The sequence below is a fragment of the Panthera uncia genome, unplaced genomic scaffold (assembly GCF_023721935.1).
Source record: "Panthera uncia isolate 11264 unplaced genomic scaffold, Puncia_PCG_1.0 HiC_scaffold_1438, whole genome shotgun sequence".
Classification (NCBI taxonomy): domain Eukaryota; kingdom Metazoa; phylum Chordata; class Mammalia; order Carnivora; family Felidae; genus Panthera; species Panthera uncia.
Window position 1 is genome coordinate 1,473 of NW_026058072.1, and position 72,089 is coordinate 73,561.

At 40.0% G+C, this 72,089-nt stretch overlaps 1 protein-coding gene across 1 annotated transcript; it reads left to right on the forward strand.

Annotated features, from left to right (window-relative positions):
* Positions 1–5,634: 5,634 nt before the first annotated feature.
* On the forward strand, positions 5,635–30,499 carry LOC125917056 (leucine-rich repeat and guanylate kinase domain-containing protein-like; the record flags this gene model as incomplete). Its single annotated transcript, XM_049623309.1, has 5 exons — positions 5,635–5,774; positions 17,224–17,312; positions 19,396–19,518; positions 26,230–26,381; positions 30,209–30,499. Coding segments are annotated over 5 exons (650 nt in total), but the record flags the coding sequence as incomplete, so codon positions are not given.
* Between the last annotated feature and the right edge of the window lie 41,590 nt (positions 30,500–72,089).

The window sequence follows — 72,089 nt, forward strand, 5'->3', positions numbered from 1 at the left end:
TGAAGAAACCCCTCCCCCCCCAAAAGTCTTTCCTAGAGGAATTGACCAATGAAGTAACATCTTTGAAAGAGTTGTTCTTCAAGGATGAGCCTTCAGGAAGTACCTCACACTTAACAGGAGCTGGAGCGTGGAGTTGGGTGGAAGTCCCATCACCAGCCTCCTCATCAAACATCATACTTAAAGGAGAAGAAGTCTTTCGTGTGTATTCAAGCTCCCTGAAGGTTTCTTTCCTATTTCCTGATTCTCCTTCCTCTTGCCCAAACGCTATACACATGCAGATCTTATGTATCATGTTTCCACTCTTGAAACTTACCACAATAAACTCATCCAATAAAAACAAAAACAAAAAAAAAACCCTGGGGCACCTGGGTGGCTCAGTCGGTTGAGCACCCGACTTCAGCTCAGGTCATGATCTTGCCGTCCGTGGGTTCAAGCCCCGCGTCAGGCTCTGTGCTGACAGCTCGGAGCCTGGAGCCTGTTTCGGATTCTGTGTCTCCCTCTCCCTCCCCCTCCCCCACTCACGCTCTGTCTGTCTCTCGCTCTCTGTCAAAAATAAGTAAACATTAAAAAAACTAAAAAAAAACCAACCCTGAAATTCAGGGTACTATCGTCCTATGTTTTATTTTAACTTTATTTACTTACCTTTAAGTAAGCTCTACACCCAACGTGGAGCTCAAAACCTTGAGATCAAGAGTTCCATGCTCTTCCCACTGAGCCAGCCAGGCACCCCGGTTTTATGTTCTAATCAGGACATTCTAAATACAGGATGCAAGTACTGAGTCCATTAGTTCAGCTGTACTGAGGAGGTTTGAAAGTGTGAAGTTCAATGGAAGGAAACGTTTTATTTTGTACCTCGTTCTCTCTGGGTGAGAATACACATTCACCTACTTTGCTTTGTCCTGATACAGAAGCCGTTCCCTGTTTAAGTCACTGATTATTCCTTTGATTGGAAACTGAAGAAAAGAGCACTTGACTGTTGGAATATCTTAATAAGTATATTCATTTTACATGAACATTACTACTCTACTTCCTTAGACTGGGGTGGTAGCTTCCTACTAGAAAACCTTATTTTGCTATGGAAAATTATCATGGGTACCGTGTGAAATGACTCTCTTTTGGCTGCTTTTATTCCTTTCTTGGAAGCACAGATAGACAAGACCTTCAAGATTTAATTCTGTCCTAGAAAAATAGCTTTTTTCAGAACATTTACTTTTGTGATAATACTTCCTAATGAACTGAGATTTTCTTTAATTTTCCACTACAAATTATGTAACTGTCTCATTAAAAATAAATAAATACTGTATCACAGGTTATTTTGCTTTAATTTGGCTTTGGCCTTTTTTATGGTTACATATTTAAGTATTGAGACTCTGTTACAGTGACTTTACAAGTATTTCTATTTTATGTATGTGTATGTATTTAATCATGGTAGGAGTATATTATTCTTGTTAAAAAATACCCTCACTGTTACTAAATAAACATTTTTTTTAAAACCCATTTGAGTGGGGGGAAAAGATGAATGATACTGAAATCTGGCTGAGAACTTTTGTTTGAAAACTAAAGCCTATCAGGGCACCTGGGTGGCTCAGTCGGTTAAGCATCCGACTTCGGCTCAGGTCATGATCTCACGGTCCGTGAGTTCGAGCCCCGCGTCGGGCTCTGTGCTGTCAGCTCAGAGCCTGGAGCCTGTTTCAGATTCTGTGTCTCCCTCTCTCTCTGCCCCTCCCCTGTTCATGCTCTGTCTCTGTCTCAAAAATAAATAAACATTAAAAACAATTTTTTTAGAAAGAAAAAGCCTATTTCCAAGACATACATTTCTTTTTTTTTTTTAATTTTTTTTATGTTTATTTATTTTTGAGAGAGAGGGAGAGACAGAGTATGAGCAGGGGAGGAGCAGAGAGAGAGGGAGACAAAGAATCCGAAGCAGGCTCCAGGCTCTGAGCTGTCAGCACAGAGCCCAACACGGGGCTCGAACCCACAAACCACAAGATCATGACCTGAGCCGAAGTCAGATGCTCAGCCAACTGAGCCACCCAGGCGCCCCTCCAAGACATGCATTTCTAATTGTTTCCAAAAGGAGACAAATTCTAGTGTTGATTCATTTTTTCCCCAAGGTCTCGTTTAAATGTTAAAACCTTGGGGCGCCTGGGTGGCTCAGTCGGTTAAGCGGCCGACTTCAGCTCAGGTCACGATCTCGCGGTCCGTGAGTTCGAGCCCCGCATCGGGCTCTGGGCTGATGGCTCAGAGCCTGGAGCCTGCTTCGGATTCTGTGTCTCCCTCTCTCTGCCCCTCCCCCGTTCATGCTCTGTCTCTGTCTCAAAAATAAAATAAAACGTTAAAAAAAAATTTTTTTTAAATGTTAAAACCTTTATAATTTAAAGTGTTTAGTCTCATATTTTTGAACAGGAAAAGGACTTAGTTGTTTTGCTCTATAAGCAATCTTATGAATGTAGAAAAATTGGCCATTAAAATAGGGATTTTTGTTTCTCAAAATATTCACTGTCTGATCCCCACATTCTAATTTTATTACTCTTGACATGGCTCTGTGCCAGTAATGTCAGATCATCAACATTTTTAATTTTCTCTTTTATGCAGTAAAAGCCCTTGTTTAGTCTATGTGATGATATGATACTAAATATATACTCAAAATGCTTTATTCTGAGGTACATGGCTCGCATCGCATTTGTTATTTAGGTTGGATTCTATGCTTCTTTTAAAATGTATGCAAATTATTTTAATTCACTTGACTGCAAAGGGATAGAAGTCTAAATACAAGGTCTAAGCCACTTAGAATTAATTTGAGATGTACTTCTGGTTGTTCCGGGTAATTCATTTATATTTTCCTGCATTTAATAATGATACTAATCCATAAAATAACTTTAAAATCTGTCATGCATCATTGAATTCAGTTGTGCTTCATTGTAGGTGTTAAAATTAACCTTTATACTGAAGAACTTGGTTGTTTTTATGGACTGTATATATAGATTTAATGTTGCCTCAAGGTTGTCTTTAATTTAGATACTTTGAGGAAGATTATGTTAAGAAGAGTTGTTGCAAGGTGTTAGGACGTTGGTAATATACACAGATATTAAATTGAGAAGCAGGATCTCTTAAGACATTAGAAACTCCTTTAAGAACTGTATGGAACTCTTCATTATGGGAGTTCCAAGTCATTAAAGTGGTGGCATTACAATGTAGTTTAATAGTAATGTAAACACATTATCGTTACCCCAAATGTTTGATTATTGAGAAACCATAAAGCCATTATATTGTTGGAATTGTAGCTACATTGTATCATCGGATTGAATTTAACTTGTTCGCACACCATAATACAGATTGCTTCCGTCTCAGGTAGAAAAAGGAACCCTGACACTAATACTGTATTTTGAGCAAGTGCCTGTGTGTATGTTGTGTGTATGTGTGTGTACACACTCTCGCACACACACACACACACACACACACACACACACATACATACGTATGGTAATTTTGTGGAAATTATCTCAATGAATATAGCTTCTATTTCATTTTTGTCTTAACTTTTCTCAAATTCATCTGGTCTTTTCCACAATGCTCTCTGTTCTTAGGGTCCCATCAGGGAACAAGCTCACTCGCTCGCTCTCTCTCTCTCTCTCTCTCTCTCTGGCTCTGGCTCTCTTTCTTTTAAATGAACACAGGATCCAACCTCTCCACCCCACTTTCTCCCTCTTGCTTCAGCCATGTCGATTTTTTTTTTTTTTTTTTACTGTTATTCAATTATGTTAAACACGCTTCTGGGTCCTTATACAAAGCACCTCTTTCTATGTGAGATGGTTTTGCCTCAGCTACTTGAATGCTCTTCCTGTGACTTTAGATCGCTGTCCAGATGTCGCTCCTCTAGAGAGGACTTCTGTGACCATCGTGCCATCTCTCACTCTGTCCCCTTATCTGGCTTCCCATTGCTTCGTTGCACTTCTTACCACCTGACGTTACCTGAATGTGTTATTTGTGTCCAATATTAGAATGTAATTCCCACAGGTCAGGACCTTCTGTCTACTGTTATATCCCCAGCCTCCAGAGCGCTGTCTGGCACGTGCTCAACAAATATGGATCGAATCGCTTTTCCATCATGAAGATTTAACGAAGAAGACTGGAATCCTTCTGGCGTAGACTTGCTCATTCATTGCACCTCCTGAGTCTCTCTCACTCTAGGCAGGTGCTGGGGTGTGGACCTTGAGCGTCCCCTACGTGATTACTTGCACTCATCTGCAACAGCTTTTTCCTTATTTTATTGGCACACGATAGCCACACAATTTGGTAGGAGTTCGAGTTCAGATTCCATACCAGCATGCAACACAGGATCAGAGGCCTGATTTCCCCCAGGTGTTTCCACCCTCGGTCCAGGTGACACTGGTCCAGGTGAGACTCTGTCTGAGCACAGTCCCTGGATCTGTGGGCCGAAACTTCCAGATGCCCCCTTTCCAGCTCCCCCCCTTATCAAAGAGCCCAGGTCTTCTGCATCAAGAACACGGACTGGCCTCCCTCAGTCCCCGAAGCACTCTGACTTCTTGGCATTGATTCCCACTCTTCTGACTTGGGACTTTTACTTCCAGCACGAGGAAATTTTTCTTTCTTGGCTTCTCAGCTTCGCTATGTGTACAAAACAAGTCTCTTGTTACACATCATCTAGTGTTTTGTTGTCTTTGGGTGAGGAGAACTTCCCATGTCTGCTCAGAGCAGACGGTGGACATGTGGAAATCATTTATTTTAGGATTTTTAAAAAAATTAATGCTTTTTCTTTTTTGTTTTTTTAAGTTTATCTATTTTGAAAGAGAGCAGGCCTGAACTAGCATGAGTGGCGGAGGGGCAAAGAGGAAGGGAGAGAGAGAATCCCAAGCAGGCTCTGAGCTGTCAGCACAGAGCCCAACAGGAGGCTCAATCTCAGGAACTGTGGGATCATGACCTGAGCCGAAACCAAGAGTCGAGACGCTTCACCAACTGGGCCACCCAGGTGCCCCTATTTTAGCATTTTTAAGGCAATATTCCTGAAAGTTTTAATGTTTGTATATATCCAAAGGCACTTACACTAGGGCTCTCTATAGATGAATGCTAATAAAATTTTAGCTTTATATTCTAGGTCGCTGGACATTCTAATGTTGTAAAGGAAACTTGCAGCATTATTTATGAGTAAATTCTGTTAAGTGGTGACCCCATCAGTATCCATTGCATTCTTTTTTTTAAGTTTCTTTTCAGCATTGCATGCTCTATTTTCTTCTAGCCTTTTAGAAGAATTTTGTTGAATGGAAAGTAATTATCAGTGTGACTTCTCAGTTACATATCTGGAAGGTATTGTATGAGCCAAGGTTTACTTCAATGCCCTTTATATGCCTGCATTGATGAGTACTAAGTATACTCCCGGGCACGTCTACTAGGTGCTGTGGCCTGACTTTATTATATTCAGTGATAACTATTACCTTGTTTTGTAAGACATTTCTGTAATTATCTCACTTTTCAGGTTGAAATGCACAGACTTTCAATATTCAGTTTTGCTGTGTTTTAGACCCATCCAGAGATACAGCATTTCTCTTCCTTCAGAAAGTTCCCTTATCTTACTTCATGCCTTTGATTTTTAAACTTTGCTTCCTTCTCTCTCAGATGTGGAGACACCCCAGCTGAAATCTGAAGAGGCTTCTAGCAAGCTCACTGCCACCAGTTTGTGTGATTTCCTGGATGCTACAGACAGAAACTACTTTGTGAAACTGTGGGCCAAACTTTCAGCCAAAAAAACCCCAGTGGTAAGGAGGGGTGGAGGGGTGGAGGGGTGGAGGGGTGGAGGGGTGGAGGGGTGGAGGGGGCTGGGCCCCTACTGAACACTGCACGGGTCGGGCCCGGAGGAGATTTGGCATTTTGAGACCAACTTTCGCCAAAGTTCTTCTCTGGTGTCAGCTGAAGACAAATTTTTGGCCTCTTTCTACACTCGTGAGAATAGACGTGGGCTCCACAAAGGGCATCCAGTGTGGCTTTGGTGACTACCTTTCCCCAGCTTCCCAGGCAAAACTCAGCTCTCCTAGTTACAAGAATAGAAAAAGCGCTGCAACAGAATAAACGCGGTAAAATACGCATTTCGGGAGAAAATTCGCTTTCTTGTTGGGGTAAGTTTCTGAGTGGTGTCGTGCCAAGCCTTCAGAGCGAGCCCGCTCAGAGGCCATGGTGTAGAAGTTGGCAGCACACAAGCCCGTCATGTGACTCTGCCCCAGTTCAGTTCCTTGACAACTCAGAAAAATCAGTGTGTGCGGGAGTATGGAGTGCATTGTTGGCTCTGCATGGAAATTAGGTTGTGCTCATTTTCCACCTAATAGTTTCATAGGACAATCTGGGAATCTGAAGAGGCCTAGATCATGGCCACTGCCGTCATCACCGATTCCACAGGACTTGGCTTTTGGTTGTCAGGTCCTAGTTTGTTTTTCCTTAAGGCTAAAATGTTCTTCCTCTTCCTCTTTTTAGTGTTTGCTTATTTACTTTTGAGAGAGAGAGAGAGACAGAGACAGAGACAGAGGGAGACAGAGAATCCCAAGCAGGCTGTATGTAGCACAGAGCCCGACACAGGGCTCGATCTCACAAACCGTGAGATCATGACCTGAGCCAAAATCAAGAGTCAGAGTCTCAGCTGACTGAGCCACCCGAGTGCCCCAAGGCTAGGCTGTTCTAAGCAAATAATTATATCACGTTCTAAAGTCAGAGCCGCGGGCAGGTCAAGAGAATCAGACTGGTTACTTCAGACGAAAAGTCTCGGGCTGCAGTGTATACAGGCGTAGCTCTGCAGCCTACTTGGATTAAGTCATAAAATGACAGTGTCGCGGGTACAAGACACAGATATCCATTCAAGTCAGCTTCAGTAAGAGGTAGTTCCATATAAAAAACATGAACGAGTGGATTCACAGTGCGTCAGGAGCATGGATGAGGTATAGACCTCACAGGAACCGACCAGCGCTAGGATTAGAAAGTGAGGCGCTGGGGTTCCTCCGCCTTCCAGAGGCATCAAGTTCCTGTCATCTCTGCCCCTATTTCTCTCTCCTGTTGTCTTCTCTCTCCTGGCCAGCCTCCTCCACTCACTCGGGCTTCCCTCGCACATAACATGAACTCATTCTCACGCACACCAGCCCTGACTCTCCATGGCCTCTTGGCTGTGTGCTCACAATTCCTGGCCACTTCTCTCTGTCTCTTGAATTCATATTGTAGCAGGCAAGAGAACCTGACTGTCCAGTCACCTGGGGTAGGGCAAAAGGCACAGGTATGGATGAGGGCTTCTTAAAAGGCACAGAGGGTGGGTGCACTCCAAACATTTATAAATGATAGGAATTCGTTGGGACACCTGGGTGGCTCAGTCGGTTAAGCGTCCAACTTTGGCTCAGGTCGTGATCTCGCAGTTCATGAGTTGGAGCCCCGCGTCGGGCTCTGTGCTGACAGCTCGGAGCCTGGAGCCTGCTTCAGATTCTGTGTCTCCCTCTCTCTCTGCCCCTCCCCTGTTCATGCTCTGTCTCTCAAAAATGAATAAATGTAAAAACAAAAAAAAAGGAATTCGTGTCATGAGACTTAAGTGCAGGAAACATCATATTTATCCAAAATAGATTAGATCTGGAATCGTTCCCATTCACCAGGATCTGTGGGAAGTCAAATATCAGTCATTAGCAGCCGGGATCACTCCCATTCTTTGGATCAAGTTCAAGGATCTTGAGGTTTACCCCATCCTGGAAAATTGGGGAAGAGGAGTTACCTCCTCTCTCTCCACGAGGAGCCTACCAGCCTCGATCCTTCCTTCCATCCTGGGAAATCCAGCTCTTTTCAGCTCAGTCTACCCCTTTCTCTCTGCCCTTGTTATCCTGTCCTTGGATAGTATGATTTTATGCTTGTTGGGGCTTAGATTTTCTTTTTTTTTCTTTTCTTTTTTTTTAATGTTTATTTTTGAGAGAGATAGAGCTCAAGCAGGGGAGGGGGCAGAGAGAGAGGGAGACACAGAATCTGAAGCAGGCTCCAGGCTCTGAACTGTCAGCACAGAGCCCGACGCGAGGCTCGAACCCACCATCTGCAAGATCATGACCTGAGCCGAAGTTGGATGCCCAACCAACTGAGCCACCCAGGCGCCCCTGGGGCTTAGATTTTCAAATGTATGTTCTCCTTTGTGTCCCCAGGACACGGCGTATCCATAGTGTAAACTCTAGAACACAAATCCTTGGCCGTACTTACTCCTTCATGATGGGGCCATGTCCTGGCAGCGTCACCGACCGGCTCGCATCCCAGTTCTGCTGTCCTGCCATAACAACCTCACACACACGGAGGAGAAACTCACACCTCTCTGCCAGTTAGTGGGTATTCATGATTTATTTCAATACGACCAGTCTGAATTTTACCTGTTAGAAAACTTTCAGGCTTCATTAAAGATAGCTTTTGTCTGGCCAGGGGCACTCAGGTATTTAGGAGTGAGAAGAGAGGATAAGAAGAACAGAGGGGGGGAATCCCCCCCCCCCCCACACACACACACTATGTGTTGTTAGCTATAATTCCTGGCCAACATGTCAGTATGAAATTAATGAACAGTATGGAGAAACTGGAGAGGGAAGGATATGATAAAAAGGCAATGCGAGGGTAGAAGGGGCCACCTTGGTGGTGGTACATGGAGAAGGGGTGCAGGTGTTACCTACCACTTGTGGTCAAAAGGAGCCTCGTGAACTTTTAGGCAGGTCGTTCCTTACCTGCAGTCACCTCCCTGAGAAACCATTCAGCCCTGTAATCTAGAGCATCCGTGGTCTGGCCTGGTCTGGAACATGTATGGTGTTAGAGGGTTGGCAGTGACCCATCCAGGATGGTAACACCGCTCAAACCCCTTGCAGCCTGGAGGTTCTGGTATCTTTTCCGTGGGAGCTGGTAGAGATACAATGTAACAATGGCTTCACAAAGAAGCAAATCACATCCCCCCACAGCCAACAGCTACATTCTTCAGAAATACACACAAAATACTAGCAAAATACTAAACTACGCTGTCATATATATGGGGCGAATGTGCTTAAAGTTATTTTTAGTGCCTTATTTTCTTTTAAAGCTTATGAATTCAATGCTATTTTTAAATTGTAAGCATTTATCAGATTTTAGGGTATTAACCTTCTGCACGGCTGTTAACAATGCAAAAGGAGCAACATGACAGCAGAAGCCTATAGAGATGTTACCATGTTATGTTAGAGAACATAAATAGCCCCGACACACATTTGTAATTTGGAAAGGGCTTTCATGTAAATGATCTCCCATACCTTTCACTGTAACCTTTTGGAGAAGATGTTGTTTTTCCTCATTTTACTTTCCCAACATAAATTTCCACGTATTTCTGAAGCCTTTTTCCAGTGGATTGAAGAAAGCAATTGCAACTTCCTGTCAAAAACCTGTGTTGTAAATTGTTCAAAAAAAAAAAAAAGTACAAATTTTTGGCTTTTTTGGTGTCTCTTAACTGTAGATATAATGTGTTCATATTCGCCTTTAGAAACTGTCAAGGGAGCCATTTGACAGTAATGGATAGGTGGAAATTTCCTTTTTGGGTCCTGTTTCTCTGAAGCTCCTTCCCTCTCATGTTGAAGACCGTGGTCTTCCTCTGTGCTCATAGCCACCCAAACGCTCCGTGCACACGACGCCTTTCTGTCTCATCCCTGTATTCAAGTACTCCAGCTTTTCTTGAGCACGGTTTCCAACTGCAAGGTGTGATTACAAAATTTAAGGTGGACTATCTATGTTAATGTGAAAGACAAAGCAATGATATTGCTAGAAGATAATGTAAGAAGATATTTATGACTTTGAGGCAGGTGTAGATTCCTTAAACGTAATACTAATTACAAAGGAAGAGTTTAAACGTTTAAAATGTTGAGGAGCATTAAAATTAGAAACTTTTGTTAATTAAAAAAAAAAAACACAAAACCAGTATTAAAGAGAAAAAAAGACAAACGACACAGAGGGAGATGATATTTGCAATAACCAAAACTGGCCAAAGGCTTTTATTTAGAATATATAAAGAACTTTTATAAACTATTAAGAAAAAATGGCTCAGGGAAGAATCTCTTCACAAAGGAGAGTATCTAGATGGCCAATAATCAGGTGAAGAGATAGGCAACCTCATTATCAGGAAATGCAAATTATAGCCACAGTGAGATACCATTATGCATAAACCAGAAGTGCTGAAATTCTGAGCTGACTGTTGAGATGTGGAGCAGTGGAAATTCTTGTAAGACAACTGATAGAAGGTTCACTTTGTACGCTTTAGCGAATAGGTGGGCATTTGTACCCTACGCCTCAGCAGTGGTATTCCAAAAGAAATGTGCGGCTACGGGCACCGGAAGATGTGTGCAAGAATGTTTATGGTACCCTTGTGCATAGCAGTTTCCAAACTGGAAACTCAAGTGTCCGCTAGCAGTAGATTGGCCGAATAAAATTTTGAATATTCATAGAGTGAAATATGTGCAGTAATGAAAGTGATCCACCTTGGCTCCATGGATGTATCTTGCTAACATGCTGTTGAGCCAAAGAATCATTGACACTAAAGAATACGTGTTGTATGATTCTATTAACACATAGTTTAAAAATTGGCAATACTAGGGGCGCCTGAGTGGCTCAGTTGGTTAAGCATCCGACTTCGGCTCAGGTCATGTTCTCGTGGTCCTTGTGTTTGAGCCCTGCATTGGGCTCTGTGCTAACAGCCCAGAGCCTGGAGCCTGCTTTGGATTCTGTGTCTTCCGCTCTTTGCTCCTCCCCTGCTCGTGCTCTTTCTGTCTCTCAAAAATAAATAAACATTAAAAAAATTTTTTGAAAACAAATTGGCAATAGTAAACCATAATACTTAGGGTGTTTAGGTGATAAAAGTATAACAAAAAAGGTGGATACCATAAAGTCGGGAGAGTGCTTATCTAGGGAGGGGGAAGAAGGTGGTAAAGGTTGAAAAAGATGTGAGGCATGCTGGCACTTGTGGGGTTTAGGAGGGCACCTGGTGCAGTAGAATGAATGTCATTTGTTTGTTCGTTAGCTGGACAAGCCTCAGTGAGTTACTTAACTTCTCTGGGGGTGAGTGGGATTTCCTGCAGCTTGAAAAATCAAGGGCAGTCTACAAGGGGGTAGACCGAGCGTGATGCTGCAAAATCGAAACCCAAGGTCCAACTACACAATCGGGCTGAAGGGTTTGAAGAGAGTCAGGAATCCAGACCACAGCAGTAGGCCACAGTAGGGTGGGAGCGGTTAAGACCTGGGATTTACTTTCCTGTCCCACTGGATGTAGATCTGGGAGAAGGGGAATAATGAGCTGAGGGAAGTGTGGCCATGTGTGAAAGTAGTGTCCATAGTCTGAGTGATAGTTGTTGGAGGCTGAGTTCAGTCTGTCATTGCGAATTTAGCAAGCCTGGGAAGAGCCTTTGCTGTCCTAGCCATCCAGTCCGTTCCCATTTGCAGAAGGCTCCCTTCCCCTCCCCTTTCCTGCCCTAACGCGTTCCCTTCCCCTGCCTTCCTTCTCACTGGTACATCTTCTGTTCTTCTCACACGTCTTGAATCTGTTGAATTCCTACCAGGTATATAGGATCAGGATTTGCTTTTCAGTACATATCAGGTATTTGCTTACCAGACCCTGTTCTAGACACTAGAATGAAGTAGAACTCATCCCTGTGCTTACCGAACGTACCATCTGGTAGAGACCCCTCTAGTCTCTTCTCGTCAGTGTATCTCTAGCCCTTCTACTACTGCCTTCTTTCTCTGAGTAGAAAATGGGCCAACGGAGCATGGAGATAGTCTCAGTATTACCTCTGCTTAATATATTGACGGCTGTTTTTTGTTCCTCATCTCTGGGATCACTGGGACCCAAATGGCTTGTCTTTGTTAGAAAAGAAATGTCGAAGAATAGTATTCTTTGTTCTTCAACTTTGAAAAACATCTGCTAACATCATTTTTCTTGCTTGTGACTCTAAACAGCTTATCAATATAAAATGCTTTCAATGAATATGACCATAATTTCACAGGAGTTTAAATGGTAATAAAGTATTCAGTTTATTTCCTTATTCCTTGCTTATACAATCCTTGTTGCTTTATTTCTTCTCTCTTCTCAGCTTAAATGGTACTTACTTTTCCGAGTGACTCCCAGAGCATATTAATTTGAACTTCTCTGAAAGATTCCTGGAGAGCTGTAAATAAAATTTTGATCAACCTTACTTCTTAAACACAATTTTCTTTTAAGGTTTGAGTACAAAAAAAAAAAAAAGTGCACAGCTCTTTTCTTACTGCTGCAAAAAGTACATAACAAACCCTATGCAGTGAGAGGTTTTGTTTATACAAGACTCACTTTATTACTATTGATTACAGAAGTCAGAGTTCTTGCATTTTGTCAGATAACACTATACCTCATTTTCCCTCTCTGACACAACCCCTTTTTCAATGGCTGGCTCCCTGGAACGCATACGTGAAGGTTATGATGGCTTGGTGAACACTTTCTGCTCTGGAACTGGGGTGACATCTTTGCCTTCCAGAAAGAAGCAGTTCGATTTTCAACCTTCACTTGGCCTTCACTTGTATGTTTCTTCAGCCGGCTCTTCTGACTCTCTTAGGGAACACCCTCACTCGTGGGGCAGGCCGGCTTACTGAGAGCCGATTCTCCAGAAAAGAAGTTGCTGAATGATTGATTCACTCAAAGCCCATTTAGCAAATGTACGCGTGGGGCAGACGAGGCCAGTCCAGTCCTACAGAGTACCTGACTGTATGAAAGCCAGTGACAAGGGGAATCTGTGGTGACAAAATATTGGGCACCAGAATCCACTAAGCACCACTTCCTTTCGAGACTGGGAGGAAGCTCATCTCAGAGAGCTTGTCCAAGATCACACAGCTTAGCAATGTCTGTTTTGACTCCAAAAGAAAAGCGCTTTCTGCATCCACCGGGTTTATTAGATGCAATAGTACTACAAAGAGATGCTACTCTCTTCTGCCACCTGGTCACCAAGTGACACCGGTCACATAGGATCAGCAGTCTAAGTGCTTTTTTCAAGATAATGGTTTCCTATTAATTAGTCTCTGAAGGTGACCAATTAATTTTTAAATATTATTTGTGATCATTCTGTTCTTGATTTGTGCATATTGAACGGTATCTACCTGCTGCATTTTGTAACCTCATCGAAACTCAAATTATCCTCCCTTTGGCCAGTGTGAGCTTCTTCAGGTTGGCTCCTGTGTCCTTTAACATGACCTATGTCGACTTGGGTTGCCGTCCTGCTTTCTGTTAGGACCAGATATTCTACGCTCTTTGGTTCATTACCTACTCCAACCCGTAACCCCCCTATTCTCCAAGAAGCTCTGGTTCCTTTAAGCAGAAGATGGTAATGCAAGTCGCTAAGAGCAGAGTGCTCATTGCTATTGGGGTGGTCATTGTTTCTAGGCCTTTTCTATGGATAGATAAAATATTTCATGAGTTCAACTTAATATTTCCAATTCAGATTCAAGATGTGAGGATTTTTACTCATCTTCTCCTCTATGACATATCTTTCTTCCACACTGAGAATCCTGATTCTGAAAGACGTGGGAGATGATAGAACTCCAATGTCACTAAACTTCTCCCTTGTTTTTTCTAGATCACGTATAGAGGAGTCTCAGGATGACAATGCCAATGCTACTAGCCCCCAGTATAAAAACGGAAAACGGTTAAAAGTATTTTGTTTGCAAATGTTCTCCACCCCAGTTTGTTTATGGCGGGGCTGCAGCGACACTCTCAGTGCACAGTCATGTGCTCGCTCCCTTTTAATTCTCATTTTGTCTTAGTTCTCAAGTATGCTCACACTTGATACTTACCATTAGGCCTCAGGCCAGTGTCTCTACTAGTTTTGTCGAGGCTTATTCTCTGCTAGATCCAGAAAGGGCTGTGGGGACAGCATTGCCTGCTGATAAGCATCTGTCATACTTTAGACTTGAATTGTAGTTTTTATGACCTAACGGGTTTCCTTGTTTTGGTTTCTTTCTCAAGGGCTCTTACTGTGTGTATGTTGGATCTTCTTTGCCTGTCTTTAATATTTGTCATCTTCTCTTGAATCTTTTTACCTCTTTCTTCATTTCTTTTTGAGTTTAAAAAATTTCCTTCATTCACTTTCTGTTCCTCTGAAGGCATTATGTGTGTGTATTATTCACTCTTATATTCCTTCTGGTTTAGTTTTCATTTCTAAGGTGACTCTTTTTTTCCCCCCCTATTTCTAGTTCTTTCTTGAGTTCTGTCACCTCACTTAGAAGTTTTAAAAATTGTGGGGCTCTTGGCTGGCTCAGTCAGGTGTCCAACTCGTGGTTTGGCTCACGTCATGGTCTTGTGGTTCGTGAGATCGAGGCCTGCGTCAGGCTCTGCTCTGCCCCTCTCCCTCAAAATAAACATTTTTAAAATTTGTAAGTTATTTGTTCCTTAATGTTTTGTGTCATTTCCTTAATGTCTTTTAGTTAATTTTGAAATGGTAGATTACAGACTTTATGTGTTTCGTGAGCATGCTTTCCTTGTATGTAGAAGTGTTATTCTCCATTTTCTCTTCTTTAAAATAATAGCTTTGGGATTTTACTAGAAAGTTTAAAAAATTTTTTTTAATGTTTATTTATTTTGAGAGAGACAGAGCTAGAGCAGGGGAGGGGCAGAGAGAGAGGGAGACACAGAATCCAAAGCAGGCTCCAGGCTCTGAGCTGTCAGCACAGAGCCTGACATGGGGCTCGAATCCACCAACCACGAGATCATGACCTGAGCCGAAGTCAGACGCTTAACCGACTGAGCCACCCAGGCGTCCCAAAAGTTTCTCATTTTTATGGGAAATTAGTTCTCTCAAACATTTATAAGGAAGCATGGTTCTTTCAAGTTGTATTAAAATATACAGCAGTCTTCTTTTAGGGGTTTCCTGGCTCTGTTCCCCTCCACCACTTTGGTCTAGATGTTCTCTTTTCTTTGTCTCTGTTTCCTCTGTCCTAACTAATTTTTATTCTGCTCCCATCAGCTTTTCTTTAGTGTGGAGTCCTGTCTTAGAAAAGAACCATAATGGGTCAGTGTCAAGAAGTCACAGTTGAAGGGCACCTGGGTGGCTCAGTTGGTTAAGCATCTGACTTCGGCTCCGGTCGTGATCTCACGATCTGTGAGTTCGAGCACCCCCTTGGGCTCTGTGCTGACAGCTCAGAGCCCAGAGCCTGCTTCAGAGTCTGTGTCTCCGTCTCTTCTGCCCTCCCCCACTCTTGCTCTGTCTCTCTCAAAAATACACAAACATATAAAAACATTACAAAAAAGTCACAGTTGATCCAGCTCCTACGGGACTCACTGCGGACCCTTTATCCTTACCCACTACTGGAGTGAGAACGGGCCCCCCTGTATTCCAGCTGTGGCGCCCAATGGTGCTGCTTTTGTTTCCAGTGAATACTTTTGGCCATTTTGAAGTTCTGCTGTTCTCAGCTCTTTTAGTCCCCCTGTTGCTTCCTTTGGCTTCCTCTCACATGGACACTGGTACCGTGCGGTGTTGCGGCTATGATCACCTTTATTTAGGGGTTGTAGGGATACCTTGCCACCTAATTTTCTTGTAAATATTTTGATCTATTTTTTAGTTTGCTGTCTGCTTGCTGTAACTAGTGTTTGTGTGGGAATTCTGAAAGATCCAAACTGTGCTTCCACTGGTACTGTCATCTTCCTAGTCATGATATAATTTAAACCACTGATTAATATAGAAAAAAAAATAAAGATGGTATAAAGCAAAACCACAATAGAAAATATATGTGCTGCTATAGAGATAATTTGAGGAAAAATAATAACAAAATAACCTGGGAGTGAATAGTACAGCAGAGTTGGTCCATATATAGTAATTTTATAGTAGTATGAAACAATTTAGGTGTATTTGTGGAGTTATTTAAGCAGTTTTCAAGGGTGTTTTTAGAATCACATCAACTTAACCCCTAAAAATCGATTCTTGAAGGAATTCCCCCAAACACATGAAACCACTTGATGTGATGCTAGCCCCCAAGGCTAAACTAGGTGTTAGCCTGGAGGTATGGGCTCACGACCATGCCTTGGGCGTTATTCTTCCACTGGGATACTGGTTTGTTGTCATTTCCTATGAGATTTTAACGAAATATCAAGGTAGAGAGAAGGCTGGGAGTGACATTAAAGTCGAAACAGGTTTATTTCATAGTAAGTTTCTGCAAGCGAAGATTGCTGTTTAAACAAATGCTATTATAAATCCCTTTACAAATGGGTCTTTTATGTAAAACAAATAAGCACCTGCTAATCTATCTCTCCTGTAAATTAAGAATTTTATGTCAGATTTGCTTTAAGTGAGCAAATCCTGTAAATGGACGGTTGCTAAAAAGATCACGCTCTGTTAGATAAGCTGTATGTAGATACATGCACTATTTATAAAACAGCATGTGCTATCTTTTTTCTCCATCTTTTTATTTTTATTTCATTTTTAATTTTCTAATTTTTTTAATAAAGTTTATTTTGACAGGGAGAGAAAGAGAGCATGAGTGGGGGAGAGACAGAGAGAGAGGGAGAGAGAGAATCCCAAGCAGTACCCACACTGTCAGCACAGAGCCCCATGCAGGGCTTGAACTCATGAACCGTGAGATCATGACCCGAGCCGAAATCAAGAGTCAGACACTTAACCAACTGAGCCGCCCAAGAGCCCCTTTTCTCCATCTTTTTAAATCCCCTTTTGCCACCAAAGTATAAATCTTTTGAATGTGGAGATTGTGTCTTTTATGTTTTTGTATTCCCATCCAGTGGTTAAGTATATAATGATGGTGATGTGATGGTGAAACATGGGAGAAAGACCTCTTGCTTTGTCCTATTTCAGGGTCGTATTTAGCCCATCTGCTAACTACTCTGTGTGCCAAGATCTGGGAAGACTAAAGAGACAATAATAATATATATCCTTGAGAGATAATCTCATGGGAAAGATTAAAAAAATATGTATAACCATTAATAAGAAATTGCTACACTATTATTTAGATATCAAATAAAGTCGATACATTAAACTGTGGTCTTCATAAAACTATTTTTTATTTATAACTTCTTTTTCTTTCCACTGAACCAATACCAGTTGTTTATTTAGGCCTTCTTTCCCTTTTTCTTTCCACATATTTGACAATCTCTTGTAAGAAGACAGTGATTATGGGTACTTTTACCATCTGATGTATTTTTACCAGCAGTATAATTTTTTTCTCATCATATTTCTTGCCTAGGAAAGAGATTCTATAGAGAGACAATATGAGACAGCCCGGCAGGCCCTGATGGGAAAGATTCCTCCTCATCACACCGTTTTGTTTCAAAGGTAGCGATTTATCACATTTATTTACACCTGGGCATCTTTACCTTGATTCTCTAGGATCCAAATAGACCCCATGAATCCCAGATCATCGACCTAACCGGGGGCCTCTGTACTAAAGTAGATCCGGTGAATGAGTAGTAAACTGGTTCTATAAGTGGTATTTTCCTTTCATTTATATATTTTTAAAGAAAATGTAATATGTTCACAGCTCCTAGAAACTGATGGTTTTTTAAAAAATGGTATTTCAGGTGGAATTGAATACATATATCAGCCTTCACCAAAGCTGTTCATAACTGAAGGTTAATTATATCTTGCTGAATATCTTGTTCTCATCCATCACGATTCTCAAAACAATAGTAATTAATTATTTGTGAAGTCATTTATTTAATGCATCCTCCCCATATTAAACTGCAAATTCCATGAGGGTGGGAATTATTGTCTCTATTAATCTATGAATTCTCAGTTCTTAATATGAAAGGTTTTATTTAGTTCATTCTGCATAGTAGTCTTTGTGATGTTATGGCTATAGTAATTACTGTACTACTAATTGTTGTGTATTAAGAGGCATATTTAGGCTTTAATATTTACTCAAAATGAATAACTAGGTCATGATGGCTATAAAATGTTTGCAATTTTCTCATTATGTTACAGGGTTGTTTTTTTTTTTAAGTAATGGTAGTCTCATTTAAAAAAATTGTTTAATGTTTATTTATTTTTGAGAGAGAGAGAAAGAGCATGAGCAGGGTAGGGGCAAAGAGAGAGGGAGACACAGAATCTGAAGCAGCTCCAGGCTCTGAGCTGTCAGCACAGAGCCCGACGAGGAACTCAAACTCACAAACCTGAGATCATGACCTGAGCCAAAGTCCGACACTTGACTTACTGAGCTACCAGGTGCCCCTTAATGTTACAGGTTTTGATATTCTGAATTCTCTTTTCTATGTCATTTTAGAAAATTTGAGAAATAAAGTGAAGTCCCTGTTTTCAGAAAGTTAGGAAGAACATTGACAAGACCTTAATTATAGCATTTAAAAAAGCTTTTTAGAATGCAGTGATTCAAGGAAGCAGAATAAAGAAGCCATTAAAAAAATTTTTTTTCAATTTCAGTTCTTTTCATTGTCTATAATTTTAAGCTGTGGAAAGTCTTCAACCAATATAAATGAAACCAAGTTTTGTCTATTTGTTACCTATCCAAAAAGTGTGATGAATTTTCTCCATCTTAGTAGGCTATCTTTGGATAATCTGGTTCAAAAGATTGGCTGTGCCGTATATATGGAGTTCTACTGAAGGGCCAGGGGGGTGATGGCCAGGAGGTAGGCAGTGTCCTCCAGAGCATCAAAACTGGGGTCTGTGTGACCTCTGACCAGCAGCAGGACCATGCTTATGAAAACACTGGGGATAGACAACTAAGCAGTTTGAAATATGAGCTCCAAATGGGTCATACTAGGACAGAGAGATGCTTTGAATTTGCATGCATTTATGTGCAATTGGCCTACTTTGCACACAGCAACTCTATTTAGCAAGTCTGAGGGGAATAGAGATGGGATTTTTTTCGCTGAAAATGGTTAATGATTCTTTCAAGTCACTCTGGGGAAACAGGCTAGTAGAGATGAAAAAATATTTCTGCTAAAGTTCAGTTGAGATTATAACATTAGCATTTTTAGAGATATTTTATTCTGGTATCATTTCAAAGCATTGGATTGTAAACAAAATTCAAAAATATCTATTTCAGTTTTAATAGCAGTTGATACATTGCTGGGCCTCACATAACAAATGGACTAGGATTTATAATAGAATGCGTAGAATACGTCCTATCAGTAGGAAGATAATTTGCTTATATTAGTGACTTAATGGATAAGGAAGATTCAAAACAATACAAATTTGCTTAATCTACAAATTAGAATAATAACGCTAGTGTTTTAAGACAAGCTCTGGAGTAAATGTTGCAGTTGGTATAGTACATTGTTCCAAATAGATTTTATTAGCATTTGCATTTATGTGGATAACATTGGTCAGTATTTAGGTATTACATGTGTATATGTTTGTTATCATTACAAAATTCTTGCAGGTTTTCTTTTTCTGATTTCAGGGGTCTGGTACCAGCACCTATTATCAATAGTCTACATTATTTTACAGCTTTCGAATTACAGAAAAATTTTGACCTTTCTGAAGATTATTTTAAAACCCCCTTTGGACCATATTCTGAAAAGAGGTGAGTTGAGTTTTGTTGGATATAATTGGCTCTTTTCTGATGATTAGTTAAAATCATGGCACTCATCCCTAAGCTTCAGAGAAATCCTAAAACTGGGAAGCAGGGCCCCACCGTCCACTCTGGAATTTCAGAGGAGTAGATCCTGGCCCTCTAGGGAGGATACAGGCATATAACCTGTGTTCATACGGTTAAAAGCTTCTTTCTGGGATTTTGAATCTTAAGGGAGTGACACAAAGATGCAGGGCAGTTAGAGATCATTCAAGACACCAGTCGTGGAAGATCAAGCATCCATGGTGGAGTGCAAGCAGTGATGATCTACCAATCTCTTCCCATATTGAGACCTGGCTGTGAACTTGGTACCTGGCTTACCTTGGTTCCTGCCTGGGTTTTACGTGTGATTTCTCCATTTTCCATTAAGTCTATAAACTATGCAATAGCTTTTCAATAACTCTCTTTTAAATATTAAAATTAGCCAGAGTTGGTGTTTGTAATCTGCAATCAACATCTCTGATTAATGTAGTGCTGTGTTTCTAAATGTTTACCAGCCGATGTCTAACATTAAAGGAAAAGGGGGGCATTTCAGGGTTCCATTGCTTAATGTGTCAAAGTGTGGTTCAAAAGCTGAATATGTGTTAAGGTGAAGACTACATATAGACCACAGCAGACACTCCCCCACTGAATTCAATGCTTGGCCTTAGCAAGCATTCTATTATATTCTGTAATAGACAGAATAAAGCTGCTTCTTCAGCCATGTCTATTTCTACAATTGACCATCTCTCCATCGGTCTTGAATCCAAACTTCCCAAGCAAAGATCTGGCTGGTTGGGTCAATAACCACCTGGCAGAGGTGCCACTCTTGAATAGAGATCTGTAGGAAATAAGCTGGTCTACACATTGGTTGCACCTATATCAAGCACCCACCCTTTATCCGATTATCTGTGGCCGGGCCAGACAGACCAATGACAGAGAACCAAGTAGAGAACTCTTCAGACGGGGTGTGTGGGTTTGGCAGTCTCTCTGGAGTGTCTGAATACATGCAATGTATAGACAAGAAATGTGATGGGAACGAAGTGCACTAAAACATTAACAGTGGGTATTTCTCTAAGATTATCAGTTATTTTTATTTTCTTCTTATCCTTTTTCTGTAACTTCTAAATTGTGTGCACTGGATATGTATTTTATATTTATATCCTAAAAAGACTATTAAGAATCCATGATGATTTGATGAAGTATTTCGTCAGTGGAAAAAATTGGCCCATTACACACGATTAAGTTTCTCACATGTTAAAACAAATGTTAGTTAAGGTATAAGGAGTTAAATACAAATCAATGCCTATGATATAATAAGTGTTGAAATTGAAATGCATATGTATATCCAACATAATTAGGTTTAAAGATATTCATGCGTATGTATAGGAAAAAAAATACTGAAAATATCCGAATAGTATCTTCTGGTGATGAGATTATGACCAATTTTTATTTTCTTTGTTCTTCTCCCTTATTTTCAATGGTGAACACTTAATCAATTTTGAAGTATTAATATAACTTTAAAAAGTTATTTTAAAACTCTGCCCACAGCAAAGGATATTTTATAAGGGCATGTATCATGATAAGAATGACAGTTTAAAGAATGAGTGATGTTTTCCTTTATTTCTGAGTTCTATTGTTGTACCATTTGGATGTCCTTTCATAAGCTTGATGATGAAAAACAACCATCCCTTCTAAATGGTTCCTCCAAGCCTATACATTTCGCTAGATACTGGGGACCTAGTATTATGATTAGCAAGTTAACTTTCTTTGATAGTGTTGAAACTGTGGATCTGTGAGGATTTATTCAAGCTCTGAAGTTTTAGTGCACTAGGTTGATGAGAATCCAGTGAGAAAGAGAAGGTCTTAGTTCAGGCGGCTGTAACAAATTACTGTAGACTGGGTTGCTTGAACAACAGATATTCATTTCTCACACTTCTGGGTGCTAAGCAGTCTGAGATCGGGGACCAGCATCGTCACATTCTGGTAAGGGTCCTCTTCCTGGTTTGCAGATGGCCACCGTCTTGCCTCTTCCTTACATGGTGGAGAGCAGAGAGAGGAAGCAAGAGCTCTTGTGTCTCTTCTTATTAGGGTTCTGATCCAATTCCTCACAAACTCCGGCAGGTCCCACCCCCACCCCACCCCAATATCATCTTATTGGCATTAGGATTTCAACATATGAATTGAAGGGAGGGGAGTGGACACGTTCAGACCATGACAGAGAGAGAAAAAGAGTACTTAACAGGCTGCACTGGGCTTATTCATCGTCTGTCCCCCAGGTGAAAAGGGTGGGTCAGGCCTACCCTCAAGTCTGAATGTTCACTTGTGGTAATAGATGTGTGTCTTTCAACTCTGATATTTCTTTATACTTCTTTTACATCTGTCTTTCAAAGCATTTTCATTTAATGCTTTCTTTGATACAAAGGAAGAGTAATTGTTGAGAGACAGAACTTGCTCTGTAACCCCCCCCCCTTTTTTTTTTAAAAGGTTTACTTGTGTTTAAGCTCCATGGCCAACATGGAGCCCAGCATGGAGCCCAATGTGGGGCTTGAACTTACAACCCTGTAAGTTGAACTTACAACTCAAGACCTGAGCTGAGATCAAGAGTCAGACGCTTAACCAACTGAGCCACCCAGGTGCCCCTGGTGTGTGCTTTAAATGCACACATACTCTTTTTCAAAAATAAGAGACCAAAACATGTGTTATGGGTTGAATTGTGTCCTGCCTCCCACCAAATTTACCTGCTGGATTCCTAACCCCCTCAGAATGTGACCTTACTTGGAAATATGGTTGTTGAAGATGTAATTTGTTAAGATAAGGTCATACTGGAGTAAGGTAGACCCCTAATGCAATATGGCCACATAAAAAGGAGAAATTTGACACAGACATACACACAGAAGAGTGCTTGGGTGATGTAGAAGCCCAGGAACACCAGATTGCCAGAAAACCACCAGAAGCTAGAAGAAAGGCCTAGAATTCTTTGTCACAGCCCTCAGAAGGAACCAGTCCTATTGATACCTTGATCTTGAGACTTTTAGACTCTAGGACTGTGAGACAATGCATTTCAGCCACTCAGTTCACAGTATGTTGTTACAACAGCCCTAACAAACTAATATGATATGTATTAAAAATCCATGTGATGTGTTTCTTGATATTTTCTTTCTGTGCTTCCTTCAACTTACTACATTTGTATTACTTCAGAGATTTGGCCATAAGATCTATGGATTATTGTGTTTTTTCCTAAAAGAAGGAAGAATATCTTTATGCTTCTATAGTTTGGAATAGAAGATCTAGCCTATAAAACATAAATGCATCTAACATTGTATTTAGGACAACAATACTCAGTTTATTATACTTCTAGACAGAAGCGCCCAAACAGGGTTAATAATGGCACTTGCCCACTGCAAGAGGAAAGAACTGCTCAGTCACTGGGAAATCCAAAAATATTGATCTCAATTCTTTAGGGAGTGCTTCTTAGATAAGCTCAGTTACCTTATGTGGGAGCAAGAGATTGGAAAACAAAGTCTTGTAGGAGCATGGGTATCTACCTGAAGGGGGACTAGTATTCTGTGAAGGGATTCCAAAAACTGTTGTCTAACAAAAAAAGACAAACCCAAGAACTCAGTCCAAGCTGATAAGAGGGACCTGCTCCTTCAAACAAAGAGTTCAACTTTTCTATCTGTTGATAACAAGTACCCAACACTTCTAAGCAGAACTCTGGCTGCAGGTACATTGCTCCGTCCTGGACTGTCTCTGCCTGGGAACGTTGGGGCCATCTAGCCCCAGCTGTGGTTTGAAAGGTTAAGCAGAAGGCAGGTGTCTGTGCCCAGGGTGGGAAAGCTGATTTTGGATTCCAGCCGTGGACTACCACCCAAGTGCTACAGCCTCTGCTTGCCATTCAAACATAACACAGACAGCATGAGTGTCCTCACATTGGACGTGTCCCTCAGTATGCCTACGTCACCCACTACATTTCCTCCTGGGTCAAGGACACACCCAGGCAACTAATTGGACTGCGCTTCCTAGGAAGGGGGCCTTGAACTCCTGGGGACACCTCATTAAAACTCACTTCTACACTTTTGATCTCTGCTACTATCATAATATCACCCTGGTAGACAGAGACACCCTCATTAAATGACAAGCTTTGTCCTGAATAGACCCAATTTGCGTCAGCCTTTGCTACTACCAGATGTGAACGTAAGTTAAATGTGACGTGTGAATGAGTGGAGGTCACCCTGAATTTGACATTTGATCTTAGAAATGTACTTCTGTGCTAAGATAGTAGTTATCACATTGGAACTGCAGAGAAGAAAGCATAATCATGGCCAATTACCAGGCTCTGCAGTAAATAATTACCTACTAGTTTTCAACATTTTATTTATTTTTTAGGGTTTTTTTTAAGTTTATTTTATTTTGAGAGAGAGAGAGAGAGAGAGAGAGAGAGTGTGTGTGTGTGTGTGTGTGTGTGTGTGTGTGTGTGTGTGTGAGCATGAGCTGGGGAGGGGCAGAGAGAGGGAGAATTCCAAGCAGGCTTATGCTTTTGGCATGGAGATCGACTCAGGGCTTGAACCCACAAACCATGAACTCGTGACCTGAGCCGAAATCAAGAGTCTGAAGCTTAACCGACTGAGCCACCCAGGCTCCCCTCAACATTTTAAATTGTTCTTTGGCTAAATCATAAAAATACAAAACTATGAATATAAAACTTCATCTCATTAACATTGGCAGTGAAACGTAGAGCTCTAATGACAGTTGAGGAGGTGGGGTGGAAAGTTAATATGCATCATCTGTTGTTGATGGAACAAGAAAATGGAGATTTTAAATTCAGTACATGGAGATGTAGTTCTGACAGACGGGAGAAGTGAAAATAGTGGTAGAGCTATTTGGGGGGAAAATAGGGGAAAGGATGAATCCTTTCCGATCATAGCAGAAATCCGTATCTGCCAAAGATAAGTTTAAAACCAGTAAGTCAAAAGAGGTCAGTAACATTTAGCAATAAGATTATTGTCAGAATATCTAAAAACAGACATGGTTAGAAATGGTTGGCTCTCAGGAGAGTAAAAGTGATATCGGGAGAGGTAGGGCTTGGATTGTCACTTTTTATTATAAGTCCTTCTGTATGATATCACTTAGTTTTAATTATATGTATATACAGTTGACCCATGAACAACACAGGTTTGAACTACATGGGCCCATTTATATATGGATTATTTGCAGTACAGTATACTGCACTGTAAATGTGTTTTCTCTTTCTTACTAGCTTCTTTTTAATTTTTTTCAATATTTATTTTTAAGAGAGAACGTGAGCAGGGGAGAGGTAGAAAGAGAGGGAGACACAGAATTTGAAGCGGGCTTCAGGCTCTGAGCTGTCATCACAGAGCCGGACGTGGGGCTTGAACTCACAGACCACGGATCATGACCTGAGCCGAAGTCGGACGTTTAACCGACCGAGCCACCCCGGGCACCCCATAATTTTCTTAATAACCTTTACTCTATGATCCTTTACTGGAAGAGTAAGAATGCAGTTCATAATACATAAAACCTACAAATTATGTGCTCATCAACTGTTGGTGTTATCAGTAAGGTTTCCAGTCAACAGTAAGCTGTGAGTAGTTAAGTTTTTGTGGAGTTAAAAGTTATGCATGGATTTTCGACCGCACTGAGGGTCAGCACCCCTAACCCTCACATTGTTCAAGGGTCAGCTGTAGTAAGTTGCTTAAAATGTTAAGGAAATGTTTTTGGAGAAATAAGAAAAAAAATGAGGACAAGATGAGTACATTTTGACTTTATAAACATTTCGAGTTTCTCTAGGTCCAAAACAAATGTAAAAGGGAAACAGCAAACTCTTTAAAATATAACACAAGCGTTAACATTCAATCTGTAGAATTCATGCAAATTGATATGGCAAACAGGAAGGTAGATCATCCAAAGATCAATGAGGAGAAGACAGTTTACAAATGACAGGAGACAAACTAATTCACAAATGGATAAATTTTAAAATTCAGAAAGACTGTTGAATCTTGGTGGGAACAAAGCAGCAAAGCCCAGCTACGTCCCAGTGCTCTGCATGTTGAGCCCCTCCCCTCCCCTCCATGGACCTGCCTCCCCTGGGAGGAAGCCAAGAAGCAGGCGAACCCCAAAGGGGGGTAACCTGGTGGCAGGATGTGCACTGGCCCAAAGACAGGAACATCGGACACCCCAATCCCACCCAACCTTATCCCAGAAAGGGCAACAAAATCACAGCCCCCCAAAACTAGCATTGGGTGTGCCCATTGCGTGATCCAGATCAGGCCCCCTAATACACTTTCATTTCCTCTATCCTTGAAGTAGCAGGAGCCGCCATATACAAACTGCACTTGATTCCGAAGCCCTAGGAATTAGTATCTGTGTCTTGCTCATCTTGTGAACACCCCAGCATCCACCATGATGCCTTGCTCTTAACAGGTGTTCGGTTATGTTTGTAGATTGTAGGAGAAGTTTATGCTGATACGCGCAGTGTTTCCTCTGTCCGCTGCCATCTAGTTCCTCCTACTACAGGTACCGCTGAAAATTTTAGCTCGACAGGGATGTACACCGACTACTGAAAGGACCCAGTAACGGTAACCCAGTGAAGCCACAGGCATAGATTGTATGGCCCTTGGTAGTTTCTCATCTCAAAGATATCATTCACTTTTCATTTTTCAGTGGCAAGGAGTCCCACATCATCAAGAGCTATTCTACATTATTTCGTGCCTATCCGTGGTCCAAAGAAATGTCTTTTCAGCCTCCAGAGGGCAGCATTTGTTCATACGTAGGATCAGGAATAAGCGAAAGTGAGGCAGATGAGACCCTAAAAGGTATGAGTCATTTTACATATGGTTCTCATATAAATATTAATGTTATAATTATATCTATTTCCCATTGTTTCCTGCTTTTTATTTTTTTAATTAAATGAGTGTTTTAAGTCAGAATCTCTCCTCTGAGGTGGACTGGGTTTTTGTCTCCCATTGTTAGAGATGAGAAACAAAGTTCAGAAAGGTCGGGAATATGTCCAGGGTCACTTACTTAGGCTACTCAGAATGGGCTTAAAATACACTGCCCGCAGGGGTCTTCTGGGGCCAAGGGGCCTGTGCTCTCTGTGGCAGGGCTTTGATGACTTAGGCCTCTTTCAGTGAAGGTGAAGAAAAACCTGGAAGATTTCAGATTGCCGGCCCATCTCCTGCTCTGGGAACCTGGCAGAATCCCGATGGTTTTAGATTTTAAGGCTCTGGCCTACCCACGTCACCCCGTCTGTGCCCCTTCCTCCTCAACACACATGTGAACGGGTATCTCCAGGCACCAACAAGACAGGCGTTGCCTTTTCGTCTGTGGGCATAGCAGCAGTGTTCGTGAATGACAGCGAGTAAAGACCCTGAACGGTGCGAGGAGACTGAAGGGCTAGAGGGGATGTGAAAAAGGGAGAGAGTAACCCAGGGTTGGGATAGAAGGCTATACTCTGTGAGCAGCAGATAGGGCCGTGAGTACACTGGGGGATTCTGGAGGACCTGCAAGCTGGCACGGGGCCGCCATTTGTAGCCCGGGGTAGGTGGCCAAGTTCTGCCTGAGCCCAGAAGAAAGCCCTCTGGATGTGGTGTGAGAAAGAAGTGAAGTGCTAGATACCAGGCATTATGATTATAACGTTGTACACACACGAGCAGAAGATTGTGGTAATTTTCTGCAGGATGGTGTCTGGAGATTTCTTTTGTTCCTTTGAATGGGCCATGTTTTCCTCTTTCTTTATGTGCCACGTGATCTTCGGTTGAAAACTGAGCATTTGAAAAAACAGCCACCTCTCCAACTCTGCACATTGCACTGAGGGCCGGAGAAGACCGTCACTAATTAGCAGGGCGTGTTCTGAGCCCGGGGTCAGCCCAGTGTGAAGGCTTATGGTCTTTCCAGTCCTTTTCCGGGCATGTACCTTTCCCGGACCAGTGTGTGTACTTTTTTTCCAATTCTCCACTGTACACAGGTACTGTTTCAAGTCTTAATTTCCCTCGCCCCTTAAGAGTCTCACCCCAGCTTCTTCTTGGGCCTAATGAAGATGTTCTATTATATTCTTCAAGTAGTAATTTCTTATGCTAGGTGTACGTGGGTCTGTCTTCCCCACGACCACCTTGTGGGTTTTAACTAGCCATGCCCACTGCTTCCTGAAGCTTCACCTGTGTGAGATCTGCCAAAAAGCTGTGCCACTTTTGGCCCTCTGAAACCCGAGTTAGGTGACCCAGACAGGTCAGAACATTGGTCTACTCTCTCTTTTTCACAGGAGGAGGGTGGGACAAAGGTGAATTAAAACAAACAGACCAACCTTGAAATTTCCTACTGGGGTGTGTGTGTGTGTGTGTGTGTGTGTGTGTGTGTGTGTTGGTGGGGGCAGGCAGAGAGAAAGAGAGGGGGAGAGAGAGAATCCCAAGCAGGCTCTGTGGTGTCAACATGGAACCCAAGTCGGAGCAGAATCCCACAAAACTTGAGATCATGACCTGAGCTGAAAGTAAGAGTCAGACACTTAACCGAATAAGCCACCTAGGTGCCCCCCTCCTGCTTTTAATGCGGCTTTTTTCTTGGCTGGGCATTCACTTGCTTGCTATGGCTCTTCCACTGATTTCCAGAGCTCCTACAGGGTTGTTTTCGTTCGTCTTGTCGGTCAGTGTTTGCACGGGAGAACAAGGGCCTGGAGCTTCCCAGCCTGCCATCTTGCCATTGTCTCTCTGGGGTGGTCTTCTTAGCAATACATCACATGACTGGTTCTGGGTCACTTAAGCTCTCATATCTTTTCCACACAAACTGCCAAACCAGGTTTCCATCATCTAATCAATCTATCTAATCTATTTTTTTCTTACGTGGATGCAACTTTTATTTTCATCTTTTTATAATCTTGGTCTCAGTCCCACATTTTAGTTTAATTAGATCATTTTGGATATTGATTCATCTTCCATATTTATTACTTCATGGGTTTCTGTAAAACCAGCATGTTTGCTCTCTATGCCTTTGTCATAGTCTCTGTCAACAATAGGATCCAGGACTTGGCCAAGGGTAGTGCCCTGTGACAAGTGTCTGGAGACTCAATTCTACTTGGCATGTGATTCCTAATCATATCTCTCTAGTGTCTTTATGTGAGAAACTTTGATATATGCCTTGCAGAAATTAAGACAGACTATCTCAGTGGTGTTTTCTAACTCAGAGGTCAGCAAGTTTTCTGTAAAGGATCAGACTTTTCTGCAAGCACTAAACCCTCCCGTTGTGGTGTGAGAGCAGCCATGGACAGTATGGACCAAACTAATGGTCATGGGCTGGGTTCCAATAACTTTATTTGCTAAAACATACTGCAGATCTATGGGCTATAAATATATTGACCCCTGCCCAAGTAAAAGGGAAATTAAGTTAATTTGAAATAATTGTTTTTTTTTGCAAATCCCTTCCAGCACTTACTACTCACTCTGGTATTTTCTAAATGCACCAACCATTTCTTGCATAAACTTGAGGTTATGCTTAAGGTTTAAAGTCAAGTGTACTGGTTTATAAATCCTGGTTCCTTCCCATTTTAAAAATGGCAATGTTATTTGTCTCCAGTACTTTTCTCACTGTTCATGCATTCTTTGAGACCAAACACTCCAAAAGCACTTCTGGAGTTATTTCAGCACCGTGGGATACAACTTACCTGCGTGTAGAAATGTGAACTGATTTAGAAAGGAGGCTTCTTCTACTGTCTTCTTTCTTCTTCAGGGCCTTTCTTCTCTTAAGATGTTTTTGTCACCCTTTCCAGTTTAAAAAAATACCTCCACGTAGGCGGAGAGGGGGCGGCGGTATGTGGGGAAAAGAAGAAACAGCAAACAAGGAGGGAGGTTTCCGGTTTTTTGTTTTTTTTTTTTTTTTTTTTTGGTCCTCTGCTAACATAATATCTCAGAGAGCATGACATTCTTGCTGTGAATATACCTTAAAAAGGCCCATTTCCCTTCAGTGATTCAGATTGCTTCCATATGCCCCATAGATAGTCTTCTTGATCTTTTGGTATAGATCACACCATTTTTCTCACTCTGTAGAATACCATGCTTCACTTTCTCAATCCCCACTATGCTGCTTCTCCCCAGTGAAAATTCAGCTTCCTCGGCCAGCAGCCACCATGCTCAACCTTCAGTCTCTATCTTCCAAAGTCCTCTTGCTTCCCACAGTCTCCAGTGGAACCTAGCTCCGTGGCCCATCCTTGGTGTCTTCATCCTTGGTGAACAGACCAACCTTAGAGCACAGTATATGAGATTTTACTAGGAAGGACTTCAGGGTATATAGGTGCATGTCTGCATTTGTATGTCTGTGCCAAGTCTGGTTAAGAATGATTGTAAAAGAATATGATGCCAGGCAGTGTTACAGAGGGTATGAGCAGGATACAAGAGTAGCATAGGAATTACTTGCTTTGGCAACCTTCTGATCATTGGGCAAGTCTACACAACCTCAGTCTCGTCTAACCATGCACAGGGTATATGTTAAAACTCTGATTTTTTATTGCTTGGATATCATTTGTTCCCTATAGTTTGTTTTGAATTAACTCTAAACAATATTGTGGTGCTTACAACATTGCAATGTTTATTTTCTTTTGTTTAGTGTACCAAGAGGTTAACTACATGTACTGTCTTTTTTTCTTAATGTTTTACAGTGCTACGTAAACAGTCATTTCCACATGAAAAAGCGTCTGTCGAACACAGAAGACACATGATGACCTCAGTTGTCAGTCAACCAGGTCTCAACACCAAACTCATCCTCCCTCCAATCCCTCAGGGCTGCAAGTGGACCAGTGGTTGACATTTGATCTTAACACGTAAAACTTGTTCTGATCATGTCCAATCCCTTTGTCTTACCTGGCCATGGATCCTGTTTCCCACTCAACCAATTACCTACAAAAGAATGTTCTGTATGCCTTAATTCTCTCAATCAATTTCTTTTGTGATTCTCTGAGTAGTGTCTTTTTTTTCATGTAAATTATTTATTCTTAGCTTTTAGAAATGTAATTTCAGTTTTTCTCCTAAGCTGTTAATGATTTCTCCAGCTGCTTCCTGCTCTGAAACATCAGGTGGCAAAATCTCCCAAGATCTCTGCATTGCTATGTACATAGTGATTTTTGGATATATCCAACTGGGATTCTGCTTTTGAAATTTCAATGCGCCCATTTAGAACATTAGTGTATACTCTAGGGGGATTGAAATATTTTGTTCTTCTGATTATGAAAGTGTTGTAGAGTTCCATTTAACTTGTGACCAATAGGATATCGACTGCATCTCTCAAAGGGAATTAATTCATGTCTTTTTCATGGTTCATGGTTCTTGACTTGCTTTAGCAATATGAAGGAATAAGAACTATCATATATTTATTTTAGTTCACCCTTTCCTGACTCTGATTATGTGCTTCTCGTCATTAGACATATTTCTAAACAATTTTCATCATCTGTATAGTTTCACTACCTACTGTTTGCAGCAAAAAGAAAGAAAGAAAAAAAAAGAAAAACAACAACAACAACAAAACACTGGGTACTTATAGATAAGGCTAGTATTCAGCTGATATGTGCCAGTAAGATTATCCTGGTTCGTAAAACATTGAAACACATCTTTGGATTGGTATATTGTCTCCTCTCTGAATCCTCTGTACATGATGATTCATGGGAACAGGAGCTTTCATATAGTACTATACTATTTGTTACATACTTAAAATACCAAAAACCCTCTAATGACTTCCCTTTTAAAAATATCAAAACCCCCTTTAATAACCCTTTCTCCCATTATCACATTTGGATGTGACATGATTTGCTGTTGGCGTCTGTCTTCCACCTAGCCCTAAGCAGTCTCAACAGAAGCCGCTTGAAGTTCTTTTCTGGCTTGGTGGGAAGGGACAGGAGTGGGGTGGGAGGGAAGGGCAGAACGTGAAGAAAAGGACAGGCTGAGCAGGAAAAGGGAGTCAATCCTCTCTGAAGAAGTAAGGAGGGAGAGAGTGGGATATTTTAATGTTCACCAGGATCATCTAATCTTTTAAAAAGTTATTATGAAATATTTTAGACATACCAGAAGATATAAAAATAATAGTTCCAATTTCAGACAACATGGAGGAGATGTACTTGTCCCTATTTCTTCCACAAAGTACAGTCAAATCCTAGAAATTGTATCTAAAACAAACATTAGGAGATGGAGAGGTGGATGGAAGAAGGCAGATGAGCTGCGGAGCCTGGGGCCTGAGTAACACACAGTGGTGAGTTCCTTGGGTTTCTTTTTCTTTTCTTTTTTTCTTTTTCTTTTTTTTTTTTAAGCTCAAATATCCTGAACTGGGTGCTGGAGAAGCTACAATCCCAAACATTAATGGTAAAGACAACAAAAGCTCCAGCAAAATCTCCCTCTCTCTAGCTAAAGGACTAGGACACAGGCAGCCTAGCAAGACAAAAAACTTTTAGACAGTAACTGCCTACTTTAGTCTAACACCCTGGATAAAACTGTGGCCCCACCCTTACTCCCTACCCTGTAAGCAAAGGCTTCTCTGGCTATAATGAGGCTCCTCTCCTCCCTGCTGTGATAATGTCAGAGAAGTTCTTTTGGGCAGCCAGCCCTTGCATGACTACCCAATATTAATGAGAGCCACCTCCCACAGTGTCATTGAAGGTCATATAGGGACCTGGACTTCCATTCCCTACATTATAGTAATGAGGCACTTCTTTCCCTTCCCAGGAGGATAGTATCAGAGAAGGTCCTGTGGATATCCAGGACTTTTACCACTGATCTGTCTTCTTGCACCATCAGTGGAGGAGGCTATGTGGAGAACAGTAAAGAGTGCCCTCCTCCTCTAAGCCAAGGTGGTGTCACTGGAGGCCTAGTGGGGACCCTAAACTTCTCCCCCCCCCCCCCCCAGTATCAATAAGGCATAATTCCCCCTTTTCCACCCTAAGTGTCAAGAGAGGCCAAATAGAGAGTTTAGACTTCCACGTCCACTTGGCAGGAATGAGTCATGGTGTCAGAGAAGGTCTGCTGAGACAGATTTAAATAGGATGCAGACTCTCATAACATACTGTCCCAAATGTCCAAGAATCAAGAAAACTTCAACCTGAATGAGAAAAGAGAATCAACATATGTGAATGCCAAGGTGAAACAGACGCTGGAATGATCTGGTGGATTTTCAAGCAGCTACCATGTAACTGCTTCAAGAAGGAAGCACTTATAAACATTGGAAAAAATGAAAAAGACTATTTCAGCAAAGAAATAGAAAATCTTAACAAATAAATGGAAGGTATAAAGAAGAACCAAATGGAAATTTTATACCTGAACAACACAGTAACTCACTGGATGGACTCAACAGTAAAATTGAAAGGATGGAGGTGGAAAACATTCAGTGAACTTGAAGACAGAGCAATTGAAGTTACCTGATCTGCACAACAGGAAGAAAATAGACTAAAAGATACAATGAACCCCAGGGACCTGTAGGACTACATGAAAAGATCTAATGTTTATGTCATTAGAGATCCAGGAGCAAAAAAGAGTATGGGGCTAAAAAAGTATTCAAACAAATAATGACTGAAAATTCCCCAAATTTGGCAAGAGCTAAAAATCTACAAATTCTAGAAGATGATGAAACCCAGACAGGATAAACCCAAATAAATTTGCAACAAGGCACATCATAATGAAACTTTTGAAAACTAAGGACAAAGGAAAATATCTTAAAGCAATGAGAGAGAAAACATATCTTACTTATAGGGAAATAACAAGTCAAATAATAGTGGATTTCTCATTAGAAATCATGGTACCACCAGAAACCATGGAAGTGGATCAACATTTGCTAGTGCTAAAAGGGAAAAACCCATCAATCTAAAATTCTATATTTAGTGAAAATGTCCTTTAGGAAGAAAGAGAAATCAAGACATTCTCAGGTGAAGAAAAATGAAGAGACTATGTTGCCAGCAGACCTATCCTAAAAGAAAAGCTAAAGAAAATTCTTGAAACAATGAAAATGATAAAAGGAAAGTTGGAACACCAGGAAGGAAAAAGGAACAATAGAAAGAGTAAAAATAAGGATAGATGCAATAGAAGTTTCTTTTCATCTTGAGTATTCTAAATTAGGTTTGATGATTGAGGAAAAATGATAACATCTGATGTGGTTCCCAGTATATGTAGAAGTTATGTGTAATTTAAGGCAACTATAAACAGGAGTAAAGGGACCTATGGAGGTAAGCATTCTACATTTCTCTGGAACTCCTAAAATGTTAACACTGATAGACTGTGTAAGTCATATGAATAATGTAATACTTAATACTTACCTAATAAAGCTACTTTGTGAGTTACATTCAAGAAGCACCATAGATAAATAAAATGGAATTTAAGACATTTTAGTAACACAAAGGTGGGAAAAAGAAAATAGAGAACCAAAAACAAAAAACCAAAAGCAGCCTTAAGCCCTTATATAATAACAATTAACTTTAGAGTAAATGGTCTAAATAAACCAGTTAAAGGTAGAGATTGACAGAATAGATTTAAAAAAACATCACCCCATTATATGCTATACAAAAAACTCACTTGAAACTTAACAAGGTAAGTCAGTCAAAAGTAAAAGGATGTTTGTGTATATCATGCAAGTATTAATCAGAAGGAAGCAGGAGTGGTGATATTAGTATCCCATAAAGTAGGCTTCAGAGCAAAGATTTCTACCAGAGACAGAGAGGTCTATTACCTAACAATGAGAGAAACCTTAACAAACTTAAAGAATTGAAATCCTACAACGTATGTTCTCTGATCACAATAGAATCAAACTAGAATAAGAGAAAGATAACAGAAAAATCTCCCACATCTGGAAACTAAACAGCATACTCCTTTTTAACCCGTGGGTCTATGAGAACCTCTCAAGGAAATTTAAAACTGCCTCAAACTAAATGAAAATACACCATACCAAGATGTGTGGGATGCAGCTAAGAGAGTGCTGCAAGGGAAATTGATGACACTGAATGCATCCATTAGAAAAGAGGAAGATTTTCAAATCAAGAATATCCTACCTCAAGAACCTAGAAAAAGAGCAAAATAAACCCAAAGTAAGCAGGAGAAAATAACGAAGATAAGAGCAGAAATAATTGAAAATGAAAGCAGAAAACAATAGAGGAAAATTAGTAAAATAAAAAGGTGGTTCTTTGAAAAGATTAGTAAAATTGACAGCCCCACTCTTGTCAAACTGACAAAACACACACACACACACGATTACCAACATTGGAAGTAAAATGGGATGAAACCACAGACTTTGCAGACATCAAAAGGATAATACTACAAACAACTCTACAAACATAAATTTGACAACTTAAATGAAACAGACCAATTCCTCAAACCACAGCTCACACACTAGGAGATAGATTATTTGAATAATCCTAAAAATACATTAAAGAAATTGAAGAATTAATCTGAATTGAGGAATTATAATTAAATTTTGAAAGAGAAATCTCCAGGCTTCATTGGAGATGGGTTTCATTGGAGAATTCCACCGAATATTTACAGAAGAATTCATACAAATTCTTTGCAGTCTTTTCTAGAAAAAAGAAAAGGAAGGGAGGCTTCCAACTTATCTTATGAGGCTATTATTACCCTGGTACCAAATCAGACAGGCAGTACAAAGAAAGAAAACCACAGACTAACATTCATGAATATAGATGAAAAAATCCTTAACAAAATATTAGCAAATAAAATTCAGCAATTCATAAAAGGAATTATACACCGTGACCAAGTGGGGTTTATCCCAAGAATGCAAGCTTGGTTCAGTAGTTGAAAGCAACCAATGGAATCCACTGTAATAAGAGGCTAAATGAGAAAAATCAAATTTCACGAAGTCTAGCACCTTCTTATGGTAAAAATCTAGAAATCGAGGAGGCCTTCCTCAACTTGATAAAGACTTTTGTACATATGTATCCATCCTGAACAATATATACTTTTGTTCACTAAGATTTTACACTTCATATTATACTGTATATATTCAGCAATTAACTTTTTACTCAACGTTATATGTGTGGAATTAATCCATGTAGATTGTATTGTTTTAGTTTTAATTTTTTTCTGACTGTAAGACTTTTATTTTTTCCTACTGTAAGACTACACCAGTTTATCCATTTCCCTGTTAATGCTAAATTTGCTTCCTTTTCTTTTCTTTTTTTCCCCCGTATTACAAAAGATGCTGCTAAAAACATTCTTGTCTAGGAGGTGAGTTGCTGAATGATGGCATGCAAATCTTTAACTTTACCAGATATTCCCATGTTGGTTACTCTAATGCACCTTCCCCAACATCTAAGAGAGTTCCTATTTTCCTGCATCTTCACTAGTAAGTGGAACTTACAGTCTTTTTATTGCTAGTCCATTGACTGTTAATGTTAACTCATTTTTGTATATAATTTGAATTTCTCCAATTACTAATGAAGTTGAATATTTTTTGGTAAGTTTAGTGGCCCCATATGGCTCCTCTTCTGTGAATTGCCTATTTATGTTTTGCCTGTTTTATATTGGATTACTATATTTTTCTTATCAATTTGCAAGATTTATTTATTTCAGAATTCTGGTTATTCATTCTTTGTTAACTATGTGTATTACAGGTGTCTTTCTCCAAAGCTATGTCTTGTCTTTTCATTTTAAAATAGTATCTTTTAATGAATAAAGGTTTTTAATATGGTTGAATTTGTCAGTGTTTTTCTATATGGCTTGCATGTTTAATTTTTATATCTTATGGATTCCTTCCCAATCCCATAGTCATAATCTCCCAGATATTCTTCTAAATTCTTTTTGTTTTAATTTTGCTTTTCCCATTTAGGTCTATACTTTCCATGGAGTGGATTTTTGTGTATGATATGAGGTAGGATTGAATTTTTTTTTCCCAGTTGTCCCATCCCTTTTTCTCTCTAATCTGTAAAACCATTTCTTTCATATATTGTTTTCATAAATGCTTGGGTCTCTTTTTGGGCTCTCTGCTCTAACTTACTCTTGTATTTACTATGTATTTGTAATAAGGCTTACAACATGGTAGGACAATAAGAATATTCATATTCTTTAAAATTATCTTAGCTGTTCTTCGCATTTTGCTTTTCCAAGTAATTTTAGAATTTGTTTTTCAAAGTCTGCAAATGCCCTGGCTTGGAGTTGATTACACTTCATTCATAAATTTGAGGAAGCTTGTCTTCTTTATGATATTGGATATCTCTGTCTATAAACATGCTCCATTTGTGTAGGTTTTCTTTAATTTCTTTAAGTTGTATCATTTTCTTTTTAAAGGACACATGTATCTTTAGTGAGATTGAGATTTATTCCTAGGTACCTTTTTTTTTTTCTGGTTATTGTAATTCGAATATCCTTTGATTATATTTTCTGTGAACGGTGTATAGAAATCATGGGTATTTATTCTAACAACACTTTTGTAGATTATTTTAGGATTTCCATCCACATAGCATCATCAAAAATGACGTTTGTCCCCCTTTTCTTTCTATTCCTATTATAATCCTCTTCTTCCTTTTTCTTTTTTCTTCTAAAAAACTGCACTGGAGAGGATCTTCAATACAATGTTGAATACAAGACATTGATAGCATTCTAATCTCACTTCTGGTTTTAAAATATGTATATTTCTAATGCTTCACAATTAAGTATGAGATTTGCTTTAGATTTTTGGCAGATAAACTTTTTTGGAAAAAATGTTTCATTTAATTCCTCATTTAATTCCTGGTTTACTATGAATTTTACCATGAAGAAGTATAGGAAAGAAGTTTTCTTTTTAGAGTATAAAAAATGAGAAATGTATTAATTTAATGATATTAATTATTCAAACCATTTATTGATTTAATGATTTAATGATTTAATGATATTAATTATTCAAACCATTTATTTCCTTTTAGTTTTTTTCTACTCCTACTGAGATGTTTTAAAAAAAAAAAACCTACAGTGATTGGGTTTCTGTCGCTTCCTTCCCTCCCTCCTTCCCTTCCTGGATTATCTGCTGACTATAAAAAAAAAAAATTAGTGGTACATAAAAGAAATGCTTATAGAAGCATCAAAAGTAACATCCCACAAATAAAAAAATAATCAGAATATATATATATTATAATCAAAGTAAGAAGTCAGGATAAAAATCATTAAATGATACATAAAACACCCTTTACATTAAACCAGGTGCATCCCATTACTAAGATATAACAGTCAGGAGTCCTTATGAACTGAATCACATAACATCAAAGTATATAAAGCAAAAAGTGTTAGAAATGTAAGTTATTTTCTATCTGAATCAAACCATTATCATCTTAAAGCAGGAGCGCCTGTTTGGGATTCTTGTGATGAGTAAACTAGATAATGTGTACTGAGTAAGAATATCTCAGACCATAAACTTTTCATTTTAAGCCCACATCCAAAGCGAAAGAAATTTTATTTTATTCTCAGTCAGATCAGAACACTGTCAACCACTTCCATTTCTCCTCTTTTGCTTCTTTAAAATTTATTTATTTTAAAACATTTTAAATTTTTCTTTAATGTTTTTTTATTTATTTTTGAGACAGAGAGAGAGCATGAGCAGGGGAGGGGCAGAGAGAGAGGGAGACACAGAATCTGAAGCAGGCTCCAGGCTCTGAGCCACCAGCACGGAGCCTGACGTGGGGCTTGAACCCACGAACTATGAGATAATGAGCTGAAGTCTGTCGCTTAACTGACTGAGCCACCCAGGCGCCCCTTTATTTACTTTTTTAACCTGGGATTGCATCCCACTTCCAGACGTTACAGAGTTTCAAGACATGGGAGGAGGCATCTGTTTCCTGCATTAATATGAAAGCCTTGGTTGTTACCTGCTCTCCAGCGTCCACGCCTGTATCTCCTGCTGGAACCCTTCATTCTGGCCGCTCCAGGTATGTCAGCCATCTTTTTTTTATGTAACTTTGTTGTGTTCATGAAAGCACGTAATAAACCAGCTTCTTCCTTGTGTCATTCCGGGGCTAGAGGACTGTCTCAGGCCTTCTCTGCCTTGACATTCACACAGTCTTTTTTTCCTGATGAGCTCCCACCACATGGGGATACCAGAGACTCCATGGACAGGCTACCTGGTACAGCTCATAATGGGAAACCAAACAGTGGGCATAAGTGCCTCGCACTCAAATGAGATTTTTATTACATCCCAGACCCTGAGGTTATATCTCTATATAACTCTATATCTCTATAACTCTACACCATGGTCTGCTTACTTGCCATAAGCTTGAAAACCTCTCATGCCCAGGCTCCATCTCAAGTCATTTAAATAGGGATTTGTGGGTATGGAAGCTCAGGCATTGTATTTTTTTTTTTTTTTTTTTTTTTTTTTTTAGTCCCCAGAGTGGTTCTAAGGTGGAGCCAGATTTCAGAACCACTGCTCCTAGAGTGATAATTTCTAGAATGACTGAGGAGTATGGTGGGGGGGGTGCTTTCTGGAATGATTTTCTCAAAAGTTTTTATTTGCCTTCATCCATTTACAAGTGACTGTTTTACCACACTCTAATTAGTATAAAGTGTGTTATAATTTTTTATCACTACTCATTGGATAATTGCCAAATGATTTGTTATTTGGATTATGTTTAATATTTTTCATATGCTTATTTTTGGTTAGTATTTCCTTGTTATGAATTATTGTTCATGCCTTTGTTACATTTTTATCCTGAGATGTTAGTGTTTTATATTCTTGTGAGAGCTATGTCTATTAAATATTAACTATTTGGTCCCCATTAATTATCATAAATTCTGTTTTCTAAAAACATTTCTGTGATGATGGAAAGGCCCAGAAATGTATACATTGTCCCATATGGTTAGCCACTGCTCCGTGTGGCTATGGAGTGACTAAGATATGGTTAAAGACTAAAATGTGGCTAGTGTGATTAAGGAACTGAATTTTTAATTTTACTTTTAGTTCATCTAGATGTAAATAACTACATGTGACTAGTGGTTATCATATGGAATAGTACAGTTCAAAAGGGTCTATCATCACATTTTGGGGTTTTATTGGCCTGACAGTTATTTTGAGAGGTTTTTTTTCCCTTAGAAGTTGTAGTTTCAGTGAATTATAATGAAGAAATGAAAATATGTTTTATGTTACTATATTTTACAAACTTTATCCATGTTCATTATGCCCTGGCGTGTACTCAATTTTTAAAAATCACCAATGAGCCTGGGGGTGGGGGGAGGGCAAGATGGCAGAGAAGCATGGAAGTTCTCTGATTCTCTCATCCCTGAAATGCAGCTAGATCAGCATCAAACCATATTGCACACCTAGAAAATTGATCTGAGGATTAACACAATAATGTGCACAACTTGAGCCCCAGAACTCGGCAGGTACATGGCACAGAAATGGGGAGAGAGAGAAACTGCGGAGGGTGGGGAGCAGTATTTGCAGAAGGAGGACAGAGAAGGGGGGAGAGTACAGGCAAAGTACTCCCCCCAAAAGTAGCTGGAGAGAAAGAGTGGAAGCACCCACAAGTGCCTGAACAAGAAAGGGAGAAAGGAGAAAGGAGAGGGTTTCAATATCATTAGGATTCTATGAACAGGGCAGATCATCAGAAAATCCACAGCCCAATACCTGGCAGGGCTCTGGTGGGAGAGGCAAATCCCCAGGAGCTGAAAGTGAGGTCTGAGGGGCCCACTGGCCACACAGGGAGAAGCAGTTCCCCTGCTACTCTGCTAGGAGGGCAGATAGTGGAGGCCGTATGGCCTCCCCACAGGCAAAGGTCTCAGTGGTCCCTTGAGAACACCATTGCTGGTATTGGAACAAAAACGCCAGGGTGCAGTGAAACTTAACCTGAGTTGTGTGTTGTGATTTACCCTAATCCCTGAAATTCTGCCACTACACGATCTCATGAACTTATTCTGGGGCAAGCATCCAGCCACAACCTCTGAGCCTCTACAGCAGCATGATTGCAGGAATGTTCCTGGGGGCAAGCCAGCAGCATCCTGTCCCATCATTACTCAGCGAGTCCCTTCCCAAGAGGGTTGGAGCGAGCCCAAGTTGCACAGCCCTCAGAAGTGAGGAGTTTGGAAACACAGCCCCATCTGAGATAAAATTCAGAAGGGAGGTGCCACCTGACAGGCTGACTGCTTAGAGGCAGACAGTGTAAAAGTGGGGAGTGGACGGAAGCCAGATAAACAGAAGGGGTGCTTGATTGCTGTGGGAGAGACCACAGAGTTCTGATGCTAGAGACTGAGAAGCTGGGAGACGCCATTTTCACCTCTACTGCAGATGTGCACACATGTACATGTGTACCACACCCATCTGTCCCAGCAAGCTAAGCAGCACCACCTAATGGAGAACAGAGCCATTACGCCAAGCGCCATCCACCTGCACCAACCAAGCCCTAGAGGACCACCACAAGTCTCTCCGTCTGCTTAGTGTATAGACTATAAAGTGCTTCATAGTTTGACTTCTAGGGAAAACTGGATGTAATTTCATTCAGATTTCATTCTGTTCACTGGGCCATCTATTTGGGGTTTTTTGTTTGTTTTGTGTTTTTTTTTCTTTTCTTATTTTTTGATATAGAAAGAGAAAAATTTTTACTTTCTTTTTTTATATAAAAATTTTTAAAAAATGTTTTTACTATATTTTTTATTATTTTTTGGAAATTTATTTTTTATGTTATTTTACCTTCTCCAATTCATTTCATTCTGTTTTATTGTATACATTTTCTTAAATGTTTTCTTACCTTTTTTTCTTTTTCTTTTCTTTGCCTTTTTTCTCTATTCAGTTGAACTTCTTCTAACAACCAGACCAAAATATACCTAGGATCTAGGTATTTGATTTGATTTTTTGTGTTGTTTTTAATCTTTTTAAATTTCATTTTTTATTTTATTAATTATTTTTCTTCCTCCAAAATGACAAAATGAAGAACTTCTCCCCAAAAGAAAGAACAGAAGAAATGACAGCCAGGGACTTAATCAACACAGATATAAACAAGATGTCTAAACTAGAATTCAGAATCATAATAAGAATACTAGCTGGGGTTTAAAAAAGCATAGAATCCTTTATGCAGAAGTAAAAAAAAAAAGTAAAATCTAGTCAGGACAAAATTAAAAATGCCATAACTGAAATGCAATCTTCAATCAATGCCACAGTGGCAAGGATAGATGAAGCAGAGCAGCAAATCAGTGATATGGAAGACAAAATTATGGGGAATAAAGAAGCAGAAAAAAAGAGGGAAACTAAGGCAAAGAGCACAATATAAGAATTAGAGAACTCAGTGACTCACTAAAAAGAGATAACATCCAAAGCATAGGACTACCAGGAGATGAAGAGAAAGGAAAAGGAGTGGAAGGTTTATGTGAGCAAATCATAGTGAAAAACTTTCCTAACCTGGGGAAAGACACAGACATCAAAATCCAAGAAGCACAGAGAACTTCTATTAGATTCACCAAAACCAACCATCAACAAGGCATATCATAGTCAAATTCACAAAATACACATACAAGGAAAGAATTATGAAAGCAGCAAGGGAAAAAAAGTCCTTAACCTATAAGGGAAGACAGATCAGGTTTGCAGCAGACCTATCCACAGAAACTTGGCCAGCCAGAAAGGAGTGGCGGGATATATTCAATGTGCTGAAATGGAAAAATATGCAGCCAAGAATTCTTTATCCAGCAAGACTGTCATTAAGACTAGAAGGAGAAATAAAGTTTCCCAGACAAAAACTAAAGGAATTTGTGACCACTAAGTCAGCCCTGCAAGAAATTTTAAGGGGGACTCTCTGAGAGGAGAAAAGATGAAACAAAACAAAAAAGACCAAAAGCAAGGACCAGAGAACACTACCAGAAACTCCAACTCTACAGGCAACACAATGGCAATAAATTCATATCTTTCAATACTCACTATAAATATCAATGATCTAAATGTTCCAATCAAAAGGCATAGGTTAACAGAATGGATAATAAAACAAGATCTGTCTATATGCTGTTCATAAGGGAACCATTTTAGACCTAAAGTCACCTTAAGATTGAAAGTAAGGGGATGGAGAACTATCATGCTAACGGTTACCAAAAGAAAGCCGGAGTAGTCATACTTGTATCAGACAATCTAGATTTTAAAATAAAGACTAACGAGATGAAGAAGGGCATTGTATCATAATTGAGGGGTCTGTCCACCAAGAAAATCTAACAGTTATAAACATTTATGCTCCCAATGTGAAACGTCCAAATATATAAATCAATTAATCACAAACATAAAGAAACTCATTGATAATGATACCATAATAGTATAGGACTTCAACACCCCACTTACAGCAATGGACAGATCATCTAAACAGAAAATCAATAAGGAAACAATGACTTTGAATGACACACTGGACCAGATGGACTTAACAGATATATTCAGAACATTTCATCCTAAAGCAGCAGAATACACATTCTTCTCGAGTGCACATGGAACATTCTCCAGAATAGATCACATACTGGGTCACCAATCAACCCTCAACAGGTTCAAAAAGATCAAGATCATACCATGTGTATTTTTAGATGCTATGAAACCGAAAATCAACCACAAGAAAAAATTTGGAAAAACAACAAACACTTGGAACTTAAAGAATATCCTACTAAAGAATGAATGGGTTAACCAAGAAATTAAAGAGGAAATTAAAAAGTACATGGAAGCCAATGAAGATGATAACACGGCAGCCCAAAACCTCTGGGACGCAGCAAAGGCAGTCATAAGAGGGAAGTATATAGCAATACAGGCCTTCCTTCAGAAGGAAGAAAGGTCTCAGACACACAACCTAACCTTACAGAACCTTAAAGAACTTGAAAATGAACAGCAAATAAAACCCAAAACCAGAAGACAGGAAATAATAAAGATTAGAGCAGAAATCAATGATATCGAAATAAAACACACACACACACACACACACACACACACACACACACACACACAGTAGAACAGACCAATGAAACCAGGAGCTGGTTCTTTGAAAGAATTAACGAAATCGATAAACCCCTAGCCAGTTTGATGAAAAAGAAAAAGGAAAGGACCCAAATAAATAAAATCAAGAATGAAAGAGGGGAGATCACAACCACCACTGCAGAAATACAAAAATAATAAGAGAATATTATGAGCAACTATATGCCAATAAATTGGGCAATCTGGAAGAAATGGACAAATTCCTAGAAACATATAAACTACCAAAACTGAAACAGGTAGAGATAGAGAATTTTAACAGACCCATAACCAGTAAAGAAATTGAATTAGTAATCAAAAATCTCCCAAAAAAACAAGAGTCCAGGGCCAGATGGCTTTCCAGGGGAATTCTACTAAACATTTAAAAAAGAGTTAACTCCTATTCTTTTGAAGCTGTTCTAAAAAATAGAAATGGAAGAAAACTTTCAAACTCATTCTATGAGGCCAGCATTACCTTGATTCCAAAACCAGACAAAGTCCCCACTAAGAAGGAGAACTATAGTCCAATTTACCTGATGAGCATGGATGAAAAATTCTCAACAAGATAATAGCCAACCAGATCCAACAATGAATTAAAAGAATTATTCACTGTGATCAATTGGGATTTATACCTGGGATGCATGGCTGGTTCAATATCCACAGATCAATTAGTGTAATACATCACATTGATAAAAGAAAGGACAAGAACCACATGATCCTCTCAGTAGACACAGAAAGCATTTTACAAAATGCAGCATCCTTTCTTGATAAAAACCCTCAAAAAAAGTAGGGATAGAAAGATCACACCTCAAGTTCATAAAAGCCATACATGAAAGACTCACCGCTAATATTATCCTCAATGGGTAAAAACTGAGAGCTTTCCCCCTACTAAGGTTAGGAACACAACAGGGATATCCACTCTCGCCACTGTTATTCACCATAGTATTGGAAGTCCTAGCCTCAGCAATCAGAAAACACAAAGAAATAAAAGGTATCCAAATAAGCAAGAAAGAAGTCAAACTTTCACTCTTTGCAGATGACATGCTACTCTATATGGAAAACCCAAAAGATTCCACCAAAAAACTTCTAGAACCGATCCATGAATTCAGCAAAGTTGCAGGATATAAAATCAGTGCACAGAAATCCGTTGCATTTCTATACACCAATAATGAAGCAGCAGAAAGAGAAATCAAGGAATTGATCCCATTTACAATTGCATCAGAAGCCATAAAATACCTAGGAACAAACCTAACCAAAGAGGTAAAAAACCTACATACTGACAAGTATAGAAAGCTTATGAAAGAAATTGAAGGAGACACAAAAAATGGAAAAAGATTCTATGCTCCTGGATAGGAAGAACAAATATTGTTAAAATGCCGATGCTACCCAAAGCAATCTACATATTCAATGCAATCCCTATCAAATAACACCAACGTTCTTCACAGAGCCAGAACAAACAATCCTAAAATTTGTATAGAACCAGAAAAGCCCCCAAATAGCCAAAGCAATCCTGAAAAAGAAAAAGCTGGAGGCATCACAGTCCCGGACTTCAAGCTGTATTACAAAGCTGTAATCATCAAGACAGTATGGTACTGGCACAAAAACACACTCAGATCAATGGAACAGAATAGAGAACCCAGAAATGGGCCCACAAACGTATGGCCAACTAATCTTTGACAAAACAGGAAAGAATATCCACTGGAATAAAGACAGTCTCTTCAGCAAATGGTGTTGGGAAAACTGGACAGCGACATGCAGAAAAATGAACCCGGACCACTTCCTTACACCATACACAAAAATAAACTCAAAATGGACGAAAGACCTAAATGTAAGACAGGAAGCCATCAAAATCCCCGAGGAGAAAGCAGGCCAAAACCACTTTGACCTTGGCCGCAGCAACTTGTTACTCAACACATGTCTCCATCTCCAGAGGCAAGGGAAACAAAAGCAAAAATGAACTATTGAGACCTCATCAAGATAAAAACCTTCTGCACAGTGAAGGAAACAATCGCAAAACTAAAAGGCAATCAACGGAATGGGAGAAGATATTTGCAAATGACATATCAGATAAAGGGCTAGTATCCAAAATTTATAAAGAACTTATCAAACTCAACACCCAAAAAACAAATAATCCAGTGAAGAAGTGGGCAAAAGACATGAGTAGACAGTTTTCAAAAGAGGACATCCAGATGGCTGACAGACACATGAAAAAATGCTCCACATCACTCATCACCAGGGAAATACAAATCAAAACCACAATGAGATACCACCTCACACCAGTCAGAATGGCTAAAATTAAACTCAGGCAACAACAGATGTTGGCGAGGATGCAGAGAAAGAGGATCTCTTTTGCACTGCTGGTGGGAATGCAAACTGGTGCAGCCACTCTGGAAAACAGTATGGAAGTTCCTCAAAAAATTAAAACTAGGACTACCCTATGACCCAGCAATTACACTACCAGGTATTTATTCAAAGGATACAGGTGTGCTGTTTCAAAGGGGCACATGCACCCCAATGTTTATAGCAGCACTATTGACAATAGCCAAAGTATGGAAAGAGCCCAAATGTGGTATAAAATTTTGCTACCTTTACACATTCAATTTTACTAATTACATTATTTATACTAAGATATATCTTCTTTATTAACTTGCTCTGTCATAGATGATACTGGCATTTTAGCATGTCATTGTAGTTTTATTTCTGTCTCTTCTTAGCAAATAGTTTTTTGCTACGTAAATTTTGAGGTTACGTTAATCAACTCATAAATGCTCAGGATTATTATGTTATTACGGGTTTCAACTTGTTACAATATAAAGGGATCCTTGTTTGTTTCATTGAATCCTTTTTGCTTTGAACTTTCCTTTGACAATATTGGTGCCACCTCTTATTTTTGTTGGCCTGATACATTTTATTCCACTTTTTAATTTTTTTCTATGTAATTTGATTTTAGTCTCACTGTTGTAAGAACCACACAGTTGGATGTTCTTTAACTCATTCGGAGTCTCTGACTCTTCAGTTATGAAGCAAAGCTATTTTTATTTCTTTTTAATGCAGATAAATGCAGTCCTATTTCTGTCACTTCATTTTATATGTTTTATGGTGAGTTTGAGACTGTGTGTTTTTGCTGTTTCACTTGTGGGTTTATGTCTTTTGCTATTTATTTTGCTCTTTCCGTTTACACTGATTTGGAAGGTATGTTTTCCACTACTCTGATGTGATTCGTGGAATTTAAAATGTTTTTATTCCCCTCGCCCCATCCTTTATCCCCATAATTATAAATTTAATTAGGACTCGGTTTACAGGCGATGACCCCTCTTTTTGCCAAATAAATTTTCAAGAGCTGTTTCGGCCTTATATTCAGTATTTATGTTCTTTTATTTCTCTCTGGATTTTTCAGTGGTTTCAGTATTTACTACCAGTTGTTGTATATGATGATTTTCTCCTTGTCGAATTCTTAAAGCCCAAAGGGAAAGTGAGGGAAGGGGAATATTTCAGAAAATAGTCCTACAGTAATGGAAGAATCTGCTTGATTTCTGTATTCCAGTAGAAGAAATGAGAGGTGACAGGTGACTGAACTTGTTAACATTTTGCTAACATTTATTCTATTCCCGGGGTATATTTTCTTTTCTCTTTTCTTTCTGGTCTCCCCAGGATGCTGCATGCAGTGGATAAGAACAGGACTTGGGCATGTGGGCTTACCTTTAGATTTTATTCCTAGTGCCAGTTACTTCTGTTATTGTTGTTTTGTTTGGATTTTATAAGGGGGTCGTCTTTCAGAATCCATTGAATGTGAAGTTAGAATAGGTAGCTGCTTATATGCTACCATATTAACCTGGACACCTGCACCTCCATTTCTAGAAAGCATTACCTTTTTCAAGAGCTCATGAGAATGTCTGTCGGTATTGTATACCACTGCATTCCAAAAAGGTTTGAGGCCATGAAAATTGTGGTACATGCAACTCCATCAACAGAACATGAAAAAGTAAGGATATTAGGGCAAAGAGAAAAAGAGACCGTGTTTAACGTATCAAATGCAAGCCCACATTATTAGAGATGGGTCACAAAAGTAAGCTTCCCAGTAGTCACTGTGAAAACGGGAGCCTGATCACCTCCATAGTGTCAGGATTCGCAGTGACCTTAAGATGAAGTCAAATGGTTGCCTGGGGGAGCACAGCTTTTCTGTAGTGAGACTTCAGAGACATTTCTCCCCACTTCTCCCAAAGGGGGCACTGTGTAAACGTGGGCCACATCCTCCAGGTTTCCAGGCATTAAATAGTCTTGAATGTGACGCAGCTATTTCTTGTGATATCCTCCAGTGTAGACTATGTAATACAGAATCATAAAGCCCGTGTGCCACCCTCCCCTTCAAACAAAAACATATTTTTAGAAGCGTTGTCTAAATATGTAGGGAAGCACTCTGGCACAGTGATGTGAGACTGCGGTCAGAATTCCTGAGTTCAAATTCTGATTCGGCCATTTGCTAGGTTCTGACCTTAGGCAATATTTTTACTGTATTACAATTACCATACAGCATTATATTAGTTTCAGGTGTACAATATAATCATTCAACAATTCTATACATTTTTCAGTGCTCATCATGATAAGTGTACTCTTAATCTCCTTTAATCTATTTCACCCATTCCCTCACCTAGCTCCCCTTAGGCAACCACCAGTTTGTTCTCTATGCTCTGTATTTGAGTGTTGTGTGTGTGTAATACATGTGTGTGTGTATGTATATGCATATACATATAGATGTATGTATATTACCACATTTTCTTCATTCATCTCTCAGTGGATATTTGTGCTGCTTCCGTATCTTGGCTGTCGTGAATAATGCTGCAATAAACATGGGGCACCTGTATCTTTTTGATTTCTTGCTTTCATTTTCTTTGTGTAAATACCCAGTAGTGAAATTACTAGGTCATACGATGATTCTATTTTTAATGTTTTGAAGAACGTCTATGTTGTTTTCCAAGTGGCTGCACCAATTTGCATTCCCACCAACAGTGCACAAAGGTTCCTTCTCCTCCTCATCCTCATCAACAGTTTTTTTTTTTTTTATTCTGGCCATTCTGGCAGGTGTAAAGTGATGTCTCATTGCGATTTTGGTTTGCATTTCCCTAGTGATTAGTGATGTCAAGTGTCTTTTCACGTGTCTGTTGGTCATCTGTATGTCTTCCTCAGAAAAATATCTATTCAGGTCCTTTGCCCATTTCTTAATCAGATTGTCTTTTTGGTGTAGTGTTGTATAAACTCTTTATATTTTTTGGATATTAACCCCTTGTCAGATATATCATTTGCAAATATCCTCTCCCATTCAGTAGGCATCTCTTGGTGTTGTTGATGGTTTCCTTCACTGTACAAAGCTTTTTTTTTGGGTGTTGTCTCAATAGTTTAATTTTGCTTTTGTTTCCCTTGCCTAAGGAGACATATGTAGGAAAATATTTCTATGTTTCAGGTCTCATGCTTAGATTTTTAATCCATTTTGAGTTTATTTTTGTGTACAATGTAAGAAAGTGGTCCATTTTCATTCTTCTGCATATAACTGAGCACTTTTCCCAACACCATTTGTTGAAGAGACTGTCTTCTCCCCATTGCATATTCTTGCCTCCGTGGTCGTAGATGAATTGACCATAAAAGCATAGGTTTATTTGTAGACTTTCTATTATGTTCCATTGATCTATGTGTCTGTTTTTGTGACAGTACTATACTGTTTTGATTGCTACTGCTTTGTAGGATATATTGAAATTTGGGATAATGATATCTCCAGCTTTGTTCTCCTTTATTGCTTTGGTACAAATTTTACTATTATTTGGTCTAGCTCTGTAAAAAATGTTATTTTCATAGGGATTGCATTAAATCTGTGTATTCTTTTGGGTAGTATGGACATTTTACCAATATTGATTCTTATAATTCATGAATAAGGAATACCCATTTGTGTCATTTTCAGTTTATTTCATCAATGCTTTCTAGTTTTTGGAGTACAGGTATTTCACTTCCTTGGTTAAGTTTATTCTTAGGTATTTTATTATTTTTGGCTCAATTGTAATTGGGATTGTTTTCTTAATTTCTCTTTCTGCCATCTCATTATTACTGTATAGAAATACAATAGATTTATATATTTTAATTTTGTATCCCACTACTTCATGGAATTCATTTATTACTCTAGTATTTTTTAGTAAATTTCTTAGGGTTTTCTATATATAGTATCATGTCATCTGCAAATAGTTAAAGTTTTACATCTTCCTTTCCAGTTTGGATGACTTCTGTATTTCTTTTTGTAGAAAAGGGATGTAGGTATGAATGGAGATATGTTTCCTCAAAACCTATTTTGTTGAGAGTTTTTGTCATGAATGGATGTTGTAACTTGTCAAGTGTTTTGTCTGCATCTATTAGGATGATCATATGGTTTTTATCCTTTTTCTTGTAATGTGATATATTGTATTGATTAATTTTGCAAATTTTGAACCACCATTGCTACCCTGGAATAAATCCCACTTGATTGTGGTGAATGATTTTTTGAATGTATTGTTGGATACAGTTTGCTAATAATTTATTGAGGATTTTTGTATCTATATTCAGAGATATTGCCCTGTAGTTTTCTTTTTTGTAGTATCTTTGTCTGGATTTAGTATCAGGGTCCTGCCGGTCTTATAGAATGAATTTGGAAGGCTTCCTTTCTTTCTATTTTTTGGAATACTTTGAGAGGAAAAGGTATTAACTCTTCTTTTCACCTGTGAAGTCATCTTGACCTTAGACAATTTACTCAACTCTGTTTCTTCAACTGCTAGGCTCAGTCATGGAGGGACTGAGGGAAATGTCACTTCACAGAACTGAGAGTGGCATGGGGGCAGGGTGAAGGGATGTAATGAATCAGTTGTACAAAACTCTGCAGGTTTCCAGCCTCAAGTCCCCAATCCCCCATGGTGGGTTTTAGAAGAAAATTAATAATCAGGTGGTGGAAAATTGAAGGAAAAAAAAGTATTGATTCTAGGAGGCACATTTTTTGCATTTTAATATCTTTAAAATAAAGCACATTTTAAAATTGATGGCATGCCATTGTTGAATTGGCAGCATTATTTTTCTTTCTTGGTGGAATATAAAATGATGTTATATATTATAATTTATAACATCTTAGATTCAATAAAATATGGTAGTAATAATTATTGTAAGAGACCAGCTTTTCCTCAGAGGCAGCCAAGATCTGTTTGGGGAGGTAGAATGGATCCCTCTGCACTTCTGGCAATCTAAGAGGGCTGCAGCTGTCCAGTTAGGATTCTGTCAGAGAAGGTGTTCAGAAACATAGCTCTCCCATTTTATGAAGAAGCCCTGCTGGGGCTAAGTCGTGTGTTGTCCATCTTTTCCAAGTCCCTCATAATGAAGGGAAGGAATTGCATGTACCAGGAAACTCCTTTTGTCAACAAGGGAGGAGAGCCAACCCACAAATAAACACAAGAATATGTGATTAGAGGAAGGTAAAGAGCAAGTGGACAGCCTGTTTGGGTCCTCTCCAATGTCACATCCCTATGGTGGGGTGTGTGTGTGTGTGTATTTATATATATATAGTCAGCCAGGACTATTGAGAAGTCATTGCCAGTAGACTTTTCTTCTGACTTTTCCCTCTTGTGTGGTATCACATTGTTGGCAAGGCTGGCCCCAAGTCGAACAGGAAGAATATCAGAGACTACTGTGTTGAAGCACACAAAACCCCACATTGCAGGGGAAGGGCAGACTGAATAGCTATACGTCTCAGTTTGGAAAGAGGCTATATCTACCTTCAGGGGACGTTTACACCCTGTTCCCTCCAGAATTGTCCACGTAAAATGTCTATCGAATGATAAATGCTCTATAAACATAGCTATTTTTACTTCTAGAAGTATTTTTGGTAAGACAGTTTGGAAGATAGGAAGGCTCTATTATGGAAAACCAGAAATACTGTTCTGTTTCATGGTGCCTGGGAGTGCTGGGGTAGGGGAAGACCTAAAAATTCCCTTGTGGGTTGAGTGATCAAGTGTCTCAGCTTGGGGCAGTCTCACTTTATGCCTATTGTCCCAGCAAAATTATAAGTGGGGCACACTTTCACTCTCAAATCATCCTAGTGTAGATACTAATTTAAATGATCACTCTACATGTGGGTTATGTGGGGTCAGTTTTTCCACTTCCATTAATACAAGGTGAGAAATAAAATAATTTAAATATAGAAGGATAAAAATTAAATTAGGAAGATACTTAAAAGTTTAAGAACAAGAATTTCAAAACCAGGAAATTGGGAATAAGAAAAACAAATTGAAAAGAAAAGAATAAATAAGAAATACCATAGTAGACAAATTTTCACATTGGACTTGTTAAATGAAAAGCATTTGAGACACTAAAAGAAAAAAATTTTAATAAGATTTCAAAATAAGTGTTTTTAAAGTGTTACATTAAGACATGTAATGATAAATATTAAAAGACAAAATACCCAAGGATTAAATAAGTTGTAAAACAGGGTAAGAATATAAATAGAAAACAAAACAATAAAAATAGGTCCAGAAAAAGTCACTAAAATAATACATATCTTGGTACATAACACACACATATGTATTTATATTTATAATATATTTATATATACATCATATTTTTCTCTTTAGTAGAATAAGCCAAAAACTAAAAGAGAATGGGGAAAAAATAAAAACTAGGGCATTACTGGAAGTCAGCAAACAGCAAACAACTCTGTGGTCAGGGGGGCTCTCTCACAGTGCAGGGGCCAAGCAGAGTCCCTGGTGGGGGAGAAGTAGCATGAGGGCACCCAGAGAATGACCTGGCTCTTGTAGGGGTCAAGGAAAGGCTGTCCCAAGATGGGCCACTTTGGCATGAAGATTATTTTTGAGTTAAAAACAATCAAAACCCAGAAGATTCAGCAAACGCTCTTTACCTCTCCCTCAACTGCCTAAAAATAACTTAGGTGAAGGACCTGCTCTGGGGCACCCGGGTGGCTCAGTGGGTTAAACGTCCAACTTCAGCTCAGGTCATGGTGTCATGGTTCATGGGTTCCACCCCGAGTGGCTCTGCACTGACAGCTCAGAGCCTGGAGCCTGCTTTGGATTCTGTGTCTCCCTCTTTCTCTGCCCCTACCCTGCTTGCACTCTGTCTCTCTCTAAGATAAATAAACATTAAAAAAAAAAAAAAAAGGACTGGCTCAAGGAAGACAGTCATTACCATAGATAACTACATTATGATATAAAACTAGGTTATGGCAGACAGGGAGGAACCTAGCAAGGCCTGTCTGGTCAAAGTCTTCTATGCCCCAGAAAACATGTGTTCATCAAACATTTATTCTTTTTCCTCTTCCTGTGTATGTATTATATTCCTTCCCTTTAAAGTCCCAGACCTCTGCCCCCTTCTCCTTAGTTCACAATGACACATATACCTCATTCTGTCTGACTGCCTTTGGAATCTCATGTCGGTGTGGAGTCCCTGCACTTAGGAAATTAAATTTGATTTTCTTCTGTTAATCTGTCTCATGTCAATCTGATACTTAATCCAGCTGGAAGGACCTTGAAGGGCAGAGGAAATTCTTCCTCCTCACCAGTTGGCATAGTCGGCAGAATAAAATTCCCTGGCTGTACATGAATCAAATGGTCTCTTCTCCCCAATTCCATTAAACATCTTAAAGATTTCTCATAACGGTGTTGGTGAGACACTGCATATTTGCATATATGTTGCTTTGATCTCCAAATGCATAGGTATCGTATGGTTTTGTTTTCAGACTTTTTTGAAAAGTGGTCATGTGTAAAAACCTAAAGTGTCTGATTAATGCAAGCATTCCAATCCCAAACTGTGTTGATAATGAAGTTGTTTACAAAGATGGTGAAATTGACACATAAAGAAAAACTCCTCAGTATAATAATCAGCCTAGCACCAGACAGAGTCTATGGTGTATCGCTGCTTTTAAAAAAAAAAAGCATACGCAGCAAGTTTTGTTGAACAAGAACTATGTAAAATGAGAGCAATTTGATCCACTAATTAGAATGCCTCCATCAAATCACAGTGGCTCAGCTAAGGTCACGTACCACTTGCTTGCATTTAAGGAGGAGAAAGGTCTCCGATTTTATATTTTCTCTTATTTCTTAACATGTGAAAAGCTCTCGGTTTTTTATTAACCCAAGCAGTTGTTGGCATGAGAGATTAGTTCAGCAATTTGATGAGGTGAATTCTGCAGCATGTTAAATTAGAATCCGAGACATTAAAGCCCCAAATCTAATTTCACCCTAGTTTATAGGGTTCTCTTGAAAATTCTGTTATCCTAATGCATACCTCTAATTCTCTAACTCCTATAAGAAATAGCAATTCCTACCAAATGCAAAGTCAAAAATATCCTCAATTGCCACTGTGGAATATTTAAGTTCTATATTTACTGGATCTTTGAGATTAGGTGCCGAGATCCAATCTAATTTTTCCTGAAATTGCAGTCCTTGTAAATTGTGGCAAAATTCTTGATCTAACCATGAGTTTTGCTAAATAAAGGTTTTGCTTGGGCCACTAATTTTACCTCAATAAGAACTCTGTTCGCTTGTAATTGAGGCAGGTTCTTAAAAACCCAATCAATATTTGATTTAGAAAGCCAGATAAAAGAAAGAAAAAGAAACACAGTAAAGGCAGGGAAAGCTATTCTGTTTCTCTATAGGTATAGCCAGGAGTGATTTCTGGTCCTTGTATAGACACGTTTTCAGATTTAAAAGAGAATGCCAAATTATCTTCCAAGTCAGCTGTACCAATTTGCAGCTGTACCAACCCTTGTCTACACTGGCTTTTTTCTGACTTTTCAATGTCAGTCTGATAAATGTAACATGATATATCAGTCTGCTTTTAGGATGCATTACGCTAATTAGGAATGAGATTGAGCATCCTTTCATGTCTAGGGGCCACTGGGTGTTTTTTTATTCTGTGAAATACCGTTCATGTCATCTGTTCTTCTATTCAGTTGTTTGTGTTTTCCTTACGGATTTCAAGAGCTCTTTATAAATGCTGGATATTAATCCATTATCGGTTAAATATATTACAAACATGTCCTCCTCGTTTCTACCCTACTTTTTCTCCTTTTCCTCTTTCCTCCCTCCCTCCCTTCCTTCCTTGTTACTGTTCCCCAAAATATCTATGGGTTTGGAACAAGAGGGGAAACAGTCCATGTCAGCTCAACCCATCACATTATACAGAAATTCCCAGTAGACTCTGCCTCTTAAATTTTCCCATTCCTAGCATTTTGGGCAGCCCTTCCTAGATAACGTTTTGGAAAACTAGACAACTTATTGGACGTGTGTGAGTTATTCATTTTCATTCTTAAATTGTGGAAGTAAAATAATTATTTTTTTATTTCGCTGAGTACCATTTGGGATTAAACCAATTTCTAATACTCCTCTAAAACCTTAACTAACTGAACACATAACTTATGGGTGATTGCATAATTTTTGGGCAATTTGACAGCTGTATAATGCTTAGCAAATTTTAATAACATTTGTTAGAGTCATTTGCATAAGTGGCATTCTGAGCGTCAAGGTTTTCATTTTGTTCTTATTTTTCCTTCTGACAAGTTCTTAATTCTGCATGAAATTTAACATGAAATCTACAAAGATTCTTGTTTTCAGTTCTCAGGTTAGATCTAAACTCTCTTTCAGTGAACTATAAATTCTCTAAGGAGAGAGACCCTGTTGATTTTTTTCACTAATGTATTCCTCGTGCTGCAGCACATAATAGCTGGTTTATAAAATCCTTGCCTAATCAACTATGTGCAGTCTAGAGCCACAAAAATTTGGCCATTTATCTTTTAGAATCTAAAACTGTTCATAGGCTGTGAACCAATACATCTGCTTCAAGGCATGTATCCTAAGAAAGAAGTCTGATTAACGCGGGCAGATTTATGTACAAGGATGTTTATACAGTCCCTATTGAGAAGTTTGGAAACATAAATGTGAAATGTTCAACAATAAGGGATTTGTTCAAATAGTTACGGGACATCCACATAATAAAACGTCATGATGTCATTAAAACTCATGTTTCCAAAAAAATACAAGAAATGCATACAAAACAGTGTTAAGTAAATAACACAGAACACAGAACCGCATATGTAGCACGATCCTCATTTTGGTATATGATATGCAGGCATAGAGAAAACTGGAAAGAAATATACCAATATTTTTCAGTAGTTGTCTTGGGTGGTGAGAATCACCAGTAAGCATGATTACCACATTAGACTGTAAACGCCTTAAAATTAGTACCAAGTTTCTAACAGCTTGGTATTGCTCTAGTTTAAGCACTGCACTTGTGAATTAGGGTACTCAACGGTTAATTAGAATAATGCACTTAAAAACAGTAAGAATTCTTAATCCGTTGGAGCCCATTATCAATAACTTGTCATTGATCACGTATTCTTAAACTTCATTTTTCATCATATATTTCTGCTTGCAAACAGGTGGTTGGTGGGCCATGCCAGCCACATCTACCCAGGCATTCTGGATCCTGGAAATGGCAGAGGCACAGAGGCACATCACATACTTTTCACCAGCCTTTGAATGCCTGCAGGCTGTCACCACAAAGTGTATTTGTGGAATTTATGCTTTAGTTGTGTGAAATGAACTCAGCATGCGGTGCGTGTGCATCTTTGATTGGAAATAGATATATTTCCATTCATTTCTGGTGGGAGATTGTCAAACACAAGGCACTAAGCGTGCTGAGCTCTGCAATGCCTTCCATAAATTATCTATGGTGATGGCGTTTTGGCTACTTAAGGATGATTTGGAGATTGGGGACATATGTTTTCATTAAGAAATATTCTGATTTTGTCGTATTACCCGTTGACTGCTGTAGAACAAGAAATGCCGCAAGACTGGAAGGCAAACTAAAGGCTTCTATTTGGGGCCCGAGAATTGCAGTTTGGGAGACCCAGATGAGCAGGAATTGAAAATCTGTTCCAAAGCAGGGAGAAAAGAGGCGGGCTTATAAAGGCAACGAGGAGACTTTCACTAAAGCCACGTAGAACTGTATGTCAGGAATTCCGATTGGTGTTGACAAGCTGAATCTATTCTTATCTCTACATGGTTGGTTGCTAAGGGCTATCACTAAGCAAAAAGTCTGTTTCTAAGTAGAAGAAAAAAGTTCGTTTCTGGACATGGCAGCATTGCCTCTGGTGCCCTGGGATCTTTGTGGTTTGGCAGCGACCTATATCTTGAAGTTTATCTTTTCTTTCAGGTGAGGATGTGTATAAACTCGGCTTCCTGAATAGCCTCCTGGCTCCATTTTAAATGGCTCTCTTAGCAATGCTGACTCCATTTTGATGTTTCCTTTTTTTTTTTTTTTTTTTTTAATTTTTTAACATTTATATATTTTTGAGAGACAGAGAGAAACAGAGCATGAGCAGGGGAGGGGCAGAGAGAGAGAGGGACACAGAATCTGAAGCAGGCTCTGAGCTGTCAGCACTGAGAGCCCGCCTCGGGCCTCGAACCCACGAACCACAGGATCGTGACCTGAGCCGAAGTCGGGCGCTTAACCAACCGAGCCACCCAGGCGCCCCATCCATTTTGATGTTTCTTTCACACAACTAGGATCTGATCCTGTGTGGAAAGCGTGTGACTCCCAACGGTGGCTGGTTGTGGGGTCGGCTTCTTCATGCGTTCCTGGGCTTTTCAGTTACAGATCACAAGTCCTGGGCAGAAATGATGAGGAGGAGGACTTTGGGAAAGTAGGAATTGTATTCTAGTTTCCCCGATGCAAGGGGTCTGAAGGAAGTGTGGCTCTCAGAAAAGATCTGAAATTCCTCTAGCTGCTCAGGAAGGAGAAATGCTCCTTCAAGGTCTACAGTCAAGTATGGATGCAGCAGCGGAAGCCGAGGGGCCCCCGGACCACACCGGGCACTAGCTGCACCCTGCTCTGATTGAGGTGACGGTGAAGGTGAGAGTTCTCTTGGAAGCTAAGAGAGTATGGGGCAGACAGAGGGCTCTAAACCAAGCGCTCTTCTTCTCCTAAGGTGGGAGAAACAGCATCTGCACTTGCACAGTGTTTCACAGAGTCTTGTTCGCCTCTGCCTTCCCAGTCTTTTCCTTCATTACCCCTCCAGGTCCTGTGCTCCCCCGCCTGAGGTTAATCTAGGCCTTTGGCCCCGAGAAATACCAAGAGTAACATAGCCAAGGGGAAAAGAAGACAGTGTTTCCAGGGCAGGCACTGGAACCGTAGGGTCACTGGGCTTTGGGAACCCCAACACCCAAGGATGGACAGAGATCAGAACCCCTCATCCATTCTCTAGACATCACATAAGCCTCCTGGGTCTTTTTGTTCAACCCCAAGGAGATGCAGGAGCCATAACCAAGATGGAGAATGAGACACACCCACCAGCCCAACAGGAATGGGGTTGGGAATCAGTTCTTTAAGTCAATTTCTTTAGATCAGTTCTAAGCGACATTGCTTTCACAATGCAGCTTGTGGTCTAAAATTCACGCTCATTACGCTCACAACCGCTGGGGTGGTAGGGAGTATGGTTTTTGAGCAGTGATAGCCAAAATGTCAGGGGGGGAAAAAAACCCCAAATCATGTCAACAAATGTTTAATCCCAACAAGGCAAGAAGCCTTTTGTCTTCTAGCACATGACAGCAAAGTGCTAATCTTATCAGTGGCAAAATACCTTCTGTCACTGTCAGATGCCTCAGTTTTCTGTTGCCCCTAAATGTCATCCATGGTTATATATTCCCCCAAGTAGGCCCCTCTTTACATAATTAACAACCTTCCGCAGTGGTTAATGGATGAGGAAAAAGCTCTCTGAGGAGTTGGTCTTAATTTATCCCATGTCTCCTACAGGAAGACACGTGCTTCTGTGCCAAAAGTAGACATGACATGATGGGGAATTTACGCACAGCCTCTATGGGGTAATTTACTGGCAAACTTGGGTGTATATTATTGTAAACTGCATCCCGTGTGATTACAAGATTAAGAAAGAAGGGGTGAATTGCTAATCTTGTCGGTCCAACTGTTTTCTTCCTTGATAACATTTGTGTTATTACACTGGGTGATGAAAGATTGCAATTGGCTGTTGACACTGATTGAAGGAAGGAGACTTTTTTTTTGTTTTGTTTTAAAAGGAGAATTAATTAGCTTGTTGAGGGAGGTGATGTAATTCAAATCCGCGACTCTCCTCGCAGCTGCAAAACAGAAGTGAACTGTCAAAGAGTGTTTTCATCTCTTCCTTCCCCACCTGTTTTTCTCCCTTTGATGGCATCTTTTCCCAGATTTAACATATGTAAAGCAGGCCCACCAGAGAAAGAGAGTGGGGGTGGGGGGAGGGATGGGGAGCTTTCAAAAGAAAAAGACAATATGTAGCTTTCGGGATTCACACCAGAAACACTGCAAATGTGTGTGTTCATTTGCATGTGTTTAAGCTGTGCTTGATGAAGATGCCAGAGACAGACAGACGGAGCCGGGCCAACTCTGTGTCACTCACTTTGGCCTAAACCAGTAACAAACATGGGAGACCGGCTGCTTGTGTGGCAGCCAGAAGAAAAGGATCTAGGGAAGTCGACGCACCCTGGTTTGCCTGGTTCAGCCGCCAGGTATTGGAGGAGCACGTAAACCCTACTGTCCTGCAAGATGCAGTATCTTGTACCAATAACCAACATACAGTCCCTTTTCGCCCACGGAGAGACACCACGGGACCAAAAATTGGGATAGATGCGATGTGGGCCCACCCCTCTACCCCCTCACAAAACTTGTGAAATGTTTGTTTCTTGTTTCCACAGCTTTAAGGGCCGCTGGTCTAGAAGTTAGAGATTCCCAGGGAGGAAACCTTTTCCCAAGGGATGCAACAGAGGTCCAGTTGGGGAGGAAGTCGAGAATGCCACCTGGTCGCCTTTGGCTTCTTAGGTCCCCGGGGCAGTGGGCGAAAGGACTGCGATCATTGTTTGGGGGAGTCTGGACCCTGAGTTCGAAGGGGAAAAAAGGTCCTGCCATACCACGAGGGTAAGAAATGTTGGCAACTCGGGGCGCACCCTGGGAAACTTCCTTGGGACTCACGTGTCCGGAGGTTCACATTGATGGAAGGCAGCCCCAAAAGTGTAGGCACTGCGGGAGTGAGGTTTGGGTCATTCCAACACAGTACAGACCCTCGAGAAGCTGGGGAGCAGGCAGAGGGGACACAGCACAGGAGGCGGAATAAGAAAGTTGTAAACGTCAACTGTGGCCTCGAGAACAGTTTCTGAAATGAAGACTTTCCCCAGCCTGCCTGTTTTGCTCTTTGCCCTGTTAGGAATATATTAGTGCATCAACATTAGCAAATTCGTTTTCTCCTCAACGACAAATCCCTCCCCCTTTCCGTGGTTTACATAAGACGGGGCGGTTAGCTTGATCTTTGGATTCAGGTTAGAGGACAGGGAAGGGAACTGTAGCTGAACTGGAGATGGCCCATCATGTTAGGCAGAAGCGGGCTGCTTCGCTCGATTGTTTGTCTGCAAGTTAAATATTACTAGTTTACAGTCTGGCCGTGGGGCAGACTGTGCTGGGTCCCCTGTGAGCAATGCAGCCGTTCCCCCCTCTCATTCTGATCTCTCCCCGGTACCAGAGGGTTTGGGGGTCTTGGAATCCACATGTGCCATTGCATAGCAGCCTCCACTTTGCCTTCCTTGAGTGGCTGAAGCAGCCCCAGGCTGCCTACCTCCTGGGAAAGATAAGCCATCAGGTTAAGCTTCTGTGGTTTGGGTCTCTATTACATGCAGTTAAACCTAATCCTGATAAAATCTGAATAAAAGGATGACAGGTTCCATTTTCTGCTAAAATTACACGTGCAAACACATCTGCAGAGACCAGTGTTTTCTGGAATTCAAATGTGAGCAATACTGAAACGCTGATTCTTGTTTGAGAGGGGGGCATATTAGATAATCCCGTGGATAGTGAATGGCGCGTTACTCCATTTGTGCCAAAGATACTGCCTCACTGAAAACGAAAACTCTTGTAATGATCCTTGCATAATGGTTGCAGGTTTATTATCAAAGTATAATTCAGGGATGGCATGTATCCAGGTAGATGAGATAACATAATTTAAATGCTTTCTGATACAGAACTTGGAGACACTAGAATGGTTAATGCACACATTAAGCATTCTATAAATTATAGCTACTGAAGCAAATTGTTGATAAAGGCCTTGTGATTTAATGACCTAAGGTTCCATACTGTATGTTTGATATTATTGATTGACCTGAAAGTCCTGTGGTTCAGATACCGGGAATAATGGAGACATTCTGATGAACCACAACGGTTTCGGAGTCCTGTTTTGCTACTAACTTTCTGGTTTTTGTTTTCTTGCATCACAGAACGTTCATAAGCTCTCAGAGGAAAGGTAGAGAATGAGATACGAATTCAAAGACACGTGTTAACATTGTCGGGGGCCAAACTGATTCAACACTAATCGCTGTTAGCGGACAGAGATCTACACCAACCAGGCTCTTACTAAGATTTTGGAGCTGGCATAGTGCTGTGATTAAGAATGTCGATTCTGGAGTCCGTCTTCATGGGTTCGAATCCCAGCTCCGACACATACAGATTCACTGAGGGATTAATTAGTTCCTCTGTGCCCCAGTGTCCTTATGTGAAACTAGGATAATTTTCTAACTTCAATGATTTGTCATGAGGATCGAGTCGAGCAAAGTGCCTCACACATGGCAAATATGTGCTTACTATTAGTACTCTGTCACTCCGCTTAATTGCCGGGATGCAATGCATTATTGTAACAATGTTAAAGACCCTGGGAAATTGATACAGATGTGTGGCCTTCATGAACGGAATATGTTCATGCACTAAACCTCATTTGAAGCTATTATAGGAAATAATAAAACTCCCAATAATTATCATCACAAGCTCCCTCAGCTTCAGAACGCATCTGTGCACCAGAGTCACGCGCAATAATGAGGCCAGATGCTGAATTCTTGAAGTGCTGATTAAGAAACAATCAGACATGAACATAACTTAATTTTAATGATGGGATGATTTTATTAAGTTAACTTGCAGATAAAGAACATCATCGAAAAGCTTTGACTATTAGCCAGATGTGCTCCCTTTTTCTTCTACGACGTTCTGAAGTTAGTACGCACTCAGTTCATTGACCTGTGCTCATTTAGGATGGTTGCCTGCACGCCGAATGTCAGGGACAAACAAACTGGATCTTTTCTGACATCCTCCCATGAGCTTGAGCCCTTATGTAAGGAGAGAAGTCTTCAGGATGAGCTACTGCTGAGCTGTCTGCAATTACACTCTGCTGAGGCACCGCGATCCCAGCTCCCCTGTAGAAGACGGCGCCACGGGTGAGGCAGTATGCTCAGGAGTTGAACTTAACCATGATTTCGTCCCCCAAAGGGTGCTTATTTTTTGGAGGCTTGCAGCTCGTCACATTTTAGATTCACCCCCCTCTATGCCAGTGTGACTTGGGCGTGAAGTGACTTCAGCAGCCGCCGAGGCCGTCCCGGCACAGGCGGTCACGGGCTCGGGGCCAGTTGGGAGCACCAAGCCCTGTCCTTCTGATACAGTTGCGCTGTGGTCTTTCAAGAGATGGATTTCTTTTAATGTTTATTTAGTTTTGAGAGACAGAGACCAAGAGAGATGGGGAGGGGCAGAGAGAGAGGGAGACACAGAATCCGAAGCAGGGTCCAGACTCTGAGCTGTCAGGGCACAGCCCGATGTGGGGCTTGAACGTACAGACCACGAGATCATGACCTGAGCCGAGGTCGGATGCTTAACCCATTAAGCCACGCAGGTGCCCCTTAAAGGGATAAATTTTAATCCTACTGTATTTAGTACAAAATCTCCCATTTGTTTTTTCTTTCAGTGTCCTGGACCTAGGGGCTACTAAATGATGTAGATTAGGCACGGCGAGGTGCTTGGAATCTTGCTTTCGTGGTAAGATTTATTTAAAAGCAACAAATTGGGGATAAATAGAACTGGCCGTTGCAGCATTACAAAAATCAATGTGTTTCTATTAAAGCAGAGGGGTGAAGAGATTGGCTACAGCACCCTACTGCCATGGGCCTCTAAAACCCCCAAAAGTGGGCTGATCTTCCTTAAATCTGTAAAGTAGAAACAGACCTGTAGCCTGAGGAGTGGTTTATGATGCATCCAGCTGCTAAGCATTAGGAAGAACAGGTTGCTTACACTCATTGGTAGTAAAATGTACCGGCACACACTATCCAAGGCCAAAATTGGAGAGCTTTTTGAAACAGCACACAGCACTTGAAAGGTAATGGTGATGGGAAACACCTGCAAGAAATGTATCACTTTTATTAAGAAACAATGTACAATTCAAGATAAAAACCAGGTGTCTGAGAAGTTGTTTCAGAACGTAGAAAATTGCTCTTTGTAAGAAATCACGGTAAAAAGACCAATTCAGTTCGGCAAAACATTTTCTTCTACAAAATTTCCCTTTCCTCCTTAACTCTCTGCGCAGATAACTCTTAACTCATAAGGCTGGAAGGAGCCACTGCTCGATATTTACAAGCTCAAAATCTGAATGCGAACTGTCTTTTAGGCCTTCTACAAACCCTCCTGGTATTCAGCCTCTTCTCCTCCAGTCTCTGTTCTTAAAGCAGGATACTGAACGAAGAGCGAAGAGGCTGGGTAAATGAAAGACCTGCTGTCCCTTCCCACCCCTCCTCCACATAATTTGTTCAGAAATCTCACTTTAGAAATCATCCCTTGTTTCGGAGGATGATGTCATTCCCCGGATGAAAGTAGCACAGAAATGACCTGTGATTGCAAGTGGTCCACAGACATTTTCATTGTGCTGGGGAATAACCACTCCTTCTCTCCTTGGTTCACAGGCATCTTCTCACATCTCAAAAGATATAAATAATTCAGTAAGCCAAAGAATTATTGCAACTTTTTTTTTTTTCTTAACAGGTATGGGTCTTACTTCTTTTAAATGTAGACCAAGCTCCTCCCCCTTCTCATCTCTGGTACCCTTGCAGCCTGCCTCACTTGGTCCAAATTGAGGATATTTGGTAGAATGGTTAGTGATTTAAGTAGGGAAAGCTCAGGGGAGGTGTCTCAGAATGGTACCGAGAATAGACAAATAGACACTGAACTCCAGGCATCAGCCAACACCGGTTCTGAAGATGTAAGGGTCACCCCAGGCAGCCTACGTCAAAGACTTGAGAATCTTTATGCTACCCCGAGAGGCATCTCCTTGCACCGAGCATCAAATGACCCAAGGTGCTAAATACAGAATGTTCTTCCCCAGCCTGATTACCCCCAGGCCATCAACACTCCCTCGGGTATGTCCTCCACTCCTTAGAAATGGTAGAAATCTTAGAAAGGTTTTTCCTCTCATTTGCTTTCTTGCCAACCAGCTAAGGAAGAGTGGGAACAGGTATCAGGAACCAACAGATGGTTTCTCAGAAATGTGATGGAATAAGAAATCTTGGCAAGCATTCATTTATTCTCTGAATGCAAGTCAAACGCTGGACTGGGGCTGGCACTACAGAACCGGAAAAGATGTGATCCCTGGTTCCTCCCTTCTCTGTAGTGTCTACTGGGAGGAAGATGCTAGAAGGAGCACACTACAAAGTCTCCACCCTAGCTTGGTACGTACTGAATATATCCCAATGCTTATGACTTTTACTTACAAATATTGTTTATACTTGTTTTGTCTTAAAGATTTTTATTTAAAAAAATTTTTTTAGGGGCGCCTGGGTGGCTCAGTCGGTTAAGCCTCCGACTTCAGCTCAGGTCACCATCTCGCGGTCCGTGAGTTCGAGCCCCGCGTCGGGCTCTGGGCTGATGGCTTGGAGCCTGGAGCCTGCTTCCGATTCTGTGTCTCCCTCTCTCTCTGCCCCTCCCCCGTTCATGCTCTGTCTCTCTCTGTCTCAAAAATAAATAAACATTTAAAAAGAAATTTTTTTTAAATGTTTATTTTTTAAAGAGAGGGAGAGACAGCACGAGCATGAGCAGGGGAAGTGTCAGCACAGAGCCTGATGCAGGGCTTGAACTCATGAACTGTGAGATCGTGACCTGAGCCGAAGCCGGCGCTTAACCGACTGAGCCACCCAGCAGCCCAGATTTTTAAAAATTTTGAAGTACTCTCTACACCCAACATCAGGCTCAAACTCACGTTCCCCAAGATCAAGAGTTGCATGCTTCTCTAACTGAGCCAGCCAGGCGTCCCTTTATACTCGTTTTGAAATGTCACTTCAATCAGTAATAATAAACTAATAGATTTTATCTACATTTACAGTTGTTTCAATCTAAGAATGTACTGTCATCGATAAGATCTCACATTTTCCAGAATAAAGCTATTGAGACCAAAATGCTTTTTGTTTCTCTAAGGGCAGAATTAGTCATAACTGTATTGACTGCAAGCCAAAAAGAAACAAACTACAATAAATGTAGAATCTTGATTTCGGACCTCTATGATCAGGATCTTCTCAGTGTGTGTGCGTCTGCTCAGGTCTTTGCCGCATTCCCCTGCAGTGTCCAAGGGCCGGCCACCCATAATATACCGACCACAATGGTATACTAATCATCTTGAATTGAAGGTCCTTGGAAAACAGTCAGTGCAAGGGCACTCAGACCCTCCTCAGTCCCCCTGAAAGCAGAAACTAAATCTCCCATATGAGAGGTACCCTCCCTGCACTAAGAATGTCTTTTTAGAGATAGCCTTATCATCAGAGATAGGCACTTTGTAGCAAAGAAAACTGTAGAAACAAACCTTTTTACTTTTTGACCAATCTCAGCCCAAATTCCACCTAGAATTCCATACTAAAACTCCCAAATATGTTTTTTTTAACCTGTCAATTTCTCACAGATTTATTCTTTGTCTGAAATGTATAAAAACTGCCTGCCTTGCTCATATCTTGAAGTCTCAGTTTCATTAGTGGGTCTCTCTGTGTGCACAAAATAAAATGCTGGTGGTTTTCTTCTTTTAATCTGTCTCATATGAATTTAATTCTTAGTCCAGCAGAAGAACCTTGGACAGAAGAAAATGTCTTCCTCCTCTTCGGTTGGCATGATATACTTTCACTGGATACTTGCTGTAGACTCTGCAGCTTTGAGATCTTGGGACATCTGACATAAATCTGGCAGAAGGTAAGACTTCTTACCACATCAGCCTCCCAGAATCTGTCTACAGTTCAATGGAGTGAGAATGGTGAGGATCTTTCTCTTTCTGAATTTAGATTACCAGGAGAAAGTATTGTGGAACTGGTTCCTTGGGATTAGCTACTGTTGGTGGGATACTTTAGGCTTTACTAATCCATTTCCTCTAAGAGACTGTCACTATTTTCCTTTGTGTCTTTTGTGTCATCATAAAAAGGAATTACCAAACTTGAGGAAGCTCTATTCTGTTTTCCACAGTGGCTGCACCAATTTACATTCCCAACAGGGTACAAGGGCTCCGTTTTCTCCACATCCTCACCAACACTTGTTATTTCTTATCTTTTGGATTCTAGTCATTCTGGCAGGTGTGAGATGATCTTTCCTTGCAGTTCTGATTTGTATTTTCCTGATGATGAGTGATGTTGAGCATCCTTTCATGTGTCTGTTGGCCATCTGAATGTCTTCTTTGGAAAAAATGTTTATTCAAGTTCTCTTCCCATTTCTTAATCAGATTATTGGGGGGGGTTGTAAAGTTGTATAATACGCTCTTTATTTATTTTGTGTATTAATCCTTAATCGGGTATATCAGTTGCAAATATCTTTTCCCATTCAATGGGTTGACTTTTTTATGTTGATGGTTTCCTTGGCTGTACACAAGCTTTTCATTTTGGTATAGTCCAATAGTTTAATTTTGTTTTTGTTTCCCTTGCCTGAAGAGAGATACCTAGAAAAATGTTGCTAAGGCCAACAAACATCCAAGAGATTACTGCCCATGTTTTAAGGAGTTTTGCTATTTCTGGTCTCATATTTAGGTTTTCACACCATTTTGAGTTTGTTTTTGTGTATAGTGTAAGAAAGTGTTCAGTTTCATTCTTTTGCATGCACCTATCCAGTTTTCCCAACACCATTTATTGAAGAGACTGTCATTTCCCCATGGTATATCCTTGCCTCCTGTTGTAAGTTAACTTACCATATTAGCATGGGTTTATTCCTGGGCTCTCTATTATGTTCCAGTGATCTATGTGTTTCTTTTTGTGTCAGTATCATACTGTTTTGATTACTACAGCTTTGTAGTATATCTTAAAATCTGAGATTGTGATACCACTAACATTGTTCTTTCTCAAGATTGCTTTGGCTATTCAGGGTCTTATGTGGATCCATACAAATTTTATTATTTGTTCTAGTTTTGTGAAAAATGCTATTGGTATTTTCATAAAGATTGCATTAAGTCAGTATATTGCTTTGGGTAGTATGGACATTTTAACCAATCTGGTTCTTCCATTCCATGAGCATGGAATATCTTTCCACTTGTTTGTAGCATCTTTAGTATTTTGATCAATATTTTGTAGTTTTCAGAGTACCAATCTCTCACCTCCTTGGTTAAGCTTATTCCTAGGTATTTTACTCCTTCTGGTACAATTGTAAATGGGATTGTTTTAGTTTCTCTATTTCACTATTAGTGTACAGAAATGAAAGATTTCTGTATATTTTATATACCGAGACAGTACTGAATTTTTGATGGAGTCTTTTTTTTTTTTTAAGTTAATTTATTTTGAGAGAGAGAGAGCACTAGCATGAGCAGGGGAGGGGCAAAGAGAGAGAGGTAATCCCCAGCAAGCTCCACACTGTCAGCACAGAGCCTGATGCGGGGCTCGATCTCACAGAGAGATCATGACCTGAACCAAAATCAACAGTCAGACGCTTAAACCGACTGAGTTACCCAGGTGCCCCAGGGTTTTCTATATATAGTATTGTGTCATCTACAAATAAAGTTTTACTTCTTCCTTACAAATTTGGATGCCTTTTGTTTCTTTTTGTCTGACTGCTATGGCTAGGACTTTCAGTACTATGTTGAGTAAAAGTGGTTAGAGTAGATAGCTACCCTTGTCTTGTTTCTGACCGTAGAGGAAAAGCTGTTAGCTGAAAGCTTTTCCTCATTATTTTTTTAGTTTATTTTTGAGGGGCAGGGGGGTGGGTCAGAGGATCCGAAGTGGGCTCTCTGCTGACAGCAGACAGCCCAATGGGGGGGCTTGAACTCATGAACTGAAAGATCATGACCTGAGCCGAAGTCAGATGATTAACCCACTGAGCCAGCCAGGTGCTCCAATACTGGGTATAATGTTAGTTATGTTTGTCATAATGGCTTTTGTTATGTTGAGATACGTTTCCTCTAAACCCACTTTGTTAAATCTTGTCAAATGCTTTTTTATCTCTTGAGATGGTCATATGGTTTTTATCCTTCATTTTGTCAATATGGTGTATCACATATTGCCTGATTTGCAGATATTGAACCATACTTGCATCCTGGAATAAATTCCAGTTGATCATGAATGATTCTCTTAATTAACTGAATTTAGTTTAATATTTTCTTGAAGTTGGTTTGTTTTTTTAGAGAGCGAGAGTGTGCGAGCTGGGGAGAGGGGCAGAGAGAATGTTAAGCCGGCTCCATGCTCACATAGAGCCCGATGCAGCGCCCAGTCCCACAACCCCAGGATCCTGATGCGAGCTGAAATCAAGAGTTGGACATTTCAACAGACTGAGCCATCAGGTGCCCCCTTTGTTGAGGATTTTTGAATCTATGTTTATCAGGGATATTTGCCTGCAGTTTTCTTGTAGCATCTTTGTCTGATGGTATCAGGGTAATGCTGGCCTTGTAAAATAAATTCGGAAGATGGGGCGCCTGGGTGGCTCAGTCAGTTAAGCGGCCAACTTCAGCTCAGGTCATGATTTCACAGTCCGTGAGTTCGAGCCCCGCGTCGGGCTCTGTGCTGACAGCTCAGAGCCTGGAGCCTGTTGCAGATTCTGTGTCTCCCTCTCTCTGACCCTCCCCCGTTCATGCTGTCTCAAAAATAAATAAACGTAAATAGATAGATAGATAGATAGATAAATTCGGAAGCTTTCTTTCCTCTGATATTTTTTGGAGTAGTTTGAGAACTAGCCTTAACTCTTTAAATGTTTGGCAGAATTCATCGGTGAAGCCATCAGTTCCTGGACTTTTGAGAATTTTTTGATCACCCACTCAATTTCATGACTAGTAATTGGTCTGTTCAGATTTTCTATGTTTTCCTAATTCACTTTTGGAAGACTGTATACTTCTAGGAATTTATCCATTTCTTCTAGATTGTCCAATTTGTGGCATAGATTTTTTGTAGCCTCTTACAATCTTTTGTAATTTTGTGATGTCATTTGTTACTTCATTTCTGATTTTATGATGAATGTGGCTAAAGGTTTATCAGTTATATTTATGTTTTCAAAGAGCCATCTCTTGGTTTCCTTGATCTTTTTTATCTTTTTAGTCTCAATTTCACTTATTCCCATTATGACCTTTACTGTTTCCTTCATTGTAACTTTGGGCTTTGTTAATGTTCTTTTTCTAGTTCCTTCAGGTGTTAAGTTAGATTATTTGAAATTTTTGTTTCTTGAGGTAAGCCTCTAATGCTATAAATTTCCCTTATAGAAGTGTTTTCACTGTGTCCTAAAGATTTTGGACTGTTGTTTTCATTTTCATTTGTCTACATTTTTTAATTTCAATTTTGATTTCTTCATCGATTGACCCATCAGTTAGTAACATGTTTAGGCTCCATGTTCTTAGGTTTTTTGCCATTCTTGTAATTTCTAGTTTCATACGGTTTCAGTCAGAAAAGATGCTTGATATGATTTCAGTCACCTTAAATTTATTGAGACTTGTTTGGTGGTCTAGCATGATCTATTCTGGAGAATGTTCTATGTGTACTTAAAAAGAATGTGTATTCTGGTGTTTTGGGATGGAATGTTCTGTACACATGTGTAAAGTCCATCTGGTCTAATGGGTCATTCAAAGCCACTTTTCCTCATTGATTTTCTGTCTGGATGCTCTATTGCTGTAATTGGGATTTTGAAGTCCCCTACTCTTATTATTGTCAATTTCCTCCCTCAGGTCTGTTAATATTTGCTTTATTTAGGTGCTCCTGTGGTGGGTGAATAGATATTTATAAATGTCATATCCTCTTATTGGATTGATCCCTTTATCATTATATAATGCCTTTGTCTCTTGTTACAGTCTTTGTTTTAAAGTCTGTTTTCTCTAAATATTGCTATCCCATTCCCCACCCCCCAACCCTTTCATTTGTATGGAGTACCTTCTTCCATCCCTTCACTTTCAGTCTGTAAGTGGTCTGAATTCAGTCTCTTGTAGGCAGCATCTAGATGGGTCTTGTTGTCTTATCCATTCTGCCATCCTGTGTCTTTTGGTTGGAGCATTTATATTTAAGGTAATTATTAACAGGTATGCACTTACTGCCATTTTGTTCATTGTTTTCTGGATGTAGTTCTTCTGTTTCCTTGTGATTGATGATTAGTGTTATGCTTGGCTTCCTTTTTTGTGTGTATCTATTATAGGTTTCAGTTTGTGGTTACCATGAGGCTCATACATAATGTCCTAAGTACCTAAGTCTGTATTGAGTTGATTGTTGCTGAGGTTCAAACACATTCTAAAGGAACTTGTTTTACACCCCCTCCATGTTTTATGTATATGTCGTCGTATTTTACATCTTTTTGTGAGTCCCTAGATATAATTTAACTTAGATATAATTGATTTTACTACTTTTGTCTTTTAAGCCTACTAGCTTTATAAGTGATTGATATACTATCACTGTATATTTGCTTTTACTTGTGAAATGCTTTCCCTTTCATAATTTTCTTCTAATTATGGTCTTTTACACTTAAAGAAGTCCCTCTAACATTTCTTGTAAGGCCAATTTAGTGGTGATAAACTCCTTTACCTTTTGTCTGGGAATTTTTTTCTTACGCTCTCCTTCAATTCTGAATGAGAGTCTTGCCAGCTAGAATACTCTTGGTTGTAGGGCTTTTTTTTTTTTTCAGCACTTTGAATGTTATCAAGGCCACACTCCCTTCTGGCCTGCAAATTTTCTGCTGAAAAAAATCAGCCTCATGGGCATTCTCTTGTACATAACTAGTTGCTTCTCTCTGGCTCCTTTTAAGATTCTCTTTGATCACGTGTCTTGTTGTGTACCTCCTTGAGTTCATCTTGTTTGGGGCTCTCTGTGCCTCTTGGATCTGGCTGTTTCCTCCCCCACGTTAGGTAAATTTTCTGACCCTTTCTCTTCTTTCTGAGGGCCCTATAACCTGAATGTTAGTATGCTTGATGTTGTTCCACATATCCCTTAACCTGACCTTACTCAATGTTTTGTTTTTTGCTGTTCAAGTTGGGTGCCTTCCATTAGCCTGTCTTCTAGATCACTGATCCATTCTTCTACGTTCTCTAACTTGCTGCTTTTTCATTTGTTACTGTATTCTTCCACTCTGATTGGTTCTTTTCTGTCTAGTCCACTGAGCAATTTTCTAATCATTTCTTTATCTCCAATTTCATTTAGTTCTTTTTCTGAAGTTTTGGGCTTTCATTTAGAGCACATTCCTCATCTTGTTTGTGTTTATTTCTATGAATTAGGTAGAAGAGCTGCTACTTTTCTCAACTTGAAGAAATTGCCTTGTGTAAGGATGTCCAGTATAGACTATGTGCCTGGCCATTTTGGCTGGCACTGTAGCAGGTGTGGACTAGGGGTGCCAGGGCTCTGCAGAGGGCGCTCTGGCAAGCCCAGGTAGAAGGCCCCACAGCAGTACCTACAAGGGGTGCCCAGGCAGTCATCTGGAGCATGCCCAGGGTGTTCTGCCCTTGTTGATACAGCTGGAGCTGTAGTCAGTGCTGTCCAGGTCTACCCAGCATGTGCTGGAGGTGGGGGCTCACTGCAACAGCAGGCCAGCCAGGGAGCCTGGATCCCATCTACACCCTCAAAATGGAGGAGTGTAAACAGTGGCAGGCCCCCTACTGCTTGGTGGAGAGCTAGTTCCCTTATATTATAGTTGCCCTTTTAAACCATGGCTTCTTATCTGTATCCCAAAACAGATAAATCTGCCCACAGGCCCTCAATTTTATCCCTCCCCACTACAGTTTACACCGTTAGACACGATAATAACTGGAAACCCCAATCCCTACCTCTTTTGCTGTTCTCTAGGTGTTCCCTCCAACCTCTGTTGTGCAGAAGGTGTCTAGTCAGCCCTCGGTTCTCCAGGAGGAACTGCTACATATGTAGAGATAGATTCACCGTGTCCATGCAGAAGGTGAGATCAAGGTTTTCCTACTTCACAAACTTCACTCACTATTTCGTTTCCACTAGAAATTAAAGTTTCTAAGTGTTAGGAATCCAAATTAGTGAGTTAAAGCTATGCAAAATAAGGGAAACAATTCTGTGTACAAGGAAATTTTTTTCAATAAGAAAATGGTATGTGGTGGAAATACATTTTTGTTGAAGGAAAACTTAGGACAAAATCTTAATGTAAAAAAGATAGTTTATAGGTTTATAGAAAAGAATTTTATATATGGCCAGTAATGGCTAAGACTAGAATAAATTTAAGTTTTAACATTAAAAAGTTTTGTTTATAGGGGTGCCTTAGTCAGTTGAGCATGTGACCTTGGCTCAGATCCTGATCTCATGGTTTGTGAGTTATGCCAACAGCTCAGAGCCTGGAGTCTGCTTCAGATTCTGTGTCTC